This window comes from Miscanthus floridulus, chromosome 2 (assembly GCF_019320115.1).
Source record: "Miscanthus floridulus cultivar M001 chromosome 2, ASM1932011v1, whole genome shotgun sequence".
Classification (NCBI taxonomy): Eukaryota; Viridiplantae; Streptophyta; class Magnoliopsida; order Poales; family Poaceae; genus Miscanthus; species Miscanthus floridulus.
In genome coordinates, this window is record NC_089581.1 from 156,851,325 (window position 1) to 156,923,162 (window position 71,838).

Here is a 71,838-nt window from a genome sequence, read left to right on the forward strand (position 1 = left end):
TCTTCCAAGAACAAAGAAGAGTCAAGAAGGTGCTTCAAGTGTAGAAGCAAAGATCATCTCGTTGCTCAATGCCCATACAATAGTGAAAATGATGATGACAACAAGAAGAACAAGAAGAAGGACAAGAAGGAAAAGAGAGAGAAGAAGGACAAGATGGCCTTCAAGAAGAAGAAGGGTGGTTCATATGTAGTCACTTGGGATAGTGATGCTTCCTCAAGTGATGATGATGATGATGATAGTGATGATCACAAGACCACTAAGAAGAAGGTTCTTGCAAGCATTGCCATAAATGAGAAGCCTTCTCTCTTCGAATCTTCATCATGCTTCAAGGCTAAGGTCACTAAGGTACAATCTTGTGATAATGAAAGTGATGAAGAACATGTTGATGATAATGAAAATGATAGTGATAGTGATGATGATGAACCTACTAAGGATGAATTATTTTACATGCTAGAGGATGCTAAAGAACACTTTGACATTAAGAGAAGGGAATGCAAGAGCTTGAATAAGGAGGTAAAAGCCCTTAAGCAAGCCCTTGATGAGCTCAAAGCAACTCATGAGAAGCTAGAGGTAGCCCATGAGAAGCTTGGCAAGGCTCACAAAAAGTTTGAAAAAGCTCATTCCACTTTGCTTAATGAACAAGATAAAAAGAAGCATGTTGAAACTTGTGATGTAGGTGTAACTTGTGATTTAATTGATACATCACTATCTATGCCTATCATTGTTGCTCCTACTAACCCTTCTTGTAGCACTTCCACTTCTACCTCATCTAGTAGTGATGGTCTCACTTATGATACCTCACTAGTGGTGAGAATGAGAACCTCAAGAAGAAGGTCACTAAGCTCACTCACAACCTAGCTAAGGCATATGGTGGTGAGGACCGCTTGCTTATGGCCTTGGGTAGCCAAAGAGCTTCTCTCTACAAGGAGGGATTGGGCTATACCCCTAAGAAAGGCAAAGCGGCCTTTGCTCCTCATAAGACTAGTTTTGTGAAGAACAATGGTCGGTTTTGCACTAGTTGCAAGCAAGTGGGTCATAAAGAGCAAGAATGCAAAAATAAGAACAAAAATGCTAATGTATCCTTTATTAAGCTTGATTCATGCTATATGCTTACTAAGGGTACAAATAGTGTAAAGGCTAAGTTCATTGACAAACCATGGATGGGCTCAAAGAAGAAAGCCATTTGGGTGCCAAAGAGCTTAGTTACTAACCTTCAAGGACTCAAGCAAATTTGGGTACCTAAAAAGAATTGATCTTCTTTTATAGATCAATTACAAAGCTGAGGAAGGCATTGGGTTCTTGATAGTGGGTGCACTCAACACATGACCGGTGATGCAAGAATGTTCAACTCAATCAACACCAATGGCAATGATGGTTATGATAGTATCACATTTGGTGACAATGGCAAAGGCAAGGTCAAAGGGCTTGGTAAGATTGCAATATTCAATGATATGAGCATTTTCAATCTATTGCTAGTAGAGAGCTTGAACTTCAACTTGCTATCCATGGCATAATTGTGTGATCTTGGATTTAAATGCATATTTGGGGTAGATGATGTAGAAATCATAAGTGTAGATGGCTCTAATTTGATCTTCAAATATTTTAGATATGAGAATCTATACTTGGTTGATTTCAATGCTAGTGAAGCTAGATTATCTACATGCTTGTTCACTAAGTCTAGCATGGGTTGGTTATGGCATAGAAGGCTTGGTCATGTTGGAATGAAACAATTGAATAGATTGGTTAAGCATGACTTGGTTAGAGGCTTGAAAGATGTTGTGTTTGAAAAGGATAAGCTTTGTAGCTCTTGTCAAGCCGGCAAACAAGTTGGAAACACCCATCCTAAGAAAAGCATGATGAGCACTAGTAAAGCATTTGAGCTATTGCACATGGACTTGTTTGGGCCAACATAATACACTAGTATCAGTGGAAACAAATATGGATTTATGATAGTGGATGACTACACTAGATATACATGGGTATTCTTTCTAGTGGACAAAAGTGATGTATTTGCAACATTTAAATTATTTGTCAAAGGCATTCACAATAAGTTTAAAATAACCATCAAGAGAGTTAGAAGTGACAATGGTAGTGAGTTCAAAAACACTAGAATTGATGAGTTGTGTGATAAATTTGGAATTAGACATCAATTCTCGGCCAAGTACACACCTCAATCAAATGGCCTTGTTGAGAGAAAGAATAGAACACTCATTGATATGGCAAGGTCTATGCTTAGTGAGTACAATGTGAGTCAATCTTTTGGGCTGAAGCTATCAACACAACTTGCTATTATAGCAACCGCCTCTATTGTCACCGATTAAAAGAGAAGACACCATATGAACTCTTGAATGGTAGAAAGCACAACATTGTATATTTTTAGGTCTTTGGTTGCAAATGCTATATCTTGAAGAAAGGCACAAGATTGGGCAAGTTTGACAAGAAATGTGATGAAGGATTCCTACTTGGTTACTCCACTATAAGCAAAGCATATAGAGTTTGGAATTTGGATAGTGATACTCTTGAGGAAGTTCATGATGTTGAATTTGATGAAACCAAGGGTTCACAAGTAGAGAATGAGAACTTGAAAGATGTTAGAGGCATTCAACTTTCAAATGCCATGAAGAACATGGATATTGGTGAATTGAGGCCTAGACAAGTGGATGATGATGAAGATGATCAAGTGCAAGTGCTCGCTAACTCAAATGTGCAAGATGATTCACATCAAGTTAGTGCAAGTGACTCTCATGATAATGAACAAGATCAAGTGGCTAGTACATCATCTCAACCCAATGATCAAGCAAGTGCAAGCAATCAAGTTCCATTGCTTCAACCAACAAGTATTGCAAGAGATCATCCTTTGGACACTATAATTGGAGATATTTCAAGAGGTGTACAAACAAGATCAAGATTGGCATCATTTTGTGAACACTTCTCATTTATGTCATCCATTGAACCAAAGAAGATAGATGAAGCCTTGAAGGATATTGATTGGGTCAATGCTATGCATGAAGAGCTAAACAACTTCACAAGAAATCAAGTATGGGAAATGGTAGAAAGACCAAAGGGACACAATGTGATTGGAACCAAATGGGTCTTTAGAAATAAGCAAGATCAAGATGGGATAGTAGTAAGGAACAAAGCAAGATTGGTAGCACAAGGATATACATAAGTTGAAGGTCTTGACTTTAGAGAAACATATGCCCCGGTTGCTAGATTGGAGGCAATTAGAATCTTGCTAGCCTATGCTTGTGCTCACAACATCAAGCTCTATCAAATGGATGTTAAGAGTGTATTTCTCAATGGCTACATCAATAAAGAAGTATATGTAGAGCAACCTCCCGGTTTTGAAGATGATAAAAAGCCCAACCATGTGTACAAGTTGAAGAAGGCGTTGTATGGCTTGAATCAAGCACCTAGAGCATGATATGAGAGATTGAGAGACTTCCTACTCTCTAAAGGGTTCACCATGGGCAAGGTTGACATCACTCTTTTCATCAAGAAGATTGGAAAAGATCTATTTGTATTGCAAATCTATATTGATGATATCATATTTGAATCAACCAATCAAGAATTTTGTGATGAGTTTAGAAAGATGATGGCTAATGAGTTTGAAATGTCCATGATTGGAGAATTGAGTTACTTCCTTGATCTTCAAATCAAGCAATTGAAAAATGGTACATTTGTGAGTCAAGGCAAGTACATCAAGGATATGATCAAGAAGTTTGGTATGATTGATAGCAAAGTCATTAGCACACCAATGGGAACCAATGGCAACTTGGATAGTGATGCAAGTGGAAATATGGTAGATCAAAAGTTATATCGGTCTATGATTGGAAGCCTACTCTATGTGACCGCATCAAGGCCGGATGTCATGTTAGTGTATGCATGTGTGCAAGATTTCAAGCCTCACCAAGAGAAAGTCATTTGAAAGCTACAAAGAGAATATTGAGGTACTTGAAGCATACACCAAATGTTGATTTGTGGTATCCCAAAGGAGCAAAGTTTGAGCTAGTTGGTTACTCTGACTCGGATTATGCGGGATGCAAGGTTGAAAGGAAGAGCACCTCGGGCACATGTCAATTGTTGGGAAGATCACTTATTTCATGGTCATCAAAGAAGCAAAATAGTGTTGCATTATCAACCGCCGAAGCCGAATACATATCCACCGGTAGTTGTTGTGCACAAGTACTTTGGATGAAGGCCACTTTGAGTGACTTTGGAATCAAGTTCAAGAAAGTGCCATTGCTATGTGACAATGAGAGTGCAATCAAGCTAACCAACAATCTGGTGCAACATGCAAGAATAAAGCACATTGATGTCTGCCACCATTTCATAAGAGATCACCAACAAAAAGGGGACATTTGCATTGAGAGTGTAGGCACCGAAGATCAACTTGCCGATATATTCACCAAGCCATTGGATGAGAAAGGTTTGCAAGCTAAGGAATGAGTTGAACATATTAGATTTCTCAAATATGTGTTGATGCACCCCTCACTCATATGACATGCCTCTCCCTCGAGCAATCTAAGGTAAAAGTTGATTGGCATGACATACATCCTTGCTAAGGACATGATTAGTACATTTAGTCATATTTTCAATCTTATTAGGACCTTGCAAGTGGTTCTATCTTATTAGGCTCATTCATTAAAATCAAATGATTTTGATTGTCTATATGGTATCACTATTGCTTCTATGTTTGACTTGATCTAGTGATGGCATATGACATGTTTATGGGCTTGTAACCTAGTGTTTAATTTAGAAAATGAACTATAAGTGTTTAACTCAACATGGTACAAGATAACCCTTATTTGGAGGTGTGAAGAAGCTTGTCCTTAGATCAAACCGAGTTAAATATCTTTGGCATATATTCTAGTTGAACCAAATTTAGGAAAATAATCCTCACTCCATTAATTGACATTGATAATCTCGACCCTACAAGTAATCTATCTACATTTAGATCCTTTGTGGTCATTGATGACAAAGGGGGAGAGAAACAAAGATAAGGGGAAAGAGAGAAAAAAGGGGGAGAAACAAAGAGAAACAAGGGAGAGAAACAAATATAAGGGAGAGATAAAAAAAGAAAAAGGATCAACTAAAATTTTGAGCACACAAGTAGGGGGAGCAAGCTCATGAACTTGTTTGGTGCATTTGAATGTGCATTTCATATGTTTGCTTGCATGGCATAAGTATTAAATTTACACAACCATGCTTGTGTAATGAATGTTAGTTGTAAGATTGAATGGTGAAATGAAATCACTAGATAACTTTCATTTCCAAGTAAGTCTTTTACAAGTGATATCTTTTCAAAGTATGTTTCCAAGTGATATAGAACTAACCATGGTGCTACGGATGGTATATTGGTGCACTCCGATTGGTATCACGCTTCAAAGGTCCATATTTTTATACCTTAGCATCATATGGTAGATATTGACTCCTACATTTCCTATCTAAGCATATGTGCAAGCTTCAATCCAAATTCTTAGCACATATGTAGGGGAGCAATTGCTACCACTTAGGGTTCATGAAACTTGTCCATATCCTTTTACACATGGTAAAAATGCTTGGGCAAGCAACATGGATTCATTGAATTTTAATTCATATATTTGTATAAGGGTTGTCATTAATTACCAAAAAGGGGAGATTGGAAAGCTCTAGTTTGGTTTTGGTGAATTGATGAAACCCTAAGTGCTCACCTAGTTTATCAAGTGATCATGAGATAGGTAGCACACTTCAAGTAGAGAAGCTAATGAAGATCATAGCATGACAATGGTGATGGCATGGCGATGATCAAGGGCTTGAACTTGAAAAGAAGAAAGAGAAAAACAAAAAGCTCAAGGCAAAGGTATAACTTGTAGGAGCTATTTTGTTTTGGTGATCAAGACACTTAGAGAGTGTGATCACATTTAGGTTTGATAGCCATACTATTAAAAGGGGTGAAACTCGTATCGGAATACGGTTATCAAAGTGCCACTAGATGCTCTAACTCATTGCATATGCATTTAGGATCTAGTGGAGTGCTAACACCCTTGATAATATTTGTGAAAATATGCTAATAAATGTGCACAAGGTGATACACTTGGTGGTTGGCACATTGGAGCAAGGGTGGAGAAGTTAGAAGTGAAAACAGAGGTGATGCCAGCGTCGGTCAAGTGACCGGACGCTGGATTCAAAAGCACCGGACGCTGACTGCCTGCATCCGGTCGCGTTGACTGGCGGTACAGAGGCTAGGGTTTACCACCGGACGCTGAGCTGTGTCCGGTCGAGGAAAACCAGTTTTCGACCCTTACTGTACTCGACCGGACGCTGAGGCTCCAGCGTCCGGTCAGTTTTACCGGAGTGTCCGATCAACTTCGTAGCCGTTGGAATCTGACGAACAACGTTTGAAGCTGATGACGCGTGGTGTTCATTTGTGGACCGGACGCTGGGTCCAGGGTCCGGTCAGTAAGACCGAAGCGTCCGGTCAGAGCGCAGTGTACCCAGTGAAGGGGTACAACGGCTCTATTTCGTGGGGGCTTCTATTTAAGCCCCATAGCCGGCTGTGGCTCACATCTTTGGCCATTTTTATTGACATAGCAACCTTGTGAGCCTAGCCAAAGTCCTCCCACTCATCTCCATCATTGATTCATCATCATAGTGAGATTGGGAGTGATCCAAGTACATTGCTTGAGTGATTGCATCTAGAGGCATTTGGTGTTCGTGTTTCGCTATGGATTTCGCTTGTTACTCTTGGTGGTTGCCGCCACCTAGACGGCTTGGAGCAGCGAGGATCGTTGAGCGGAGAGTGGTGATTGTCTCCGGCTCCAATCGTGGTGATTGTGAGGGGTTCTTGACATTTCCCCGGTGGAGCGCCAAAAGGTACTCTAGTGAATTGCTCGTGGCTTGTGTGATCCTCATCTTGTGTTGGTTGTGCGGCACCCTATTGAGGGTTTGGCGTGTGAAGCCAATTAGCGCATGAACCTCCAAGTGAGTGAATCGCCACAACGAGGAGTAGCTTGCCGGCAAGCAAGTGAACCTCGGTAAAAATCATTGTGTTCATCCTTTGATTCTGAGGTGATTGGTCTTCATTGTTATTCATCCTAGTGATTGATTGGTTCACTCCTCTACACGGCGGTATAACTATCTTGATCGCTCTCTCTACATTATCACAAACTAGTTGACAAGCTCTTTAGTGTAACTAGTTGTGAGAGTTTGCTTGCTTGGTTGGTGTGGCTCTTTAGTTAGCCTTTGAGAGCACACTAACATAGGGTAGTGTCATACCTCTTGTGTGAATCGACACTATTTAAACTAGAATTGTGGTAAGTGGCTTGCATTTTTAGTAGGCTAGCGCAACACTTGCTTCGCCTCATAATTGTCTAACCTTTTGTTAAGTGTTGTTGTAGAAATTTTTATTAGGCTATTCACCCCTGAAAGGATCAAGATGCCCAAGAGGGGGGGGGTGAATTGGGCTAATTCGAAATTCTCTTGCAATAAACAAATCCTACGGATAGCCCAATTAACCCCTTGTGCCTAGAAAAGTGTTTCTATCAAACTAAAGCACAACGAACTCACCACCTATGTTCCAACCTTAATCAAGCAAGCAATTCTATGGATGTAAAACAAGTATTGAATTGCTCAAAGTAAATACCCAAAGTAAGTGCTCAAAGTAAATAGGGAGAGAAAGGAACGCGGCGATGTTTTGCCGAGGTATCGAAGAGTCGCCACTCTCCACTAGTCCTCGTTGGAGCACCCGCGCAAGGGTGTAGCTCCCCCTTGATCCGCGCAAGGATCAAGTGCTCTCTATGGGTTGATTCTTCGACACTCCGTCGCGGCGAATCACCCAAAGCCGCTCACAACTTGAGTTGGGTCACCCACAAGCTCCGCCGGGTGAACACCAAACTCCCAATCACCACCAAGCCGTCTAGGTGATGGCGATCACCAAGAGTAACAAGCACGAACTCTCACTTGACCACGCGAAGCCTAATGAGAAGATGGATGCACACTTTGCTACTCTTGATTTTCTAGTGAGGCTACTCTCTTGGATTCTCAAATCACAAACACCTCACTAGGACCTTGCTCTTCTTGGCACTCACAAACGTGTTTCTCAGCTGTTGGAATGAGCAAAAGTTCCTCCACTTACGAGTGGAGCTTCTATTTATAAGGCAGCCTGAAAAACTAACCGTTATGAGCTTCTGCGGGACGACCGGACGCTCCGATCGTGATGACCGGACGCTCCGGTCAGTTCAACCCGCGAACCAGCATTCAAGAGATGACCGGACGCTGACAGGGTCCGGTCAGTACCGACCGGACGCGTCCGGTCGCTCTTGGATGCTTACTGTAAACGACCGGACGCTGGATACACAGGGTCCGGTCACACTGACCGGACGCGTCCGGTCACTCTTTTCCAAGTCTGGACCCTTACTGGACTCGACCGGACGCTAGCCCTCAGCGTCCGGTCACATGACCTTCCAGCGTCCGGTCACAACAGACTTAACCACCTCAGTCAAACTAACTGACTGGACCCTGCGGCCAGCGTCCGGTCGCACCGGAGCCAGCGTCCGGTCAGTTTTTGACCCTTCATTCACTTCCATCTTTCGAACATATGTGAATGAAGATTGCTCCAAAGGATCTTAGGCATTCATAGGAGCTACCTAGAGCTAGTTTTAACAAGTGTGCACCACACCTAACTCACTAGACTCAACTAGGTCAAGCTACCCGTTCATACCCCCCTTCATAGTACGGCCAAAGGAAAAACAAAGTCCTAAACTACTCTAAGTGTCTCTCCAACTCCAATCGACACTTAGAACTAGTTATCCTTAACCTTGTCGTCCGTCCTTTGAAAACCGAAACGATTTCCATCGTAGGGGCATGACAACCTTGATTGCCCAATCGATCTCCATTACCATGACCTAACTTAGTTTCCTCTGCAAAACACACGTTAGTCATAGTAATCTTGTATTGACATTAATCACCGAAATCCAACTAGGGGCCTAGATGCTTTCAATCTCCCCCTTTTTGGTGATTGATGACAATACTACCTCGAGTATGTTATGGAGTGAGGTTTTTGACGGGCTTGGTTCATATAAGCTTTTGTCAATAAGAACAAAAGAGTTAGTCAAGCTTATATGACCCAAGCCAACACAATGTACTCAAAGGATATGAATTAAGCATGAGTACTAATAACAATGCTCATTTGCTTCGAAGTATAAACCCGGAAGCAAAAGCAAATGAGCATAACACAAGTGATATGACATATAGATAATGCAAAGTAGAAATCACACATGTCAAATATCACAATCACGTAGATAGCACTATCACATATATATATAATAGTATGCATGAAAGTAAACACACGAATGCATAAGTAATAGTGTATCACACAAATAAAACTCCAAATGTATATAATAAGCTAATACTAGATAACTAGCTCCCCCTAAAGCTCGCTCCCCCTGAGTCTACATACTCAAAACCCTCTCCCCCTTTGGCGTCAAACACCAAAACCTAAGGGTCGGTCGGCGGGGCTGCAGCGGACGAGTCGGGCGCTGAAGTACGTGGAGCAAGATGGAACTGGGCGCCATCATCATCTGACCTTGAGCTCTGAACTGATTGACCCTCTGAAGCAGGAAGAGTCGCTGAAGCGGTCTGGGTCTGAGCTGGGGTTGGTGCTGCCTGTGAAGCTGCAAGGATGTCTGTCGTAGGATCTGATGAGGCGACAGACGAGGGAAGCCTCTGAGTAGTCATGATGGCTGGAGCTGCTGTAGATGGACCGGCAGTATGCATGTGAGGCGGAGTAGGCATGCCGGTCAACTCGCTGAAGGATGCTCCAAGACTCCTGGAGACTGACGACTCAGGCACGAACAGCGAGGAAGACTGCTCTGGTGAAAAACCCGTGTGGTAAGGAGTGAACTGCGGGGCTACACCAGGTGAAGCTAACCACTGGGACACCTGTATAGGAGGTGAAGTAAACTGAACTGGAGGCTGTCCCTGACTCTGAAGCCCGATGGGCTGTACTGCTGGAGTCGTCGAAGTGGTAGGAGGCTGTGCAAGCTGCGGCGAAGGCTGTGGCAGTGGGACCCCAATAGCTGTCACTACATGCTGCATGAATCCCATGAGCTGCTGCTGCATAAGTAACTGCTGGTGCTGAAGGAGCTGCTGCTGACGCTGGAACTCGTCCTGACGAGCCTGAAACTGTGCGAAGTTGGCAGCTGTCTCCTGTGCCTGTCGTGTCTGATCCTGCTGCATCCGCTCAAGAATAGCTATGAGAGCGGGGTCTGTCTGTGGAGCAGGTGGAGCAGAACTAGAGCTACCGGCCTCTGCATCGTGTCTGCGTGGAGGCATCTGAGGTATAGGCTGGTAGTCGTCGTCAGAGCTGTCACTGTACTCACTCACTCCCTGCTGTGCCTCTAGCTCCTCCTCCTCTGTGGCTGCAATCCCTCTGATGATCTCATCCTGCTGAGCTGCGGACTCTGGCACGTCGGGACGACGGCTAGGCTGACTGGGTGCCTGAGGAGTGGTATGTCTGATCCGCTGTGACAGGTTGTAAGCTGGGAACTCTGTAGTGGCACCTGTATACTCATCCATCATGCCAGGGGGCTTATCCATCACAACTCTACGGATGAGGAAGGTGATCCAGTGAGCATAGGGAAGCTGCCTGCGACCCTTGAATCCCTCAGCTATAGTATCCTCCATCTCTGACAGAAGGAGGTCCCAGATGTCAAACACTGTCATCTGCATGATGGCATTGAGAAGCCAGAGCTGTAAGCGAGTTAGGCCCTCTCTGTATCCCAACCTGGGGAGCAGTGTCCTCCTGATGATGGCCTCTAGAATCCTCGCTGTAGGAGTCAAGTCACTGGGGTTCCTGCTCGACCCCTCACCAAACGGCTCCTTGAAGCAATGCCGCACTAAGTCTGTAGGGGGCACCAACCCTCCATGAGGACGCCTGGGAGGTCCCTGCTAACCATAGCAAACCTCATGCATCTTTACAGGCTGCTCCTGTAGTCTCAGTATCTCCCTGGCTCTGCCACTGGTCACTCTGTGGTCTTTGCCGTTGAAAGCAAAGTGAATGTATCTGTGATGAGGATCAATGTAGAGCGAGGCATAAAACTGACGGACCCAAGATGGTACATATATCCCCGTCCGTCCAATCAGATCTGACAGTCCTGGCAAATATGACAAGTGTTGCCGAATGCTCTCTCCGGCTGCTGCCACAATGGACTCTATCTGGCAGACCCTCTGTGATCTGAACACTGCCCCACTGTTAAGATATGCATTGTAGAAATCCTCATGCAGTGGCGTGTAGAACCCCTCAGCTGCTCTCTCATCCCTCCTCGGAGGAAACCAAACCTCAAACTCGACAAACCGCAGCTGCTGAACCTGCCTGGCTGTAGCGGCCCTCAAGTCGAGGTGAACCACTGGAGGCGGACCCTGTGGTCTGGGCGGAGGGCGTGAACCCCTGCGCCGTGTAACTGGCCTCGGTGGAACTGCAGCACTGGTACGACTCGAGCGGCGTAGCTGAGGTGCCGGCTCGGTCTCCTGACTCTCCTGAGTCTCCTGGGCTGGCTGAGGCTCTACTGGTGGGGGCTGCTGCTGTGCTGACGGACCCTCCTCAATGGCGACCCGTCGACCTGCAAACGTGGCAGTCCCAGCTGGACTACCATGACGACGCTCAACCTCCTCAATCGCAGCTCTGACTGCGGGTGAAACTGGCTGATCTGCAATGACAACTCCGCTGCGGGTACCACCTCTCTCGGCACGGTCTGCGGCCTCTGCAACAGCTGCTGCTCTCGCTGTCTCGGCGTCGGGGTACTTGCGCTTCTTGGATGTCAGCTGCTTGGTTGACTTGCCTTTGGATCCGGCTGGCTGTCGAGGCGGGGGCCTCCGATCATCATCACCTGGGTCACCACCAACATTCTTGGTGCGAGCCATCTGAACTGACAAGATGGTGAACTGTCGCTGATGAAGATCAACTGTCAAACTGCCGCTTTCGAGGCTTGGCCTCGATCCTTACTCGCGAGCTTGGCTCCGAGTTGACTGCCAACTGCCAGACGAAACACAACGGAACCGACTCGCTGCACGATAGAATAGATGGATATACAAATAAATACCATATATCTAATAGATGCGAAATCCTAATAGAGAAAGCAATGGAGATGCGAATTTGAATCGAGTGGCTTTCTACCTGACGATCAGCAATCCGAGAATAGATAAGATGTCACGTGGGGGATCTCGGAACCGGCTAGGGTTAGGTCAAATGCCCTGAATGCAATTGGAAATCAGTGCATTTAGAATTTGATCTAGGTCACAGTTGGAGATCAAAATTGAAAACGTGAGAGTTCGTCTTACCAAACAATGGGAGGATAGGGCAATAGCGGCGAAGATTGGCAGCCTCGGCAACGATGAAGCAACGAGCTAGGGCGTGAGGAGGCCGGCGAGGCACTGAGCAGAGGCAAGGCAGGGCCGGAGCTCGGCGGCGCTTGGCTGCGACGGGCCGGTGGTGGCGCGGGACAGCGGCGCGGGGCTCGGTGGCGCGCTAGGCCGGGGCGCGAGGCTCGGCTGCAGCGGAGATGCGGCGGCGGCTCGGGCTAGGGTTCGACGGAGGCGCTGGTTAGGTCAAGGCAGAGGACGCGGGTTAAGTAATCCCCCAAGAACGTGACAGAAAAGGAAACGGGGAAAAGAGACTTGAAGTCACGCGAGATCCATTGACCGGACGCTCCGGTGGTATCGACCGGACGCTACCACCCAGCGTCCGGTCGATTCCAGAGAGGTCCAAATCCTCTGGAATCGCGACCGGACGCGTCCGGTGGTCCATGACCGGACGCAGGCAGGGTCCGGTCAGAACAACTTGACCTTCCTCCATTGACCGGACGCTGAACCCTTTTTGACCGGACGCACAGACGCAGCGTCCGGTCACTCCTTCAACATCAGTTCACCTCCTGTGAACTGACCGGACGCTGGACAGCAGCGTCCGGTGCACCTTTTCCAGCAAATCTTCAACCTTCCTTCGCGCTGCCTGTTCCCAATCAAGTCCCAACTTGAATAAGATCCAAATAAACACCAATTGGGACTGATGTGAGTGACCTCTCTCAAACCCTCATATTTTTCAAAGTATTTTGCCTTAGGCTATAATTCTTTTTAAGAAAATAGGCAACAGGAGGGCAAATGGAACAAAACGACAAAACAACATTCATGCATGTGTAATGTTTGTAAGTAAATCTAGTTGCTTGTCAAGTTTGATCCAAGGTTAAGCTTCTTCACACGCTCTTCGGCGGTTATCTTAACCATGTTAGACAAGCCCTATTTGCATTGCCACAAATTAAACATGTTGTATATTACAATGAATGCAAGGGACAACACAAGCTCAATTTTTGGTGAAGTTACTAAAATCAAGTACATTGAGCTCGTTCCGCAATCTACAAAATGTAGCCTCATCTAGTGGTTTAGTGAAGATATCCGCTAATTGATCTTCGGATCTTACACCTTCTAGTGATATATCATTTTTAGCTACATGATCTCTTAGAAAGTGATGGCGGATATCTATATGCTTGGTGCGAGAGTGTTGAACCGGATTATTTGCAAGTTTTACCGCACTTTCATTGTCACACAAAAGAGGTACTTTCTCTAGAACTACTCCATAGTCTAGTAAAGTTTGTTTCATGTATAATATTTGTGCACAACAAGCACCCGCGGCAATGTATTCCGCTTCGGCGGTGGACAAAGCCACACTATTTTGTTTCTTGGAGGACCAAGACACAAGTGATCTACCAAGCAAATGGCACCCTCCGGATGTGCTCTTTCTATCAACTTTGCATCCGGCATAGTCCGAATCGGAATAGCCAATTAATTCAAATAAAGCTCCTTTAGGATACCAAAGGCCAATGCTTGGTGTGTGCTTAAGATACCTAAGGATTCTTTTTACGGCAATTAAATGTGTTTCCTTAGGACAAGCTTGAAATCTAGCACACATACACACACTAAACATGATGTCGGGCCTAGATGCGGTTAAATATAACAAGCTACCAATCATAGAACGGTAGAGAGTTTGATCAACCGAGTTACCTCCCTCATCTAGGTCGAGATGTCCATTTGTAGGCATTGGGGTCTTGATTGGCTTACATTCATCCATCTTGAATCTCTTGAGAAGATCTTTTGTGTATTTCTCTTGAGAGATGAAGATGCCTTCTTTCATTTGCTTGACTTGAAAACCAAGAAAGAATGTAAGCTCACCAATCATTGACATCTCGAACTCCTTAGACATCAATTCACCAAATTCTTTGCATGAGTCTTCATTTGATGATCCAAAGATGATATCATCAACATATACTTGACAAATGAAGATATGCCCATCAAGCTTCTTGGTGAATAGTGTGGTGTCGACCTTCCCAATGGTGAAGCCCTTCTCAATAAGGAAATCCCGAAGGCGCTCATACCAAGCTCTTGGGGCTTGCTTAAGCCCATATAGTGCCTTGGACAACCTATAAACATGATTAGGATATCTAGGGTCTTCAAACCCGGGAGGTTGATCAACATAGACTAGTTCATTAATAAAGCCATTTAAGAATGCACTTTTTACATCCATTTGATATAGTTTCATTTCATGATGTGATGCATATGCAAGGAGGATACGGATGGCTTCTAATCTTGCAACCGGTGCAAAGGTTTCTCCAAAATCTAAACCTTCAACTTGAGAGAACCCCTTTGCAACTAGTCTTGCCTTGTTCCTCACAACAACACCTTGATCATCTTGCTTGTTGCGGAACACCCACTTTGTTCCAATGACTCTTGCATCTTTTGGTCGCTCTTCAAGATTCCAAACTTCATTGCGAGTGAAGTTGTTCAACTCTTCATGCATGGCATTGATCCAATCCGGATCTTTAAGAGCATCTTCTACCTTGGTAGGCTCATAGCAAGAGACAAAAGAGTGATGAGCAACAAATGAAGTAAGTTTTTGAGATCTAGTCATCACCCCCTTTGTTGGACTCCCTATGATGAGATCTTGTGGATGATCTTGTAGGAGAGGTGTATTCCTTCTATTGACCACTTGAGGAGGAGGTTGTGGAGCATCAACATCTTGTGCTTGTACCACCATTTGCTCATGGGAGATATGAGTATCTTCATTTTCTACTCTCCCAACTTTTTCACCATCTTGTGGTACATTTGATGAAGAGGATTGATTAATGACTTGTACATCATCTTCATCATCTTTTGGCTTGATGTCTCTCACCGGAATATTCTTCATAGCCTCCCTCAATGGTTCATCACCTACATCATCAAGATTCTCATGTGCTCCTTGGGAGCCGTTAGATTCATCAAATTCTACATCATATGTTTCTTCAACCAAGCCGGTGGCATGATTAAATACTCTATATGCTTTGGACTTCAATGAGTAACCAACAAGAAAACCTATATCACAACGCCTTTGAAACTTCCCTAGGTGTTGCCGCTTCTTGTAGATGTAGCACTTGCAACCAAACACCCTAAAGAAGGAGACGTCCGGCTTCTTCCCATTGAGCAACTCATATGGTGTCTTGACAAGGAACTTTTGAAGAAATAGGCGGTTGGATGCATAACATGCGGTGTTGATTGCTTCCGCCCATAGAGCTTCGGGAGTGTTGTACTCATCTAGCATTGTTCTTGCAAGAGTGATCAAAGTCCGATTCTTCCTCTCAACTACACCATTTTGTTGAGGAGTATAGGTTGCGGAGACTTCATGTTTGATTCCAACTTCATCACAATAAGCTTCTATGTTTGTGTTGTCAAACTCTTTGCCATTGTCACTTCTTATCTTCTTGAGCTTCACTTCAAATTCATTTTGAGCTCTCTTGGCAAACTTCTTGAAACAAGATGCAACTTCGGATTTGTCATGAAGGAAGAACACCCATGTATATCTTGAATAGTCATCCACAATCACAAGACAATAGAGATTTCCTCCCAAACTCTTGTATGTTGTTGGTCCAAATAAATCCATGTGTAGGAGTTCTAGCACTCTTGTGGTTGACATGAAAGCTTTGGTTGGATGAGTGTTTGCAACTTGCTTGCCGGCTTGACATGCACTACAAAGCTTGTCCTTCTCAAACTTCACATCCTTCAACCCTCTCACCAAATCATTCTTCATAAGCTTCTTGAGTGAGCTCATCCCAACATGAGCAAGTCTTCTATGCCATAGCCACCCAAGTGTTGTTTTGGTGAATAGGCAAGTCTTCAAGTTTGCATCTTCGGAGGTGAAGTCAACTAGATATAAGTTGTTGTATCTAAATCCATTGAATATCACTTGATTGTCATCTACCTTAGATACAACCACCTCCTTCTCGGTGAACAAGCATTGGAAGCCAAGATCACACAATTGTCCAACGGATAGCAAGTTGAAACTCAATGAAGCAACATAGAGCACATTGGAGATGGAATGATCATTTGATATTGCCACTTTGCCCAATCCTTTGACCTTGCCCTTTGAATTATCTCCAAATGTTATTTTCTCTTGTCCATCTACCTCTTCATCTAGTGAGGTGAACATACGTGGATCACCGGTCATATGTTGAGTGCAACCACTATCAATAACCCAATGACTTCCACCGGTCTTGTAGTTCACCTACACACAAGAGATTCAAGCTTTAGGGATCCAAGCTTGTTGAGGGCCCTTCACCTTCTCAACAAGTGACTTAGCCACCCAAATTTTCTTAGGTCTACTCTTGTTGGGGGGACCTAAGAACATGACTTTCATCTTTCCACTTGAATCTTTTCTAAGCATGTAGTGAGCATTGAAAGCAAAGGGTCTAGCATGCTTGGGCAAGGGTTGTGGTGGTGGAGTTTGACACTCATGAGCAAAGTGGCCTTCTTGTCCACACTCAAAACATCTCTTTGGCTTTGGCTTTGGCTTTGATTGTTGGTGTTGAGCTTGAGCCTTTTTCTTCTCTACACTTGCCATATATCCAATGCCACTTCTATCCATCTTCATGACGGTATTCATGAGTAGCTCACTTTGGAGATGCTTGCCTCTAGCAAACTTGCTCAATCCCACTTTGAGATGCTCTTTCTCCATCTTGAGCTTCTTGTTCTCTTCCTTGAGAATATCATTGTTCTTCTCCTCCTTGAGTTTCTTGATTTCTTCTTTTAGCTTCTCATTCTCAAGGATCACCTCTTTGTCATGATCAAGAGTTTCTAGCACAATGGTGTTGCGACTTTTCATCTCTTCAAGATCTTTCATGAGCTTCTCATTGTCACTCTTGAGCTTGACAAACTCATCATAGTTATTGCACTCAACCACTTGCTTGCCCTTGCTACTAGATCCATGCTCAATGCTCTCATCAATTAAATCATCACATGAGGTAGCTATATCAATCTTAACAACATGGTTAGTAGCATCATGTGGCTCATTTGGTAAGAATTCTTGTGCAATAATAAGAGTATCATAATTGATCTTTAGAGTTGTATATTCATCTTTTAGCTTATTGTGACTAGTGATAAGCTCATTGTGCACCCACTCAAGTTTATCATTTTTATCTTTAAGCTCTTTCTTAGAAGATTTGAGCTCTTTGAGTTTGGATGATATAGAATCATTTGTTTCTTTGAGCTCATCATTAGCCTTTTCTAATGTATCACACTTAGCTAAGAGTGAATCATTTTTAGCATCAAGTTTTTCATTTGTAGCCCTACTTTTTCTAATGATCTTAGTATATTTTCTTAGTATTTTGACAAGATCATCATATGTAGGTGAGTCATCATCATCGCTATCACTATCATCGTCACTAGCATGTTCATCATCACTACTATCATCACTCTTAGTTACCTTGCGTTCACCTTTGGCCATAAGGCATAGGTGTGTAGAGGATGATGGCGATGGTGGCGGTGAAGATGCAATATCAATAGCAATGGCGGCCACCTTTTCATCGTCACTATCATCATCGGATGATCCACTTGATGAATCAATGTCCGTGAGCCAATCACCGACAATGTAGGCCTTGCCACTCTTCTTCTTCTTGTAGAAGTCCCTCTTTTTGCCATCTCTCTTCTTGTATGGCTTGTTCTTCTTCTTTTCATCTTCATCACTTGAATCATCTTTCTTGCCCTTGTTCTTGAACTTGTCTTTCTTGGGCTTTGTGCATTGATGAGCTAGATGGCCAAGCTCGCCACAATTGTAGCAATCCATCTCGGAGATTGGCTTTCTTCTTGAGCTTGTGAAGAACTTCTTCTTCTTGCCATCAAACTTGATGCCACTCTTATTTAGCCTTTTTAGCATCTTGGTGGTCTTCTTCACCATGAGGGCAAGGCTTTCTTCATCATCTTCATCACTTGAGCTCTCATACTCAAGTTTTGCTTTGCCCTTGTCTTGGCTAGCTTTGAATGCTAAGTCCTTCTCTTTCTTCTTTGTAGAGGATGAGCCATCTTGTGGTGTGATGTGCATGTACATCTCATGAGCATTAATCTTTCCCAAGATTTGTGTCGGTGTAGCGGCGGAAAGATCACCTTGATGTAGCACGGTCACAATGTGCCCATATTTGTCAATGGGGAGGACACTCAAGATTCTTCTCACAACGTCGGATGGTGACATTTGAGTAAGTCCAAGCCCATTGACTTCCTCTACAAGAACATTTAATCGAGAATACATCTCATTAGCACTTTCTTTGGGAAACATCTCAAAAGAATTTAGCTTTTTAATCACAAGATGATAGCGTTCCTCACGCTCACTCTTGGTTCCCTCATGGAGCGCACAAACGTCCGACCATAGAGCATGGGCGTCTTTGTGGTTCCTTACACGATTGAACACCTCTTTGCAAAGGCCTCTAAAAATGGTGTTGCGAGCCTTTGCATTCCATTTTTCATAATTTACTTCATCGCCTTGAAGTTGTGCGGCATTCCTAGGTGCGGGGAACCCTTGAGAGGCGGCTCTAAGAATTCCAACATCTAGAGCTTCTAAGTATGCCTCCATGCGGATTTTCCAATATGGAAAATCATCTCCCTCAAAGATAGGAGGAGGTCCATCCCCGTGAGACATCTTGCTCTAAGCGATTAAGCTTAAAAACGTGAGCACGAGGCTCTGATACCAATTGAAAGGATCAAGATGCCCAAGAGGGGGGGGGGGTGAATTGGGCTAATTCGAAATTCTCTTGCAATAAACAAATCCTACGGATAGCCCAATTAACCCCTTGTGCCTAGAAAAGTGTTTCTATCAAACTAAAGCACAACGAACTCACCACCTATGTTCCAACCTTAATCAAGCAAGCAATTCTATGGATGTAAAACAAGTATTGAATTGCTCAAAGTAAATACCCAAAGTAAGTGCTCAAAGTAAATAGGGAGAGAAAGGAACGCGGCGATGTTTTGCCGAGGTATCGAAGAGTCGCCACTCTCCACTAGTCCTCGTTGGAGCACCCGCGCAAGGGTGTAGCTCCCCCTTGATCCGCGCAAGGATCAAGTGCTCTCTATGGGTTGATTCTTCGACACTCCGTCGCGGCGAATCACCCAAAGCCGCTCACAACTTGAGTTGGGTCACCCACAAGCTCCGCCGGGTGAACACCAAACTCCCAATCACCACCAAGCCGTCTAGGTGATGGCGATCACCAAGAGTAACAAGCACGAACTCTCACTAGACCACGCGAAGCCTAATGAGAAGATGGATGCACACTTTGCTACTCTTGATTTTCTAGTGAGGCTACTCTCTTGGATTCTCAAATCACAAACACCTCACTAGGACCTTGCTCTTCTTGGCACTCACAAACGTGTTTCTCAGCTGTTGGAATGAGCAAAAGTTCCTCCACTTACGAGTGGAGCTTCTATTTATAAGGCAGCCTGAAAAACTAACCGTTATGAGCTTCTGCGGGACGACCGGACGCTCCGATCGTGATGACCGGACGCTCCGGTCAGTTCAACCCGCGAACCAGCATTCAAGAGATGACCGGACGCTGACAGGGTCCGGTCAGTACCGACCGGACGCGTCCGGTCGCTCTTGGATGCTTACTGTAAACGACCGGACGCTGGATACACAGGGTCCGGTCACACTGACCGGACGCGTCCGGTCACTCTTTTCCAAGTCTGGACCCTTACTGGACTCGACCGGACGCTAGCCCTCAGCGTCCGGTCACATGACCTTCCAGCGTCTGGTCACAACAGACTTAACCACCTCAGTCAAACTAACTGACCGGACCCTGCGGCCAGCGTCCGGTCGCACCGGAGCCAGCGTCCGGTCAGTTTTTGACCCTTCATTCACTTCCATCTTTCGAACATATGTGAATGAAGATTGCTCCAAAGGATCTTAGGCATTCATAGGAGCTACCTAGAGCTAGTTTTAACAAGTGTGCACCACACCTAACTCACTAGACTCAACTAGGTCAAGCTACCCGTTCATACCCCCCTTCATAGTACGGCCAAAGGAAAAACAAAGTCCTAAACTACTCTAAGTATCTCTCCAACTCCAATCGACACTTAGAACTAGTTATCCTTAACCTTGTCGTCCGTCCTTTGAAAACCGAAACGATTTCCATCGTAGGGGCATGACAACCTTGATTGCCCAATCGATCTCCATTACCATGACCTAACTTAGTTTCCTCTGCAAAACACACGTTAGTCATAGTAATCTTGTATTGACATTAATCACCGAAATCCAACTAGGGGCCTAGATGCTTTCAACCCCCCCTCTAGCCATTAGGACCTTTCACGTAGGCCGTGGCGTCGTCGAGCTCGATGGTATCGCTCTCCCCTAGAACCAGAGCACGGCGCCGAGGGTCCCGCCGCCGGCGGTAACGGCAGCGCACGCCCGGGCGATGACGGCCTCGTAGATCCACATCTAGATCCTGGTGCCCCCCACAGCGCAGGGCACGAGGCCCAGGACGAGGTCAGAGTCGGAGTCGGTGGCGGCGAAGGCGTGGAGGAGGAGGCGGTGCGCGAAGGGCATGGCGGGGCCGAGGCCACAGGCCTTGTGGGTGTCGATGTCGGCGTGGAGCGGCGGCGCGGCGATGACCCAGCGCCGGGACGCGGCGAGGCGGAGCACCCGCGGGTGCGGGCAGAACGGAGGCGGGAGCGAGGACAGCGCCAGGCCGCGCCCGGCCATGTTGGACTGGCCGGCCAGGAGGATCACCAGCTTGGGGCTGCTCGCGTAGGGCGAGGCCGGGAATGCGAGGAGAAGGGAGGAGAGGTGCGCGGCGAGCGGCGGCGACGCGATGAGCAGGATGGAGAGAGCTGCTGCCGCCGCCAGCGCGCACAGCAGCCGTAGCGGCCGCCGCACCACCGGCTTCATGGTGAGTACTGAGGAGTGGCTCGTGGCTCCGCCGAGGCTCCTTCTTCTTCCTCCTCCATCCATTTGCTGCTCGCTGAGGCTCATGGACGCGCTGGAGGGGCGGATCGCGCGCGATAGCCTCCACGGCGGCGAGGTCACACTCAACGGGGAGCCGCTGCAGGGCCGCCGCCAGCGTGACTTCTCCGCGTACGCGATGCAGGACGACCTGCTGTGCCCGATGCTCAGGGTGCGGGAGACGTTGCTGTTCGCCGCCGAGTTCCGCCAGCTCAGGCTCGCCCGTGCCGCCGACACCATCATCGGCGATGAGGGACACCATGGGGTGTCGGGCGGCCAGTCCCACGAGCTCCGCGTGAGCGTTGCTAGCAACGGCACCTCTGCCACCGTCCTCTCCGGCCGACGAGTAGTAGATGGATGGAGGAGGAAGAAGGAGCGTACGTGCCTAGCTCGAGATGGATGCCGTTAGCTCCAAATGTGACGGAACGTGATGGAATGCTACTTTCGGTTAACGTTTGCATCTTTGAATGATATTTTATATAACAAAACTCTTTTGATGGTATTTTTCGATTCTCGCGATCTTTAATCAATTTTCCCAAAGCAAAAACTCCAACCCGCCCCGTCGCCGCGGAGCATCGGAATAAAGCCGAGAAGCCATCCAAACCGTTCTCTCTTTCTCCTCTCCGCTTCCTCCCCAACCCCTCCCCAGGTATACGAGACACGCCCATGGCCTCCCGGGTCACGAGGCTGCTCCTGCACCACCGCCTCGCCACCGCAGCGGAGGCCTCCGCTCGCCGCGCGCCGCAGGCTCCCTGCGCCGGCGCCGCTGTCTCCAAGGTAATCCAGCAGCAGCGATGGAGGAAAACCCTAAACCCCTCTAAACCTCCCCTCAGGGTGTTCGACAGAATGCCCGTGCCGATCTCTGCGTTGCCTCTTCCGGCGTTGCTGCCTGTGGTGTCTGGTTAGGTTCCTGAAGGGACTGAACTGGTGCTCTGTGCTAGATTCAACTGAAGCAACAATTGTTGTGCAGGGTGGTGCTTACTAGCTACTAGTGCTAGGGAGTATTGAACTTCTATTATCCCGTAATGCCAGCCTTTTCTGCTAGTCATGTCATAAGCAATGCATGTGCTGGTGCTCTATCTGTATGAAACACAATGCAATCGTGTTTCTGATCTGTGATTGCATAGATTCTTTTTGGGCTTTCGGAAGTTCTTCACATTGTAATTTCCTTATAGTATTTTTCTTCTTATTTGAAAATATATACTTGGAAGTCTGTTTTTCCTTAACGCTTCCCTGTCTCTTAACTGCAGGATGTTGCTAAGGCTGAAGGTCAACTCCCACCTCTGAATTAAGGCTCTGTGTTTGATTGGCCAAGTTGCTGCTATTAAATATTTTGTTTTGTTATTATTCCTGTTATTGTTGCATTGGTGAAACTGGGCTTGTTTTGCAGTGCTGGTTGGATACTGCATAACAATTTAAACATTATGTATGCTTATCCAGTTTTTAGTTTAGCTGCTTTAAGTATATGTTGACATTGCAAATCAGAGTAAAGTTAAGTATATATTGACATTGCAAATCAGAGTAAAGTGTTCGGTGGCTTCCATGTGAGCACCTAGGTCAACTTAGCATCTTTTAGCCTGTATAATCAGGATAAAGCTGGCAAATCTGTACCTGTTGTCATAATATTCATGAACTATTTCCCACTCTTACCACAACAGATACTTCAAAGCCCTTCTGTACTGCCATACTGATTTAGTAAACCTTCCATGATAATGTACTACCATTGCAACACTGCATCTATTATGACTGTATGTGATACTTTGCATACATTGGATGCATTTGAATGAACTTGCCAAAGGTAAAACAAATCTCTACGTTGAATTATCCAGAACTGGAGAGTCGAAAGGTGTTGATAAAACCTTTCAGTAGTGAACTAGTGATAATTTGAATACATGATTATGATAATTCTGTGTGTAACCCTCCTCATTATGATCCAGTCGATGCAAACTGCTCAGTTTTTTCAATTCATAAAATTGATTCCAATCTGTCTTTAAGGTTGTTCTACTTGTGTTCCATGTTATGAGCATGCATGGCCATGATTACAAAGAATGGTTTCTCAGCTATCTAGTCTAATCATAATTTCATTGATTTCCAAGCACTCGAAAACTATCCAACTTTTGTGTGCATTTTTGCTCAATCTGGACCGATATTCTTGCGCACTACTTTTTCCACGTTAGGATTTGTTAATCTTGACATAGTTTTCTTTGGGAAAACATCCAGCTTCGTCTTTGAAAAATTCAAGGTGGTACGTGACTAGGTCAAACACTTCAGGTCCTTTGACTACTCGTTATGAGTGCCGCAAAGTATTTCCTTGTTCTGTAAGGCCATGTGCATCTTACTCTACGCAAGCTTCAGACCAGAAGGCAAAACAGGTTTGTATTTCAGTTCTGCTTGCTGATTTAAATTGTTCAATGTAATGCGTTTATATACTCTCTCCGTCCCAAAATGGATCAACTTCTAGAATTGTCCTAACTCCTAAGTTGAACTTTCTTAAGATTCACTGAATTCATAGAAAAGAACACCAATATTTTTGATGCCAAATTAGTATTATTAGATGCAAAATGAAATATATTTTCATAGTGTACTTATTTGGCATCATAAATGTTGGTATTGTTTTCTATAAAGTTAGTCAAACTTAAATAGTTTGACTTAGTACAATTCTACAAGTTGATTTATTTTGGGACGGATGGAGTATCTTCCTACTTGTCTCTGATCCTTTGCTGCATAAATTTGAATTAATATTATCCATCTTGTGATATGCTGCTATGGTGGTTGTAAAGCAGTATATAAGCTTTTAGTTATTGTGTTACCTTGTTGACTGGGATTGGACCAAAATTCAAATCCTAACAAAGGAATCCAATTAGAATCCTACTACAGAAAGTCCATCATCCAGTCCAAACATATAAGTCTTAGAGTCTAATCCAATCCATGCCCCTCAAGTTAGAATCCATCCATCATGATCCAACCATCACAGCAAGGCGTCTTCCTCTTCCCCTTCCCCTTCCCCATCACAGGCAACTTGAAAACCAAGCCAAACTGACTCTCTCATCTCATCTGTCATGTCAGATCTCCAGCCAGATCTCTCCGCAAAACTACTCGCCGTGAAACACCAATGTTAGCCTCCTTTCATCAGGCATCCGACACTCCACATGATCCTCACTGCAGGACTCCAAGCCATGGCCATCTTGAGATTCACAGCATGGTCCTGGCCCGGAGCTGTTGGTGTCTGCATTAACCTCTACATGACTAATGCCTATGCTGTCTAGCTACTGCTTGTTGCAGTCTGCTACGTTACTGCTTTTGTGCTCTACCTCAAAGCCAATCACTACAGCATCACCGTCACCCTGCATATGCCTTTGCTTTGTGCTTGGTATGTCACCCACTCCACTCCAATGACCTATTCAATGGAACGCCGTGCCAGGCCATGCCGTGGTCGTAGAGACAAGTGAAGTACTGAAGTGACCATTCTCTCGTCTCATCTCTGATGTCAGTGGTCTATGGAGGTCACTTGATGGTTCGGATGAGAAGTCTAGTCCGTCTCTCTCATCCACCCTTCCTTTCTCGATTCTCTCCCCGCGTAGCATTTGAAGAGAGGGTTACCACCACTGTAAAACCAAGTCCAGCTAGGTCCAATGGACATTGGACTTTTTGTGTTGCAACCCAATGGATATTGTGCTTTATTTTATCACATGGTGTTGGATATCCAAGTCCAAACAGATCATGTTCATGTACATCCAAAGCAGGCAGGGTTAAATTGGACTTTGGATTTCCCAAATCCAACCCCACATGTACTTGTGATCATGCACCATCTGAATTACTGAACACCTGTGGATTATACATAAATTAGCTTGAACGTGCTTTCTACATTGGATTACTATGCCTAAAACCTTGAATGGCAACAGCTTGGCCGCATATACCGGCTTATTTATATGCATTAGCCCCTGTAATGTGGTTTTGGACAACCAAAATTTCATAAAAAATGATTATTAAGAGCTATTCCAAATTTGTGATCCTACATATGTTGAAAGGTTTCTGTTTCACCAGTTACATTACTGCAGATGTAGAGGTAGTTGCTAGACACTGTTTTGTAATGGTCTGCTTCAAAGATTTTGTCTTATGGATCCATAATCTCAGTGGTCCTATATGAGGAAACCCAATTATGCTAATCATTTAGCCAAAGCCAGCAGCACTTGTAGTGTTGCAGTGACAGTGCTATTTTCTGCAAGGCATCTCTGTCATATGTGAGAAAGCGTTCACACTCAAAGTTTCAGCGTGTATTTACTGTGTTCCAGTTTTCCATTCACAGCATTCTGCTGGAGAAGACTTTGAGTTTTGTTTATTGTTATACTGCTTGACAGTTTTAATCACCTAAGACACCAACAGTCAGATATTTGGGGTCTCTTAGTCATTTAGTTCTTGATAGAACTTGTATACCGTAGCTAACTGATATTACTGTTTTCATTAGTCAAACAAATGTTTGTTAATTATATTGCAAGCAGAATACGTCGTATAGCTATAATGCTGTTGCACATTTTTATGGTTTTTTTGTTACTTGTAAGGAACTGTCCTCTTTGTTCGCAGGAAGGGAAAGACTTGTCAACTGTAGAACATCCCTTTGATGATATTACCTACAATATACCTGAGAAGCCAGTGACATTTACTGAAGGTGCTTCTTATAGTCTTGTAATTCTTGCCGGACTCGGAATTGCAGGGGTGGCTGGATATGCTGTGTTCAAAGAGCTTATATTTGAGCCAAAAGAGTAAGTCCCTTGCATTTGTTATTTGGCTTCTGTTTGAATTTTGCAGAATGATAAGTGATACAACTATGACTAATTGTATTTTGATATTACAAATGTGTTAATAAATAAATAGTAATTATTACCATATTCTTTTAAGTTCTACAAAATTTCCTTGTCAGAATTTGTCAAGGGCCTCAAACCCCTGACTGGCCGGACCTCGGCTACGTAGCTCGTAGCCGCCGTCCGTCACGCCGGCGAGGTTATGCCCCTCGGCCGTCGGCTTAAGAGAGAAAGAGAGATTAGGGATAACTTCTTCGTTAATCTCAATTGTCCCAGCGTACATGCATATATGGCCCGTGGCCTAACAGATGGAGAAGGCTCTCCTTGATTGTAGGACTAATCCAACAAGGAAGCAACTAATCAGCTAGCTAACTTTCCTCCTAGCCACTCGCCTGCCCTTCCTGCGCCCTGGCTGCTCGCTCGGCCGTTGCTCGCTCGGCCGCCCGGCGCACGTCGCGGGCTCTCCTGCGCCTGGCGTATGTGCGACCGCACATGACATCTCTCCCGCCGTCGAAGACCAGCTCGTCCTCGAGCTGAAAAGCGGGAAAGCGAGCACGGAAGTCGTCGAAGTCCTCCCAGCTCGCAGATGCCGCCGACTCGTCTTTCCACTGGACCAGCACCTATCGCACTCCGCGTGCCAGCCGGGCAGCGGTGATCTTGTCAGGCGCCAGCACCACGGCGCCGTTGTGGGTTGGTGGCAGTGCCGGGGGCGTGGCTGGGGGCGTGCCGACGAACTTCTTGAGCACCCCAACGTGGAACACATCATGGAGGCGGGCCCCCTGGGGAAGCTGCAGCCGGACAGCCACGTCGTTGATGACCTCCTCGACGCGGTATGGCCCGACGAAACGTGGCTTGAGCTTGCCGGCGGTGGTACGTGGCAGGGACGCCGCTGGGCGCTGCTGGAGACGAAGGAGTACCCAGTCACCTACTTGGTATGCCACCGGGCGATGATGCTGGTCGTAGACACGCTTCTGGACCGCCTGTGCCTGTTCGAGGCGATAGCGGACGTCGTCGAGGAAGGCTGCGTGGTCCTCCATCTCCTGGGCAACAGCAGCCACGCGCGTCTCGCCGGGCTCATACGAGCGGATGGTCGGCGGGTCACGGCCATAGACCACGCGGAACGGTGTCTCCCGGAGCGACGATTGGAAGGCGGTGTTGTAGGTGTACTCGGCCCACGGGAGCCAACGGAGCCACTGCCGAGGACGGTCGCCGGTGAAGCAGCGGAGGTACATGACGATCACCCGGTTGGCGGCCTCCGTCTGGCCATCCGTTTGCGGATGAAATGCCGACGACATGAAGAGCTTGGTGCCGGTGAGGCGCATGAGCTCGGTCCAGAACGCGGACGTGAACACCGGGTCGCGGTCCGAGACGATGGACTGCGGAACGCCATGAAGGCGGACGATGTCGGCGAAGAAAGCTTGGGCGACGGTCTCGGCGGTGTAGGGGTGCGCCAGCGGGATGAAGTGGCAGTACTTGCTGAAGCGGTCGACGACGGAGAGGATGACCGTCTTGCCCTGCACCCGTGGCAGCGCCTCAATGAAGTCGATGCCGATGTCGGCCCAAACGCTGGAAGGGATTGGCAGCGGCTGGAGCAGACCGGCCGGCCTCAAGTGGTCTGACTTGTACTTCTGGCATGTGGCGCACGCCTTCACAAATTCCTGCACCAAACGACGCATGTTGGGGAAATGAAAGTCACGCCGTAGACGGTGCAGCGTGCGGTGGACGCCTTCATGGCCGTCGTCGTGGACCGCGGCCAGGATCTCCTGAAGGAGTGGCGATGCGGCTGGGATGTAGAGGCGGCCCTCCAGGGCGACCATGCCGTCGGTGATGGTCCACGGTGCGGTGCGGGTTTCCGCACGGAGCTCGTCGTGGATGGCGACCAGCGCTGGATCAGTTGCCTTGGCGTGGCGGAGGCGCTCGATGAAGTCGAACCGGGGCGCCGAGATGGCCAGCAGTTCGCCCTCCTCGTTGTCGCGGCGGGAGAGAGCGTCGGCGACGGTGTTCGTGGCGCCCGAGCGGTACTCCACCGTGAAGTCGAAGCCCAGGAGCTTGCCGACCCAGTGGTGCTGCGGTATCGTGGCGAGGCGCTGGTCGAGGAGGTATTTCAGACTGTAGTGGTCCGTCTTGACGAGAAAGCGGCGCCCCCACAGGTAGGGCCTCCAGTGCCGGACCGCCTGAACGAGGCCAATGAGCTCGCGCTCGTAGGCGGCCAGGACGCGGTGACGTGGTGCCACTGGCCGGCTGAAGTAGGCCACCGGGTGTCCCTCCTGGACGAGAACGGCCCCAAAGCCGAACGTCGACGCGTCGCACTCCATGACGAACAGCTTGGCGAAGTCGGGCATGGCGAGGACGGGAGCCGACGTGACCGCCGCCTTGAGTGCCGAGAACGCCGCGGCAGCTGCGTCGTCCCACGAGAAGCCATCCTTCTTGAGAAGCGCAGTCAGGGGCGCGGCCACCGTGCCATAGTTATGCACGAACTTGCGGTAGTACCCCGCGAGCCCGAGGAAGCCACGAACAGCATGGGCGGAGCGAGGAGCCGGCTAGTCACGAATGGCCTGCACCTTGGCCGGATCCATGGCGACGCCCGCAGCGGAGATGATGTGGCCGAGGTAGGCGACGGCGGGGGCACCAAAGGAGCATTTGGTGCGCTTGACGAAGAGCTGGTGGCGGCGGAGCTCGTCGAGGACAGCACGAAGGTGGCACAAATGATCCGCCATGTCTTGCTGTAAATCAAAATATCGTCAAAAAATACCAAGACGAAGCGGCGGAGGAACGGCCGGAGTACGTCGTTCATCAAGGCTTGGAATGTGGCCGGCGCGTTGCAGAGTCCGAACGCCATGACCAAGAACTCGTACAGGCCGTCATGCGTGCGGAACGCCGTTTTGTGGACGTCCTCGGACCGCATGCGGACCTGGTGGTACCCCGACCGCAGATCCAGCTTGGAGAAGAATTTGGCGCCGTTGAGCTCGTCCAGCAACTCATCCACCACCGGTATCGGGAAGGCGTCCTTGACCGTCATCGCGTTCAGGGCCCGGTAGTCGACGCAGAAGCGCCATGAACCGTCGGGCTTCTTGACGAGGAGGACCGGCGGCGAGAACGGCGAGTCGCTGCGGCGGACGATCCCATGTTCAATCATGGCGGCACATTGCCGCTCCAATTCGTTCTTGTGGGCAGCCGGGTACCGGTAGGGGCGTACGGCTACCGGCTGCGCGTCGGGCTTCAGCAAGATGCGGTGGTCGTTGGCGCGCTTGGGGGGCAGGCCGGTCGGTGTGGCGAAGACCCCCGCAAACGCGTCTAGGAGGGCCTCCAGAAGGGGCTCGCCAGCTGCCAGGGCGCTCAAGGCGGGGCCCGCCGCGGTGGGCACGCCAGCCCAAGAGACGGTGCGGCCCTCGCGCTGGAATGACATGCGCCGGTTGGCCAGGTCCCAGACAATGGGCCCCAGCGCTCCGAGCCACTTGGTGCCGAGGACGATGTCGTACCCGGCCAGGGGCATGACGAAGAGGTCCGTCGGGAACGGGTCACCGGCGATGAGCAGTGGCGCGTCGCGGATGACGCCGGCGCAGGTGATCCTCTCGCCATTGGCGACCATGGCCGTGAGGCGGGGCCGCTGACGGAGAGGCAGTCCGGACCGCCGCGCTGCCTCCTCGGAGATGAAATTGTGGGTGCTGCCGGAGTCGAGGAGGGCGACGAGCGAGGCAGCCCCCAGCGCCACCGCGAGCTGCATGGTGTCCGCCATGGACACGCCGGCCACGGCCTGCAGCGAGAAGCAGGGAGCCTCCTTGTCCCCCGCTTCAGCGGCGTCGTTGGTGTCGTCGATCTCCACACCGTCGACGAAGAAGATCCGCTTGCAAAACCTGTTATGGCCACGAGAGTACTTTTCATCACAGTTAAAACATAGGCCAAGGCGACGACGTTCCGCCTGCTCCGCCGTGGAGAGGCGCCGCTGGTTGCCCTCGCGGCGTCCCTGGTCGGCACCCGCCGGTGGCGCGGGCAGCGCCAGCTGCTGGGGCGGCGCGGGAAGAGCCGGGCGAGGCGGCGGCAACGGCAGCAGACCGCGCGCGGCGGGCCGAGCCGGGGCCTGGGCCTGCCTGTCGATCTCCATGAGCTCCACCTGGCGCGCCAAACTCATCGCGTTGGCGAGTGTCTCGGGGTTGTGGATGCGCACCGCGTGACTCAGAGGCGGAAGGAGGCCGCTGGTGTAGAGCTGGACCCGTTGGATCTCGTCAAGCTGGCCGGCGCGGGGAAGGAGTGCTTGGAACCGATTGGAGTACTCCACCGTCCCGGTACGCCGGCACTCCGAGAGCTCGAACAAGGGGGCCGATCGGAGAGGAGGGCCAAACCGCAAATGGAGGAGTTCCTTGAATCGACCCCAGCGCGGCGTGCCTTCATCCTCCTGGAGCTGGATGTACCACAGCTGGGCCACGTCTTCGAGATTGAACGAGGCCATCCAGACCTTCTCTTTCGGCATGGTTCTCTGTTGGTGAAAGTAGGACTCACATCGGTTGATGAAGATCAGCGGATCGGATTTGCCGTCGAAGCGCGGGAAGTCCATCTTCTGGAACCGCGGCGGCCGGTCGTTGTGATGGCTGCCGTCGGTGGGCCCGGCACCCGCCGAGGAAGAGCTCGACTTGTCCTTCAGGGACGCCAGGTCGGCCTTCATGGTCGCCATATCCGCGGACAGGTCCTGGAGCATCTTGGTGAGGTCGGCGATGGCTTGTTCCCCCATGATCGGCTGGGCAGCGGTGGATGCGGTGGAGGAAGACGGGGATGGCGGTGGTGAGGATGGTGGTGCGGCGGCGGTGGATAGGCTGGTGGAGCGGGAGCGAGGCGGCGAAGTTCGCCGGACTCGTGATACCAGGTTGTCAAGGGCCTCAAACCCCTGACTGGCCGGACCTCGGCTACGTAGCTCGTAGCCGCCGTCCGTCACGCCGGCGAGGTTATGCCCCTCGGCCGTCGGCTTAAGAGAGAAAGAGAGATTAGGGATAACTTCTTCGTTAATCTCAATTGTCCCAGCGTACATGCATATATGGCCCGTGGCCTAACAGATGGAGAAGGCTCTCCTTGATTGTAGGACTAATCCAACAAGGAAGCAACTAATCAGCTAGCTAACTTTCCTCCTAGCCACTCGCCTGCCCTTCCTGCGCCCTGGCTGCTCGCTCGGCCGCCCGGCGCACGTCGCGGGCTCTCCTGCGCTTGGCGTATGTGCGACCGCACATGACAGAATTTCACAGTGGTTCTTTAATGATATATGATACACATCTCCTGTGTATTTGAGAAAAAAAGCATTTCGTAGTGGTCATTCTTCAGATCGTAACACTAATCCCATCTTTATGTGCACTGTACAAATTAACAGTCAATATGATGTGTAATATGGAACTTCTTTTTGCCCTTTTTACTAGTTTATATATACATCTTAATCTGGATGCATCATTGTCTATCTAAGGCACATGGTCTATGCTTTTCATTTCCTTGGTTCATAGATTGGCATTTTGTGAAGGGCGGGCCTGGTGCAAGCGGTAGAGTCTTACCGCCTGTGACCAGAAGGTCCCGGGTTCGAGTCGCGGTCTCCTCGCATTACACAGGCGAGGGTAAGGCTTGCCACTGACACCCTTCCCCAGACCCCGCACAGAGCGGGAGCTCTCTACACTGGGTACGCCCCTTTATAGATTGGCATTTTGTGCAGTATAGGAATAGGAAGCTTTATTATCTGCAACTTTGTGTCACTTATAGGTTAGTGTGCTACCTGATATGAACAAACTTTTACTATATTGAAAAATGAAGATGAAACCAAATACCATAGATCTTTCTGTTTTTGTTCCGTTGTCACAAGCCCCATTCTGGTGCATACTGCATTTTAATCCTATAACCTGTAAGAGTGTTGATTCACTACCGAAAGTACTATGCATTGCATTATGTTAAAGGTGAACAACAACAACAAAACCCTTTACTCCAAGCAAGTTGGGGGTAGGCTAAAGTTGAAACCCAACATAATAATTTGGTGTTTGGTGCTTTTGTCTGGCATATTGATTCCCCGTATGCCTGTTTTATAAATATATATATAATTTTGAAGCTGAAGGGAGATTAGCTAATGCTTGTGCATTGTATAACCACCCAACAGGTACAAGATATTTGGGAAAGCTCTAGCAAGAATTCAGAGTGATAGCCAGGTTTTCGTTGATCATGTTATTTTCCTGTAGATAGTTGTACTTTCCCTCTCTTACTAGTTTTATATATTTTGTCAGGTCACGTCAAGGATTGGCCATCCTATTACTGGATATGGCCAGGAAACTAGAAATCGTGCAGCTCGGCAAAGAATTCCAAATAAGATTTGGACAGATGAGGACGGTGTTGAACATGTGGAGGTAGAACACATTCTTGTCTCTTTTGTCGTGTCTTCTTCCATTCTTCTGTTTTCTTGCACCTCAGGTCTACTGTAGCCTAGTCAATAAGAAAGTGGCAACTTTACCTGTTACAGTTATGCTCTCCTTCTGCAACACTTGTTGGGAAACTGCTCTCTGAGAGTTCATTAGTCCCTTAGCAGCATGGGAAGAGCTTAATTGTGAATCATAACATAAGGGGAGGTACTAAGATGAGAATTATTTGCCTTCATTGCTAATATCAATCCTGAGAGCAGTATCAACACCAGAGAAGATCCTGTTTACATTTTTTGTTGTGCTCGTAGATATTGTTTTTGCTAAATTGGAAAGGAGGCACTAAGGTTGCATTGATGTTAAGTCATATTGTTCATATAGCTATTTTACGCTGCTCACATGCATTTTTTCAGGTGAACTTTCTCATCCGTGGGCCACATGGAGCTGGAAAAGTGTATTCAGAGATGTTCAAAGATAATTCTGATCGGACATGGAAGTTCACATACCTCGTTGTTGATATCGTGTCACCACCACATGCAAAAACACAACTGATGTTAGAATCTTACTTACCAGCATAAGAATGCAAGAAACAAAAGCAGTTAGCAGTGCCATAGCATCTCCAAGGTTCATCTCCCACATATATATTATATCTATTTTACTTCACATTTGTACCATCCTTGATGTTTACTTTATTTTGTGTTTTGTATTGTCATTTGGTCATTAAAGTTTTGAATTTTGATCTTTCTTGAAATAATAGACATCAAACAGTAGGATGAAATATGCTTCTAGTGATTTCTGGAACTAGTAATGCTACACCTACAAAAAGTTGTACAGAAGATCTACCTAGCATGCTAACTTGAACAGCAGCAAGCCAGCAACCTCAAAGTTACCGGTGTGGTTACATGGAATCTTTTGATTGCTAATTTCAAATTAGCAAGTAAGGTTGTTATCATCCATGCTTATTACCGGTGTGGTTACAATTTTTTTTTTCTGCGTCAGGATGGGGGCGGGGGTTTGGGGGTTTTCTTGATCTGTGTGAGAAGATCTTCTTCTTAAAGGGAAAACCCGGGGGCCGTCATAACCCCCCGCAGGTCGAGTAATACAATTTTTTTGTACACTTTTTTATAGGTTTAGTGGTACTCTCCCCATACTAGAGATGTTACCTACCTTGTTTAGCTGAAGGCCATATCAATCCATGCATTGAAGCATTTTTCTTTATAGTAGTTTGTTCAAATCCTCACATATGGATATGTCAGTCCAATTTCCTTTAAATATTTGTCAGTTTGTATGGATATGGATATTTGTTCAGTAGTCTGATGATAGGAGTAAGTCTGTTTGCATTCTATAAAGGATTTTCTTCTGAATGTCAGTAGTTTGTATTTTGATTAGCTTTGAATGTTCCTACATTTTTTTTAAGCCACAAGTTTGTTGCTTTTGAACCTTGCTACATTTCTTTCAAGTCGAAAGTTCCTAGCCATACATGTGAAGTTGAGTTAATTACATTGGTGGTCTTGAAAATTGTATGCAGGACCATCTAGGTCCATAAACTCTTAAAATGCACGTGTGGATCCCAACTTGTCGAGTGTGCCATTGGAGGTCCAAATCACCCTAATAAGCGAGCAATCATGTATGTGGTACACTAAGTGGAGCCGGGGCTGTTTAGCAGCGCTCCTTGGAGCAGTTTTTTTTTTTTGTGAGAATCACTTCTCCATTTAGCTAGGAGCTAAAAAACCTGCTCATCATTACTCTCTATTCAAACCCCACCAAAACACTCCAGAATCACTTCTCACCTGTTCCTTACCCTTCTCACCGACCAGAATCACTCCATTAGAGAATCAGGGAGTGGAGCTCTACCAAACAGTGGCGAACCTTGAGCAAATTAGTGGGTGTGCACATGTCTTGTGAGTGCATGGACATGTCTCATGGGGGGTGCATATATGGTGAAATTTTAATTGAACTTTTTTTTTGGGGGGTGGGGGGTGGGGGTGGGGGGGGGGTGCATTTGCACCCCAAGCCACAAACTACCTTTGCTCTTGCTACCAAACATGACACCATCATGTCCTCAGCTTCCCATGCTCTACTACGTGCTTAGGATCATGTCCATTCATGCCATGTTGCCATACCACATAGTCAACTTTATGCTAATTAGGGAACTCTGGACCTCAAGTGGCACACTTAGCAAGTTTAGGGCCTAGATGAACCACATGGAAAGTTTAAGGACTGCCGGTGCACTTCAACTCCGTGAGGTTCTAGTTGACTTCTGATGATTGTTGTTTTTACCATTATTTACATACAACCATTAGATTTATTGTCAATCTTTACTTGATTTTTGTTTGTTTGTTTAGATTTTGGCACAAAAGGGAAGATCCGATAGAAGTGGCTAAACTGGGGATTTATAAACTAAGTCTATGCAAGATTGGGAAATTTAGGAACAGGATTTTCATAATGTACTGCCATCAAACCAGTTTTGTGGAGTAATAAACGGTTCTTACATTGCTAGAAGGCGAAGTGGTTTCAGACAGTTCATGTCTGGAAATGTTTCGATGTTTCTTTTAGTAATGGGGAAAAGCCCTGCATGCCTGGATGAGGGTATTTTTTATTAGTTCTCATGAGTACCTTGTATCATCCAAATACGTTTCCTAATCCAGTAAGTCATCTTTGTAAAATCATAGCAACTCTTATTGTAACTGGATTTGGTTTTGAATTAATTCATTTTGAAATGCTCGTCTTAAGGGCTAATCTTGGCTGTTAGGAACATCTCTCTTTCTGGAGAACAGTTTCTTTAACTGCCCTACCATTGGCCTCTAATGTGCTGTTGTAACTTTACTGAGCAAAAGGTACCCTACCCCAGGGAGACTTTCTGGATGCCCGTCAACCTTTGGATGATCACATCTATCGTTCTGCCCCAACGATCAGTCCACTTTTTTACCAGGTTGATACTCCGTCCTAAATTTCTTAAATTATATAGGTCGTTTTGATGTTTCTGGATATCTAGTAATCCCTCCATCGTTGAATAAATCAACTTGAGTTGTCCTAAATCAAGCTTTGAGTTTGATTAATTTCAAATAAGAGTACTACGATCTAAGACCCCAAAAGGTATAGTATGAAAATATATTTTATGTTGTATCTAACTATACTAATTTTATGTCAAATATTAGTCCTTTTCGAATTTGGTTAAACTTAAAAATAATTGAATTAGGATAACTCTTGAAGTTGATTTATTCTCGGCGGAGGGATGTCTAGATATAGGACCTAAAATTCACACTTTCTGTTTCTTTTATCTCATCAATCATCCACTGTGAACACGAATCCATCTGCAGATTCTCCCTTCAGACTTTTTATTGAGGATCCATAGGCTCAGTCATTTCACCCTTTTCAGCGTGCATGGTCCGGCTACTGTTCTATGGCTGCACACATTTTTTAAGACACGTTCCACGAGTCATCAACCGGAAACTATTCTATGGCTGCACACATTCCACAAGTCATCAACCAAGTGAAATATCCTTCCATCCATCCTCCCTTGTCTCCATATCCCTATTCCCTCCTACCGATCAACGCCTTTCGCTGTCACGCCTCTACGTATCTGCTCCGGGCTCCTCCAGCCTTTCCTTTGCCGACTTCGTCTGCGACATCAGCTTGCCTGATTGGAGCAAAGCTATAACTATTATGAGTAGGCTTACCTGCTCCCACAACAGATTGGTCGAGTGGTGGATGCATCTTTCAGTGCTCAATTCTTTGCCTACTCGTTGCCTGCGGCCGTGTCGTGTCGTCAGTTCCCGGCTTCGCTTTGCTCCAAACATTTCATTTCAAATCCATGACCTGGAGAAAGGATTGCTATCTTGGGAATGCCCGTTTGTTTTAAGTTTAGTATATACAGGACCTGTTAGCATAATAAATGATCAACTTTTTTTTTAGAGTTAATAGGGCCAAGCCCCTGTCTTACACTATCAAGATCAGAACGTTATTATAGCATTCGGATGGGTTACATCCATCAATCCCGTTTAAAGCAAACTGGAAATAGCAATGAAGGAGCCAGAACCAAAACCACTTACATCTCACAAGATAAACCTAGCTTAGTTATATCACGCCATTTACCAGAGAGTCGAGTCCCTTCCAAAAACGAGCTTCCTGACGGCAGAGCCTTGGCTTCATGCGGTAAAGTATTGGACCTCCAGTTTATTGCATTCATGTACAAACACTTGTTCTTGGATATCATCACATGATTCTCATAGGTCGTTGCTAGCTTCGTCAAATCCAAAAGCCTGGAGTTGAACTCCTGTACTGGCTTGGTGGACATAGGATCGACCAACTTTGGATCATAGCAGCAACCTTCAGCAACAGGGATTTCATATCCTTCCAAGAAGCCTCCGGGAAGCATAAACTATTTCTCAGTTCCCAGGGGCTCCATAGGGCAGCAGCAGAAAAAAAACATTGCAAACTAGTATGAACTTCATTTTACTTCAGTTCCACGGGTTCTATAAAAAATAGAGTTAAATGCACCGTAGGTCCATTAACTTTTGGTGGTGTGTCATCTAGGTCCATTAACTTTCAAACTGTATTTTTTGGTCCATTAATTTTTGGTGGTGTGTCATCCAGGTCCATCAACTTTTAAACTGTATTTTTGGGTCCATTAACTTTTGGTGATATGTCATCTAGGTCCATCAACTTTTAAATTGCATTTTTTTGTCCCTAAACTTTTTAACTGGTTCACCGTAGGTCCATACCTCCTTCGTTTAGCGAATAGATCTGACATATCACGCCAAATAAGCAGCCACCGTGGAGTAGGTGATGAGTGCATAGCTTCTCAAGATGTTCATGGAGACTTGTCTAGCAATAATTTAAATGTAGCTGTCGAGGACCAATACTAGGGTATCCAAAGAGGAGGAGCTAATAACCATCAACATTAATTCATCCGAGCAGTCAAGGGCGCGACTACAGCTCCAATCGACCTCCAGGTGCACAAGCTCCGCCTCGCCTGGCCTCTGGGGGCGGGCTCCGCCTCGCCTGACTTCTGAGGGCTGGCTCCGCCTCGTCCGGCCTCTAGGGACAGGCTCCGCCTCGCCCGACCTCAGAGGGCCGGCTCCATCTCGCCCGGCCTTTGAGGGTGGGCTCCGCCTCGCCCGACCTCTGGGGGCGGGCTTCGCCTCACCTGACCCTTGGGTTTGCGCTCTGCCTCGCCCGACCTCTGAGGGCTGGCTCCGCCTCGCCCGGCCTCTGAGGGCGGGCTCCGCCTCGCCCGACCCTTGGGTTTGCGCTCCGCCTCGCCCGACACCGAGGCCACGGGCTCCGTCTCGCCCGGCCTTTGAGGGCTGGCTCCACCTCGCCCGGCCTCTGAGGGCGGGCTCCGCCTCGTCCGACCTCTAAGGTCTGGCTCCGCCTCACCCGACCTCTAAGGGCGGGCTCCGCCTCGCCTGACGGAGACCTATACCATCGCCAACCACTCCAAGTCCAAGCGAATGGGCCTGGGTCAAAGCTTTGACACCAGGAAAGTGACCGACACGCCCGATATAACCCATAGCCATGACGAGCCATACCTAGGGATTCACATCAGGATCAGCGTCGGGCGTACCAGTGCTGTTCTGCCTAACCCTCGTACGAGCACTAACAGACGCGTCAGTTCACCACGACGTCCGCCAGGACGGAGTGGAGCGCCACGATCGAGAGACGACGCCTGCACATGGCGCCAATGATGGACAGGGCCGCGACGTGGAGCTGTCCCTGTTGACGTCTACAGGGTCGGCGGGACCCGCGTGAAGGAAAAGAAGGACCTGACGATCTTGGAGGACTTCTTCTCCTTATCATTCTCCTCTTTTTTCTCCACTGTAACCCGTGCTTTCCCTTGCTTATAAAAGGGAAAGCAGAATGTCCCATGAAGGGGACTCGAACCCATCGAATCCCGAACCGATCAGAACACACAAGCACACAGCCAGGAAGCGACCGAGCTCTCGGCGCTTGTTCGCTCCTATCACTAGAGACTTGGGACCTGTCTCTCTCTCGACTGTTTGTAACCCCTACTATAAACTTTCAGTGCTAGTAACACGAGCAGCAGCAATGAACTGGACGTAGGGACATTCTGCCCAAACCAGTATAAACCTCGTGTTCTCTTAGCACACCATCCGAGCTAGACGCGCAATATTAGAAATTTACTAGTCGGTGGCAACTCAAAACACCGACAGTTGGCGTGCCAGGTAGGGGCCTTTTGCGCGTCTCGACATCCACACCAGGCCTCGGATGGCTAGTCACAACCTCAGCTGAGTCCCGGGCGCGCACGTGCACTTCGGGGACCTGTACTTCATCGTCACGACGAATGGAGAGTTGGCGATGGCTCCCGTCGCCGTCTGACCTCTCCACTTCACCGGCCTCGACGTGATCGTCGGCTGCTCCGTGCCCGTCCCGCTGAGGGCACGGGCGCCACCATGGGCAGCGTCCGACCGGCCGATGACGCTGTCACGTTGGTGCCGCTCCCGCCCGAAATAGGCGTGAGACCAGTCGGCGGTTGCCGCCTCAATTGGAGGGCGACACTCTTCTTCGGCGCCAGCGCCAAAGGATTGCGCTGCCTGTCGACGCTACAAGGGACGATAAGTATAAGTCACGACGAAATCTGACTAAAATAAGGAAAATAGAAGAACTGACAACTCACCTCGACGCCATCGGGTGGTAGATACGTTTGGGGGGCAAACCCGCCGACCTTTGCTCTGCCTCATCGGAACGAGGCCGTTTCAAGCCTGCCCCCTACTCCTGGGTAGAGGGTCTCGCTCCCCTTGACTCTTGGGGTGCGACGGCGGAGCCACCCGCCTTAGCCGACATCTCAAGCACGACAGCAGAGCCGCCCGCCCCTGTTGACTCCTGAGGGAGGTCGACGGTACGTCCCACCTCCGCTAGCTCCTCGGACGTACCCTCCCCTCCATGGAACGGGAAGGGTCTCGACTCCTGCAAGGATGAACCAATATCTGTCAGCGCATCCTCGTTCTCTAGGATGTCCCACTCGACATCGTCGGCTACCTCGTTGTTGTCGCCATCGTCATCATCGTCATCGCTGTCGGTGTCCTCCCCCTGTTCCCACGCCTGCAACTTTCACTGCCTCTTCCTCTTCTTGTCCTCCTTCGCCTTCCTCAGTCGCTCGCCCTCGGCACGATTCACCGCCATCACGGACGAATCCCTCGGTAACGACGCTGGGTGATCCGTGAAGATGAGGTCCCTCGGCTGGTCCCGCCCCTCTCAAAGTTAGTATCAAGAGGTTTGGAAATCTATTGAAGAGAAGGCATGAGAAGGGTAAACTTACAAAGACGACGTGGCCTGGTTTCAGCTGCATCGGAGGATGTCCTAGCACTGGGTAGACGAAATCGAGGGGGCACCCGCGTCGTCCCGTGAGAGCTCCATTGCCTCCTTGATGCGTTGCGTGATCTCAGACTTGGGGAGCGCCCCCTCGGCGAGAGCTGTTCCATCGAACGATGCCTCGGGCGCCATTGCGTATAGCGGGAGCGCCCGCGTCATCAACGACGCCACCCTCCTTGCATGGTAGGACCCGATGATGCCCGACCCCTTCAAGCCGTTGTCCTTGAGGATGTGGATGGCAGCGATGTGGTCCTAGATCTTCTTCTTGTCCTTCTCCGGGACGCCCCACTTTCTCCATGACTCCGGGGCCTCTTCGATCAGGCGCCTGGTGAACTCCGGCAGAGGGGTGGCGGCGTCGTTCTTGAGGTAGAACCACTGCGAGTGCCAGGACGGAGTGGAGCGCCACGACCGGGAGACGACGCCTGCGCATGGCGCCAATGACGGACAGGGCCGCGACGTGGAGCTGTTACTGTTGACATCTACAGGGTCTGCGGGACCCGCGTGAAGGAAAAAAAGGACCCGACGATCATGGATGACTTCTTCTCCTTCTCATTCTCCTCTTTTCCCTCTACTGTAAACCGTGCTTTCCCTTGGCCTATAAAAGGAAAATCAGGATGTCCCATGAAAGAGGCTCGAACCCATCGAATCCTGAACCAATCAGAACACACAAGCACATAGCCGGAAAGCGACCGAGCTCTCGGCATCTGTTCGCTCCTATCACTAGAGACTTGGGACATGTCCCTCTCTCGACCGTTTGTAACCCCTACTACGAACTTTCAGTGCTATTAACACGAGCAGCAGCAACGAATTGGACGTAGGGACATTCTGTCCGAACCAGTATAAACCTCGTGTCCTCTTAGCACACCATCCGAGCCAGACACGCAATATTAGGAATTTACTAGTCGGTGGTAACTCGAAACACCGACAGTAGCAGCTGGTAATTCGTTAATATCCTCTGGTCTTAAATTTGAAATTATTATTTTTAAGGATAGACATATTGTGGACATGGAGAAATTTATAACTGCTAGACTGTCGTCAAAGATATTTTATAGAGGTACCTTATTATTGCGTGAAAAGGAGAAGAAAATGAAGCCAACAAAATACATCAGTACTAATTCTAAAGAGGTGGAGATCATCAATGGAATTTTTCCAACATGATTAGTATCTTTGCCGTAGTATTTTATTATTTCCATGCATTAGTTTCCTATCCAGTTGTGATACACAATCTTTTATTTAGCATCTAGCTTTTAGTGCCTGCGTGCATCTGTGTACGTGAATCAAATTGGTGGCTGCGTTTGGACGTGCCATGCATGTTAGCCGAATCAGGGACTCAAGGTCAATCGGTCCTAATTGGGTTGGTGGAGTCCGGGTTTTGTTTGGGTCAGGTGGCTTGTGTGCCTATACCTGTGGCCTTCGGCCTTGTACTAGGTAGATTAGATTGGATTCTATTGTGGAGTTTACTCTGCGTCAAGTCGCCGCTCGAGAAATCCTAGATGGTGATCCCATCAAGTTCTTCGTATCGAAGATTATCTCCGGATGGTGATCTCGTCATGTACTCCACGGTGGCTTCTTTTTTAGCATGCCATGTCAGATCTATTTGCTAAACGAAGAGGTATGGACCTACGGTGAACTAGTTAAAAAGTTTATGGACCAAAAAAATACAATTTAAAAGTTGATGGACCTGGATGACACACCACCAAAAATTAATGGACTTAAAAATACAGTTTGAAAGTTGATGGACCTGGATGACACACCACCAAAAGTTAATGGACCAAAAAATACAGTTTAAAAGTTGATGAACCTAGATGATACACCACCAAAAATTAATGGACCTACGGTGCATTTAACTATAAAAAAATAATAGAGTTAAGTTCCACAGGTGTCTAGGTACAACACAATCGGAAAACAAATGATGAATCGGCTCCTTTTCACAAGAAAACAAACCAGACACGTCCTCTACTTTTCTTCTTATACTTTCTCCTTCCGTAATTTTCAGCTTCTCTTATAATTCGTACTTTTCAGCTTTTCTTATGAACCGGCCCTGTTCGCTTCTCTTATAATCCATACTTTTCAGCTTGTTTTTTTTCAGCCGGAACAATATTTTTCTCTCACAACAAATCAGCCGGAATAGTATTTCGGTTTGTTTTTTCAGCGAGGCGAACGGGGCCTTAAATTATCTCTAGTTAAAAGATTATTTTCAGAGAATAACCACATGAAAAAAATAGATTCTACGAGGTACTTTCTCTTTCCAAAGAGCAGGAACGTGTATAGGAGTCATCCCCTAAATTTATGATTCTATACTGATATTGAGAAGAATACAAACTGCTAGAACTAAATTGCCAAATAAGGGCATCTTCCTCTTCAGAAAAACATATAGTTCAAGCTAACTAGGCGACCTCTAGGCTCTAGGCATAAATTCGTAAGCCTAGCATCTATCTTCTAAAAGTGCATTTGAGGTTGGTGCCATTACACGACTCTGAGCTTTCTCATTCACTAGGATGTAAACATCCCAATATTGAATGGCTAGGATGGAAGGACCAAGCCAGTTATCCTCCTAGAATTTAACCTTATGACCATTACCAATTTTCCATCTGTGACCTAGTTTAGCTGCAGAAGCAGCCCAGATCATACCCTTAAAGAATTGAGAGGCACCAGTAGTGAAACTACAGAAAATGTTACGACAACATGTATTTATACTTATAATCAACTAGCTCTTTCCAAAGTTCAGAGCCATCCAGATGGTACCTTTTAATCCAGGATCCTAGAAAGCATATATTCAAATCTCTCAAATTTGGAATACATAAGACCTCCATACTCTTTTAGCATATTTATTACACTTTCCCAGTTAGCTAAATGATACCAATGATTACCTGTATCGCCCCAAAGGCAATTACCTAAGTCAGAGTGGATTAACTGGATAGCCAAAGATCAACTTTATTCGGTGCTCGAACCAAAACGATAAGATCCCGTTCGTCCAATCATACAATTTACAATCTGATTTACTGGTCAACAGTCGACACACCAGAGGGAGCGACTCCATATATACCCTCTGAATCACTCCAAATTCCCAGTTTTGCTTGTATTTCACTGTCGAAGCCGGTGTTTTCTGATACCGCCTCTTTGACCTGTGAAGGGTGTACGTATCTTGGAAATGGACGTGTTGATGTGCGCGACTAACTTGAATAAGTGCCTGTTACTGATATATGATGCAAGCAGACTTGGACCACCAACAAGCCGTGAACTAGAAGCAGCTGATATTATATGCCCTGGCTGATGCTTGATTCCGAATTTTTTTTGGTTTAGTGGTCCGATGTACGTGAGTTGTTTCAGTCATTTTTCAAAGAGACAAGGTCCAATTTTTTTGACTTGGCACAGACCGTACCACTGCCCCTACCATTCAAATTTACAGTTGCTTCAAGTTTGCTGAAATCATCTTGTTCGTGCAATGGAGTGGGAGTTATGTCCTGCAGAATGTCTGGATAAATATCTCTCGATATCCACTACAGCTGCCATGGATTTCGTCATTTAGAGAAAAAAAACAACAACTGCCATGGAATTGCAGCTCCCGATTTCCAGCGAATCTCATGTGGCACATCCGCACATGTTTGACAAGAAGACGAACAGGAAGATGACAGAACAAAACAGCAAAGCTCGTTCATGGCAACAATAAACAAGTGACGCTACCTCACCAGATGATGCATGCCCCCATATCCATTTGACATGTATATGACATATCAAATGTGGCAGTTGGATCATCTATGTAAGCGATGAGAATATCATAAGAACCCCCTCCCCACCCCAAAGAAGATCCAGAGCCGCTTGGATTATAAAAAGATCAGAGGGCGCGTTGTGCTGCAGAAACATCCGGCCACCATCTCAGAGACAGACATGCGGTGCACAAGCATCAGACTGGGATACCAATATACCGTATCACCGTGGCACCCACAGCCACAGCACTCACTCCTTGTTGCTCCAGGATCATGGCCTACCTGGCTTTGCGCCAACTACCAGAATAATTTGCCGGGTATAATTTGCCCCAGGATCCTCAATTCCTCATGCCGAATAAAAGATCGAGTATCCTGTTTGTTGCATTGGAATCCAAATGATAGCACCATCATGCCTCCGCCAGTCTAAACCGTTTTGGAACCGAAGAACTACAGGTTACATACATAAATGCAAGACTAGCTTATCAGCTAGTAGATGCTAATCATGCAGGTCAGGTCTAATCATGCACTGGTGAACAAAGTGCTGAATTGGCCATTTGGTCTCTATATCCTCACCAAATACCCCAACAAACCTCTCTGAGAAAATGCAACCCCCCAACAAACTTTAACTAACGCCTAGGTACATGTAAACTACTGCTCTCCCTCCTCCTCTGTTTGTTTTCCTTGCTGGCGTACCAATGCACGATACAAAGAAACAAAGTCAAACCATCCCCTCCTCAACCCAACCACCATGACAGCAAACCATGAACTCCATATGCCCAAAGCACCCCTACCCCCCCAGTTAATCATTGCCAATGCCATCAGTCATCCAAGGCACATCTTTCCTGGGTACCTTTGCTTTGATTAGTACACAATGTTTGAAAACTTCACGTTAAAGGGCATGCTTGGCAAGTTCCTTCAATGTTGCCAGTTAAACCTTCCCTATCCAGTTCCAAACTTTGCAACCCCCTCCCTCCTGCTACAAGCAACAGCAGCAGCACACCAGCCTCCAAGAAGAGGAACAAGGAGGAGGAAGGTGAGGAGTTGCCTCCGAAAGCAAGCCATCACTGGCTACCAAATGCAGGCATGCATATAGCGAACAGGACAAGAAGAAGCAGAAGCAGAGGAGGAAGAAGAACAAGTAGGAGCAGAGCTGAAGGACACCAAGAAACCGGTTGCGCGCTGCCACCATGTCCTATGATCAGATGCTCTCGCCGCTTTTCAGTGCCCGGCGATCGGCGTGGAGAGCGGCTCAGCACGGCGGCGGCGGCGACGCAGTGACGAGGCAGATACTCAAGTGCACGAGGTGGCAGCTCGAGGAGACCACCGACTTCGTCACCTGCCCCTACCACTACTACTGCGACAGCTCCTACCCGGGGGACTACTCCGCCGCCGTCGGCGTGCTCGTCGCGGCCTTCGCCGCGTACTGCTTCCTCTCTACTCTCGCGTTCACCGTCCTCGACCTCGTCCGGGGCAACGGTAGTAGCTCGCCGGCGGCCGGCGTCAGGGGCATCAAGAGGAAGTACCTGCTCCCCTCAGGCCCGTTCCTGCTCCCCCTGGTGCTGCTCGCGCTCGCCAGGGGGCAGCGGGTCAACGCCGTGTTCCCGCTCGCGCAGCTCGGCCCGGCATTGCTCCTGCTGCTCCAGGCCTCGGCGCTGGCGTTCCGGAACGAGGCCGACGGCGACATCCGGTACGCGGTGCTGGAGGCGTCCACGGTGTCCGGCGTGCTGCACGCCAGCCTGTACCTGGACGCCGTCGTGCTGCCGTACTACACGGGGCTGGAGGCGCTCCGGTGGTCCCGCTTCTCCGGGGAGTGCGCGTCGTGCCTGTGCCGGATGGAGCCCCTGGTCGTGGGCGGCACGGCGGTGCAGTACCGGGGCCTGTCCAAGACGGCGCTGGCGATCATCTTCGCGCTGTGCTCGCGGATGGTGTGCCGCATCTACGGCGAGGAGCGGCTCAGCGCGTGGACGCGGTCCGCATTGGAAGCCGTGGGCTGGGTGTTCGTGGCCGCCGATGCGGTGTACCTCGTCTGTTGGGTCGCCGCGGAGGGCGGCGGCGTCGGTGTGGCGGCCTACAGCCTGGTCGCCGGGCTGGTGTTCCTGAGCGTCTTCGGCAAGGTGTACCGGTTCTTGGCGTGGGTGGAGGCGAGGCAATCGCAGTGGAAATCCAGCCTCTGCCATAGCACTGTTTGATTGATGATGATACTCGTCAGAGCTAATTCTCGCAGAAAATGTGTAAAAAGAAAAGAAAGGAATTGTTGCTTAGTTCATCTTCTTCTTGCTGTACAATCTACAGTTCTACACGATGGTAAAAAAGGTGCGAATTTTTTTTGTTCATGTTACTTAGCTTATTTTGACGAAAAGCCATTCAGATTTTTGTTGATGAAGCTTCAGAGTTTGTTCCTTGCCCTTTTCTTTCGGCGTTTGAAATATGATTTTGATGACTCGTTCCTAATCCCGCTGACCAGAGTGCACATTCTGATCCTGAATCAGACAACTGTACTATAGTTACCTCGAGTTTCTTAATTCTCATGATTATATGAAGCTATGCACTATGCAATAGTTTCAGCGATTGGTAGCTGGAGATGGTTGGTATCAAAAGTTAGGAAAAGTGGATGGGACAAGCCAGCGGCAATAATGATGTGGTGGTTCAGGATTAATTCTCGCAGAAAATCTGTGAAAAGAAAGAAAGAAAGAAAGAAATTGTTGCTTAGTTCTTCTTTTTCTAGCTGTGCAATCTACACATAATGGTGAAAAGGTGCAGTTTTTTTTTGGTCAATGTTTAACTAGCCCAATTTTTCTGAAGCCATTCAGAATTTTTTTTTTCTGATGAAACTTAATTCAGAGCATCTTCTTTACCGTTTTCTTTTGAAAATTTTAACATGTTTTTAATGGCACCTTCCTAATCCTGCCGACGACAATGTACACGTTGTGATGTTCGGCTTTAAATCAGACAACCGTACCACAGTTAGTTTGAGTTTCTTAATTACCATGGTTATACGGAGCCACGGTAGGAGAATCTGCTGTTGGTAGCTGGAGATTGTTGGTATCGGAATTCAGAAAAAGTGAATGGGACAAACCAGCAGCAGGAATGTGGTGGTTCAGGACATGTGTTAGGATCAAGCAATGACCTCTCTGACAGTTTCTCTGTTCTTGGAGCTTCCTCTCTGACAGTTTCTCTGTTCTGGCATTCTATGGCCTTGTTTAGATGCCATCCAAATTTCAAGTTTTTTCACTCTCTCCATCACATCAATTTTTAGCCGCTTGTATGGAGTATTAAATGTAGGTAAAAAAATAACTAATTACACAGTTTAGTTGGAAATCACGAGATGAATCTTTTGAGCCTAGTTGGTCCACGATTGGACAATATTTACCAAATAAAACGAAAGTAGTACTATTTATCGGGTTTAAAAAAATTTGCAAAGTGAACAAGGCCTATGTCTCGGTCAGTTTGTGGAGCAGCGATTGGAGCATTCACCTGGCATCTCATCCGATGAGTATATAGGACCACGGAATACGGGCTGCACCTCTGCGTTCTCACTGCAGCCACTCTTTGCTTTCTCTGAAGATATGGAAGCGAAGTAGCAGCATCAGCATGTTTTTTTTTTTTTGAAAGAGCAGCATCAGCATGTGTGAAAATTCATCCGATTAGTCTAGAAACTCATAATAATATATGTACTAGGCACATTGACATTGCCATTTATTTATTTATTTTTTCAGAAGCAAAAGTGTTTGACTTGGCTTGGGCATGAGCATGATATCTGACCAGGCTTCTTTGTTGACTAGTAGATTTTCTCTCATTCCTCGTGCAAATCTGCAACGTCTGAAGGAAAAAGTCAGTCGCAAAAACCTAGCCTTTCCCCTCCTTCAGAAATCAGACTCCAGTCCTTCCTGCCAAGAGAGCCTCGAGTGATTAGGTGGTCTGCTGGCGAGGCCGGCAGCTCGTCAGAGTTGTTGCACAAATCATCGAGCCCGGCCTTCGTGCAGCCGAAGCAAAGCTTGGGTACAGTACTGGATACTGAATAGCAGCATTTCGTCACTTTCAGATCAGGTTCAAGCGTGTAGGACGGCTCATGTGTGCTACATCCTTGTCTGCCTGCCAACACTCGCTGGATTTCATCAGCTAGCGGTAGCGCCATGTGCATCTAAAGTGATGTGTGTTTTAGTGTAACTCAAGGCGCCTAATCCTCACTGTCAATCAAAGGAGAAAAAGGAAAAAAAAAAGATTCCATGGTTTTGCATGTGTCCAAAGGGGGTTTTCGGTGATTGGTTTTAATCACCGGAAAAGGGCTCCATTGATGGTGAGTGAGGTGTGACAATTTGATAGTACTGTTTCGGTTGCTGGTGCAGTGTCCTTTCCATGAACTTTGATGGTTTATGAACTAGGGACTCTACGCTCAATCTATCAAGATCTCGTGGTGCGGGTTCAGATGCGATGTACAGTACAGAAAGAAAATAATGATCGATAGCTTCTCATGGCTACGAGCATTTTTACGGAGTTGCGATGAAGCTAGACAGTACTCCACTCAGGTTTTTACGGTGTGGTGCCACAGATGAACGTATTACTTGCTTTTGGTGACACTTAACCTTCCTTGGCGTAAAGCAAGAGGAGGTAAAAAGATCGTTAGCACCTATCTATCACTTTGATTCTGTCCTTATTTCTTTATTAATAACTTTTCTGACTTGAGTGCACGCCAACGCCATAGCCTGTAGCCCGTAGCAGTTAGGCCAAGTTGTAATCGTACCCTTTATTACTGATTGCGTGCACATAACTTTGTGCCCCGAGCAGATCGCACATTCATCTACTGCGGGCCGGTCCGCCAGAAAACGGAAGCCTGAAACAACACACTTCAGATGGGCCGGCCAGGTACCTCAACCGGTTTGCCTACACTAGTAGACCTCAGAACCCGCGGCCGTCACGCATCAGCGTCAGACACACGCAGCGGTCCCCACGCAGCGCACCTTTTCTTCCCCGCCGAACCCGAACAGCAGCATCGGATCGATGGAGGGCTGGGACAAGGGGACCAAGAGCACGGTGGGCGAGATCCCGCTGCTGTCGACGCGCGCGGGCCCGCGGGACGGCGAGGCGTGGCGGCAGCGGCTCAAGGAGGAGTACCGCGCGCTCATCGCCTACACGTCGGTGAACAAGGCCAAGGACAACGACTGGTTCCGCATCGCCGCCGCCAACCCGGAGGGCACCCGCTGGGAGGGAACCTGCTGGTACGTCCACAACCTCCGCCGCTATGAGTTCCCGCTCCAGTTCGACATCCCCGTCGCCTACCCCCAGGTCGCCCCCGAGATCGAGCTCCCCACCCTCGACGGCAAGACACACAAGGTACCTAACTTACTAAATGATTACTGCGATACTGTCTGTATGCTTGCTTAATTTGCTGGAATTGGCCGAGGGTTCTTGACTTGCGCTGTGATGGCTGGTTGGCAGATGTACCGGGGTGGGAAGATCTGCCTCACCGTGCACTTCAAGCCGCTGTGGGCCAAGAACTGCCCGAGGTTCAGTATCGCGCACGCGCTGTGCCTCGGCCTCGCGCCGTGGCTCGCGGCGGAGGTCCCGATTCTGGTCGACTCGGGCATGGTGAAGCACAAGGATGACGAGGCGGCTCCGACTGAGGCATCTGCCTCTGCTGCTCCTCCTTCCTAGTTGCAACTTGCAACAGCTAAGGGGGATATCGGAAATCAACTCGGTGGTAATTGGTGAACCGCCAAATAAAGAGAAATACTTGCGAATCTAAACATCATATGAAACATGTCCCATACCTGCTGATTGCTGACTGTGTGTACTAGTTTCCCATCCAACTTTCTGAATTGTGTTGCAGGTTTTTATGGTACACCTGACTGATACCATCTGAGGAAACAGAATTGCTTAATAAAACTAGTGCAGATATTCTGATTGGTCGGTTATCGAATGTGTTCATCAATTACAAGTTTTTATTCATTTTGGCATAGAAAATTCTGTTTTTGGTTTGTCACAATGCTTGGTTGCCTTTGAGATTTGCACTGTATCATGCTGAAATTTTATACAAGAACTGTTCTCTAGACCAATTCTGGTTCATGCAAGTGACTTTGGATGTTTGAGGCTGTTCAAGTCATATGGATATGACTGAGTTGGAATAGTGAAGCACAAGGAGGCCAAGTGGCCCCAATCATATCTGGCCCTGCTGATGTTTCATAGTTACAACAGGATTTGGTTGTTGCCCAGTCAATTAACGGATTAAAAATCCACCTCAGATCATCAGTTGTGGTTTTGGCTGTGGCCTAACAAGAGCAATACTTTAATGTCTAAAGTTTTCCATATCTGCTGGTTACATGAATATGATTTGGTACGCGTTGATGTACTATTTTTGTGCCCAACCTTTTGCATTGCAAAACTAAGTTATTATATGCATGGATAATTCCTGAAGTGTAGTTGAGGTGGTTTGTTGATTTAAGAAGATTTTGGGCAATCTCGTTGTATTATTGTATTCTTTTAAAGTTTGAGCGCAGGTGTCTCTTAATTTAAGAAGGTTTTGTGCAGCCTCCTTTTATTAATGCACACTTTTTTAGTTTGAGTGTAGCTGTCTGTGGTGAATATTTCTACGAGTGCTATTTTGAACCTAGCTCTAGCTTATGGCATTATTTGCTCTACTTTCTCATAAGTTCTAAATTGCTTTGTCTTTTTAGAATATTAATTAATTGACCTGACGGTGCTTCGATGCATCACCTTGTTCAGGGAATAGACTTGGGTGTTCAGGGCAGTTGCTATCAAATCATAGATATCTGTGCTTAGTGATTTTTTCCCCGAAGAATCATACAGTTCATTTAGCGATACAGTTTTCCTATGGCAAACATGGATATTTTGTAGTAGGCCAAATGTTCTGCATGGTCTGAGTTCGCTGGTTATAAATCATCAAATAAAGGAACAATGGGCAAAAGCTTGTTTTGCTGCACGCATACATGTTGATGGCTCATGCCCTAAATTGCTAGCTTATTGGACAAGCGTTCCATGATAACTCTAGATATGGATATACAGTGTACTAGCAGGAACCCCGCGCAGTTGCGCGGGCTAGTAGCATGAGCAGGCACCGGTAAGGTGGTAACGTAGAAAACTGTTGTAAATTTTGCAAACAATGCAAATCACGTAGTGGAGAATAAACACTCAGTAACAAATGGGCAACAATAATCAGGGCATACATATATGCCCTGTTCGTTTGGCTGATAAGCCATGACTGAAAGTACCGTTGGCTGATTTGTTATAAGAAAAAATACTATTTATTGGCTGAAAAAGTATGGCTTATAAGCCAAACGAACATGGCGATGAAAACAGTAAACAGGCAGGCAATAATACGAGGTCAAAGAATCTATGAATTATAACTTAAAACTTTTAATATTTTTCATTAACAACTCTCAAGGCCTTTTGCAAAGCATTAGACACAGATGATGGTTTTCGTCATATAAGATAGCACACTATTGTTAGTAAATAAAGTAATTAAAAATAAGCATGTAGCTTACTTCAACATCGCTTCATCCTGAATTGTCATGACGTAATCACACAGTAACTTAGTCATCTCTTCCTTGTTCATTGGCATATCTTTCGTGACCTCAAATGCCAAAAACTCATCAGGGTCTTGATTGGCATGGACTTGTGAGGAGTTATTCTGAGTTTGTATGTGTTGAGGGGTGCCCGTTTGAACCACTAAGCATTCAGTCTCCTCAGAATGTTTTCTCTTTTTCGTGGACGCTTGATCAGCCATCTTTGGATTCTCTATTATGGCACAGTCGTTTGGGCTTCCAATATTTTCATCCCTATCAAGATATAGAGCACCCTTTCATTTATTTAACTCTGGCGATAGCAAGATCGCCGCAAGCTTCAATCTAAATTCTTTCATATCATCCTGCACGATAGTATGAACTTAGTTAATTATTAAGTAAAAACCCACAGCTAGTGCACACTCATGACTTGTGGTAAGACGCAAAGTTTACCTGATTGAACTCGTCTGACAAATTGTTCCTGGTCCAATACTCCATAAAGGTTATTAAGAATAAACCGCATGAAAAACTACATACAATATTAATAGAGGTTCAGACACACATTAGATAAAAAGGCAAAGACACACAAAATTCAACCTATATGACGCCATTATTTCTGACATACCCATCTTTTTGTAATAATTTGCTGTGGAAAATCTCCCTTACCGGCCAGGTATCAACCTCAACATCTGACCACTTGTGCTCTTTCGGGCCTGTCTCCTCCAATATGAAATCTATCTGTTTCCGCAATCCATCTCGCTATTTGTTCATAGAAGAATGAATCAATCAGCATTTCTAAAATATAAAATGTGTACAAATAGCTATGCTAGAAAACATCGATAATTTTATTGAGGTCAGCACGTCCGAACATCTCGCCCAAAGAGTCTAGCACCTGGACCTCACGTTTGTCAGCGTTTATAACAGCAAGGTACCAATGTGTATGTGTAACATTTATTGGAAGGAACACCTATCAAAACAAATAATAAACATTTTGTCAGGCATCAAAATTGATAATGAAAGACCAATAGATCGTTTAAAAAAATTGCTACCATGTCATGGTTCAAGTAAGCTAGCACCCTTTGAACTAAACTAGGACGCTGTGAAGTACCACAGTTAGGGTAATTAGCTTCAATGGTCTCATCCTTTTCTCCCTCCCGCTCCATGATTGCAGCTAAGCACACAGTTTCAAGATAGACTGTACGTCCTGGCCTCTTTTTCAAACCCTCCTGGGCCTTCAACAGGTCAATATAAGCATCTATGACCTGCATACAATTCGCCATTAGAGAGAAAGGACATTGAAGTTGTCAATGTTTGATTGAGTATTATGACTTGCATCTGTTACCTAGTCTGACAAGTATTCATATGGCTAAAAAAGACATTCCATGTGGTTTCTCGATACCGGAACATCATCTATGAGCACAAGCTCCTCCTTCCTAGGTGAAGATGGATTTTTTTGATAGATTCAATTATGGCTCTATCAGTTTCGGTACAAACATAATATGAAAAAGAGGATTAAAGTATACAACAGTAGTTAGGAGTTTTTCTAGTTTAATCCATCAAAGAGAAAATATCAATACCTTCTAGGGCAACCGGTGATGACATAGATTTTTTGGGTTTATTTTGTACGATTATGATTTCCAGAAGTCCTTCTCCCGTCGGATCTACCCGAGAAGTTGATAGGGCATTTTCATCATGGGCCGTGCTAAAGCCCTGGTCATCTGGTAGAGCTCCGTGGGTAACTTCTGTACTCATGCTTTCTTGCAACCATCCAGAATCATCCATAGGCTCACTGGAATTTTCTGTTTGTACAATATCTTCTAAGGGGTCTCCGTTTTCCTTCAAAACCTTTGCATCTGAACTATCCATCGAGACATAAAAGACGAACATATTAATTTTTTGAAATAATTAAGGTATATCAAACATGGATGCCATTAATTCAGAATTGAAATGATATATAGGTATATAAAATTGTATTGTCTTTGTTCTACTTTGTTTTCTAAAAAAGTATTATATACTCTCTGTCGGGTTCATAAGCCCGGAGTCCCTAATGGGCCCGCTTCCCAGCAAAAGCTCAGGCTAGCAGACGGCATTATAAATGACGTGCAACTCCTGGGACGGCCCAGATACCTAACGACATGCCAGAAGAGCAATCTAGTCTCCGACTAGAAGGCCTGGCCAAGAAGGAGACGACACTCGCTTCCGACTCCGACCTGCTTTTCCGACCGGAAGGCCTGACCAAGGAGAGGATGACGCTCGCTTCCGACTCCGACCTACTTCTCCGACCAGAAGGCCTGGCCAAGGAGGGGACGATGCTCGCTTCCGACTCTTACCCGCTTCTCTGATCGAAAGGCCTGGCCAAGGAAGGGACGACGCTCGCTTCTGACTTCGACCCGCTTCTCCGATCGGAAATTAACTGAACCTTTGCTTATGGCTCTTCTCTGACTGGCGTGGTTGGAGCCAACTGGGAACGACCGGCCGGGGACACCCGCTCGATGAGGACCCAAGAAATCAGGCAGAGCAGATAAGGTAAGGTGCTCAAGTCAACCGCAATACAGAGGACCGTACCCTGCACACCTGCAGGACAGCACTGTCAGGTCATGTTAGAAGGGTACTTTATAACCTTCTAGACATGTCAGAACACGAACAGTGTTGTGGGCGCCAATATTTGTCCTATAGTATAGTAGCGCCGACATTTGCCATACTAGACGAACAACATATGTCAGAACACGATTGACACGTTTTCATGCCGACAGACGGTGTGGGCAACAAGACCACTCTCTCTCTCTCACTTGTAAGACCATCCCCTTCACCTATAAAAGGTGATGCGCTCTCTCCCGAAAAGGACGAATCACTCTAACTCTCTCTCTGCTAGCTTTAGACATTTTGAGCACTCGAACAGCTCCACGACTCTAGAACTCTAAAGCTACACAGAGCATACGTTCCAATACTCAGCGCACGTAGGAGCTCCTGTCACTCTTGGCCCTTCGGTCCAGAGTCTGACCAGACCTCTAACACCCCCATCTTATTCCCACTCGTTTGTAACCCCACAGCAAACTTTGAGCACCTGGGCTCAGGAATAAAGTCACCGACCGACTGAAACTAGACGTAGGGCACGTTGCCTGAACCAGTATAAACCCTGTGTCATTGAGAGCTAGGCCACATCCGATCACAACGTATGGTAAGACTACAAATATTCACTTATTGGTCACTTTTTGCATCGATAGTTGGCGCCGTCCATGGAGAAGACGCCGTACGTTCATGCTTTTGGTCATCGGATGGCCCACCTTTCCGCCATCTTCGTCATGACAGGTTCAAGCGATATGACTCGCTTCGGCTCGCTGGAGTTTCCCACGCTCCCACCTGTTGGGATGTGGGTTTGTCCCGTCTTCGAGCCGTCCCAGACCTTCCTCTTCGGAAGCATGGACTTCGTCGCCGACCAGCTCAGCATGCTTTGCCTTCGTGAGGAGGCACTTGTCCCAGCGCCCGTTGAAGGAGGAGTGTCCTCCGTCGGCTCCAGGCCACCCAGCGACCTCAACGACAAGACGCCTGCGCTTCGCTCTGAGCCCACGCTAGGCTTAAACCCCACTATGAGTAACGTGCATATTAGTCTTAACTCACTATTTAATATCTTCCACCGACTCTCTAGAGGGACCCTGTTGTCCCCACCACGACCGCCATGCAATCGGTTCTCCTATGGCCTCACATCCCCCGTGGACGCACACGCACGGGGGTCTGAAAGATGCGGATGCCACCCCATCTCACATCTGAATTCATGGGGATGGTGGGCTACGCTCCCGCATCTTTCCATGACCTCATGGATGATGAGGTTAAAAGCGACGGCTCCAGTATCGACGACATCATGGCACCTAGCCACCCTCTGTCCTAGGAGTGCGCTATGGCGGATGCTCCAGGACAGTCGCCGGTGGTAGCAGAGTCTCACACCCCTCTAGACCCTCGCGTGGAGGCCCTCACTCGTGCGTAGGAGCATGGTGAGGAGCTACGACAAAGACGATTGAGCCATCTACCACTTGTGTTGGCGCGCTCGGCGCAGCACGTTGCGCCACATGCACGTAACAAGGTGAGCGGCGCCCGAGGTCACGCCCGTCAGGTCCAGCGTAACATCAGGGACGGGGAAACGATCCCCCACAGTTCGCTCGGGCTGGCCAGAACATCATCGCTGCGGCGATGCTTCTACGTGGCCTTCTAGAGCCTGTGGAACTTCAGGAGCAGGCGATCTACTGGAACCTCCGGGCGCTATTGGAAACCGCCACCATTCAGCAGGCGGAGAGCTCCGTATCGTGACATCGACTCGTGGCCTCTCTCCCCACCGGGGGAATGGGGGTGCACCAGTTGAATCGCTCCATCTGCTCACCACTACAGTCGTCGGTCATGGAACAGGAGGACACAGCTGCACCACGGTCTAACCCAACGCCCGCTCCACACCGACCACCTATGCGCAAAGGCCTCGAACCAAACCAAGACGCTCGCAGCGTCATCAACAATTGATGTCAGGCCTAACATGATGATGACGTCCATTGAGGGGCGATGAGAGTAGGCGGCACGGGCCCCAGCCAGACCATCGAGGGGAGCGGGGAAACACACCCCAGGCATGGTCGCCGACCGAATGACCGGAGTCCCAGCCCAGACGGCCCGGGACAATGGTCCTTTGGCTGTCGCGTCCAAAAAGCACCGTTCCCACAACACTTCTGACCACCTACCAACATCGTCAAATACACCGGGGAAATAAATCCCGGTATATGGCTCGAAGACTTTTGGCTCGCCTGCCGAGCTGGAGGGGTGGATGATGACCACTTCATCATTCAATACCTCCCCATCTGCATGGGGGAGCATGTTCGAGCATGGCTCAAATTCCTCCCGCCTGACAGCATCCGCGACTGTGCGGATCTCAAGAGAATCTTCATCGGGAATTTTCAGGGGACATATGTCCGTTCTAGGAATTCCTGGGACCTCAAGAGCTGCTAGCAGGAGCCCAACAAGTCTCTACGAGAATACATCCATAGGTTCTCAAAACGAAGCAACTCCCTCCCTGATGTTGTTGATGTGGACGTCATCAGCGTGTTCCTCTCTGGGACAACCTGTGAGTCCTTGATCCCCAAGCTTGGCTGTCTGAAGCCCCGTACCACCCGCGACCTGCTCGACATCGCCATGAACCATGCCTCTGGTGAGGAGGTGATCGGAGAGGTCTTTAGTGGAGGTCGGGACACGGGCAAGGACAAGTGCAAGGACCAAGACGAGGGCCCCTCCACGCAAAGGGGCAAAAAGAACAAGATGGATTGACGCTGACTGGCCAACTCCACTTTGGTCACCGTGGCCGACCGCGTGGGCACGCAGCCCCAGCAGGGCTAGCCCAACCACTTCAACAAGCTCATGGAGAGTCCATGGAACCAACCATGCCTATCCCGTCAAGCATCTCTATAAGGACTGTGAACTCCTCAAGCTCTTTCTGCGACAGGCCAGCGGACCAAAAGAAGGAAAGGGCAAGGAGGCAGTGGCCAAGAAAGGAGGCATGGCGGGCAAGGATGGGGATAGCTTTCCCAACCCCGAGGAGTGCCTCATGATCTTTGGGGGATCTGATGCCATCTACTCCAAGCGCCAGCACAAAGTGCCCTACAGAGAGGCATGCGTCGCCGAAATGGCTGTCCCCTCCTTCCTTAGCTGGTCAGAATCTCCGATCACTTTTGATCAGAGGGACCATCCTTCCCACATCGCTAGACCGGGTTGCTACCCGCTCATCATCGACCCCATTGTCCACAAGAAGCGCCTCACCAAGGTGCTGATGGACAGAGGCAGCAGTCTCAACATCCTCTATGTCGACACCCTCGATGCCATGCGCATCCCCTAGTCGGAGCTCCGCCCAGTGAGCTCTCCCTTCCATGGCGTGATCCCAGGAACGTAGGCATACCCACTTAGGCAGATCGACCTACCCATCATGTTTGGCGACCGAGCCAACTTCTGCTCGGAGGTCCTCACCTTCGAGGTGGTGGACTTCCTAGGGTCCTACCACACCATCTTGGGGCGGCCATGCTACGCCAAGTTCATGGCGATCCCCAACTACACCTACCTCAAGTTGAAGATGCTAGGACCGAACGGCGTTATCACTGTGGGTAGCACATTTTCGCATGCCTACACATGCGACCACGAGCATTACGAGCTCACCACTGCCGTCATCAACTCAGCCGAGCTCCCTTGGCTCAAAGAATCATTGACCCTAGCAGTCCAAGACTACAACAAGCCAACCTTCTCGACTGCCATCCACACACTCAAGGAAACTAAGGTAGTGGGGATCGACCCCACCGACCCAACCAAGATGGTGAGGATCGGGACCCAGCTGCCGACCAAATAGGAATGCGAGCTCGCTGACTTTCTATGCGCTAATCATGATGTCTTCGCATGGAAACCTTCTGACATGCTAGGCATACCACAAGAGGTCACCGAGCATGCATTACGCCACGTCCTAGGCTCAATGCCCACCAAGCAATGTCTGTGTCACTTTAACGATGATAGGCATAGGGCCATAGGCGAGGAGGTCGCCAAACTCCTGGTAGCTGGATTCATCAAGGAGGTATACTACTCCGACTGGATTGCCAATCTCGTTCTTGTTAAAAAGAAGACTAGGAAATGGAGAATGTGCATTGATTATACTGGCCTCAACAAGGCATGCCCAAAGGACCATTTTCCTTTGCCACGCATAGACCAGATAGTCGACTCCACCTCAGGATGTGAAATCCTCTCCTTTTTGGATGCCTACTCAGGCTATCACCAGATTGCGATGAAAGAGTATGACCAGCTCGCAACCTCATTCATTACCCCATATGGTTTGTACTATTATGTAACCATGCCTTTCGGTCTGAAGAACACTGGCGCCACGTATCAACGATGCATGCAGCAATGCTTCACCGATCAAATCAACCCGCTCAGCCAGCCTGACCAAGTCGAGCGACCAAAACCAACAATCGCTGTCTATGTTGATGACATAGTGGTCAAAATAGCTCAAGCTTGCGACCTGATCATGAACTTGTCCACAACATTCATGAACCTTCGAAGGTTCAACATCAAATTGAATCCCGAAAAGTGTGTTTTTGGGGATCCAAAGGGGAAGCTGCTTAGATACATCATGTCCGAACGTGGTATCGAGGCCAACCCCAAAAAATCATGGCCATCTCCAACATTGGCCCTATAAGCAACATCAAGGGCGTACAAAGGCTCACTAGCTATTTGGCCGCCCTGAGCTAGTTCATCTCCTAGCTAGGCAAGTGGGGGATGCCTCTCTACAAGCTTCTCAAAAAGACAGAGGCATTCGTCTAGACTGAGGAAGCACAGCAGGCTTTGGAGAGCCTCAAAGCATCATGACATCGGCCCTAGTCCTCATCGCTCCCGAATAGGGAGAACCCCTCCTCCTCTATGTCATGGCAAGCAACCATGTGGTAAGCGCCGCCCTGGTTGTCGAAAGGGAGGAGTTAGGACACCAAGTTAAGGTCCAATGACCCATATACTTCATCGGGGAGGTACTCACCAATACCAAGGCTCGGTACCCCTAGGTGCAGAAACTTCTATACGCCATGCTGATGGCGACCCGGAAGCTCCTACACTACTTCACTGACCACGAAGTCTTGGTCGTCACTTCATACCCACTAGGAGACATCATCTGCAACCACGATGCCACGGGACGAATCTCCAAGTGGGCACTCGAGATGATGGGCCACGACATCAGGTATATCGCCCGCACCGCTATTAAGTCTCAGGCTCTCACGGACTTTGTCACCGAATGGATGGAGGTCTAGCTCCTGACCCTAGATGTCACCCACGAGTACTGGACGATGTACTTTGACAGGTCAGTGATGGCGCCTAGCTCGAGGGCTGGAGTGGTTCTGATCTCCTCAGATGGGAGTAGGCTCCGCTATGCAATTCGTCTCCACTTTTTGGCCTCAAACAACGCCACAAAATATGATGCCCTCATCAACGGACTACGCATCGCTATCGAGATCGGCACTACGCGGCTGTACGTCTATGGCGACTCGAAGTTGGTCGCTGACCAAGTCATGAAGGAGTCCTCTTGCAAAAGCCCCCCCATGGCAGCATACTGCTAGAAGGTGCACAAGCTCGAGGACAAATTCTAGGGGATCTAACTACATCATGTCCCCCGAAAGGACAATGATGTCTCTGATTTTCTTGCAAAATTGGCTGCCAGGCGGGTTCTGTCTCTAGATGGGGTCTTCATCAATGACCTTCATGAGCTGTCCGCCAACATCCTGGAAGGTCCGATCTAGACACACCCCAATGCCAACCTGGCACTTGGGGGCTCCGACCTCGGTGCCTCCATGACGACGTCACCCACCGATGTCGTCGTGGTAGCACTCGATCAAGCCGACTGCCGAGCGCCGCTACTCACCTACCTCCTCGAGGAGATTCTCCCACCCAAAAGGACTGAAGCACGACAGATCGCTCGACACGCCAAGATGTTCATCACTTTCGGTAATGAACTTTACAAAGCGAAGTCTATCAGGAATACTCATGAAGTGCATCCCTACCGACCAAGAGAAACAGCTCCTCCTCGAGGTCCATGCCAAAATCTGCGGACATCACTTGGCCCCGAGGTCATTGGTCGGAAAAGCCTTTCGCCAAGGTTTTTACTAGCCCACCGTGCTACGAGATGCAGAGGAGGTCATCCACAGGTGTGAGGGATGCCAGTTCTACACTCGACAAACTCATTTGCTGATACAGGAGCTTCAAACCATCCCCATCACCTGGCTGTTCGTGGTCTAGGGCCTCAACATGGTAGGACCCCTCAAAAAGGGCTCAGGCGGCTTCACTCACCTACTCGTAGCAGTGGACAAATTCACCAAGTGGCTAGAGGCGTAGTCTGTCACCAACATTCATTCGGAAGAGGCGGTCAAGTTCTTTCTTGACATCATCTACCATTTCGGTGTTCCTAACTGTATCATCACTAACCATGGAACTAACTTCACAGGGAAGAAGTTCCTGGACTTCTATGATGGATACGGCATCAAGATCGACTAGGCCTCAATCGGACATCCATGTACTAACGGTTCGGTCAAGCGGGCCAATGTCATGGTCCTCCAAGGACTCAAGCCATGCATCTTCGACCGACTCAATAAGTATGCTGGGCAATGGGTTATAGAGGTCCCAACGGTCCTCTAGAGCTTGAGAATGACCCCAAACCGATCCATAGGGTTCACACAGTTCTTCCTGTCCTACGAAGCTGAAGCAGTGTTGCCCTCCAACCTTGACCATGGCACCCCAAGAGTGAAGGCCTTCGACCGTGACCGAGCTGCGGAGGCTCAGCAGGACACAGTTGACCTGCTCAAGGAGGCTCATGAGACGACCGTCATCCTCTCCGCTCACTACCAACAAACTCTCTGTAGGACCCTATACGGTGACTGAGGTGATCCGACCAGGCGCCTACCGACTGAAGGACGACAACGGCAATGTTCTCTCCAACACATGGAACATCGAACAGTTACATCATTTCTTCCCCTAAAACTCAGTCTTACCGCTTTCTTTCATTCAATGTTTGCTCCTACAAGCACCCCAACCCGAGCACTCTTGGCCTGGGTCGCTCGGGGGCTCCACGAGGGTGCAATACCACCTCTCTTTTTACTATCATATAGTAAATACTTTTTACCCAAACGAAAGGGTAGTGCATTCCTTTAATTACCCTACGTAACTTTGTTTTAAACTCCCGACCGATCACACCCCGCCATGACCTATGGTTATGAGCAGCTGAGCCTCACGGGCCACGCTGGGTTCTTAAGGTTGCAGCCTATGGGTGAAACGAGTAGGTGCAAAAAAGAAAGGATAAAAAACTAAGCTATGCTAGGGTATAAATAAGGAATGGATGGGACAAGCTTCCCCTTACGATGTGATTCCATCACAAAATGAAACTAAAGTATTCATGACTACAAAAAATTGTTCACACGGTGGCTTCCCCACAAACTTATCATTTACATATGCTGACTACTACTCTAAATTCTTCTGTGGCTGCTCGGCAGCATTGGCTGATGGCTCGGTCGACGAGGATAAGGACTGCTCACCTTCCGACGAGATGATGTTCGGCTCGGTCAGAGGCGAGACGACGCTCGCTTCTGACCCGGTCTCCACTCCATCCATAGGCTGGATGACGTCTTCTTGGCGCATGCCTTCAACCATGCTCGAACGGCGAACCTCCATCACCCACTGTGCGGAGACTTGCTCGGCAACCATCTATGTGTATGGCACCAAGCTCTCCCCGAGCACATGGATGGCGTCTGCGCTCTAGCCATCGGTGTACCCCCTACAGATGGCGGCGAAGTCTAGGCCCGGGTGGTGCATTGCCACTGAGGTCAGCACCCTCGACATCTCATAGAACATGCCATCGGAGATGAGCACCCGAACCTCATTCAAGACCTCTACCAGCTGGACGACAGGCGTGCTGGTGCTTGGCACTGACCGAAACACCTCCGAAACCACAACCTAGGCGACATTGCGGATCTGGTCGAACTCCCCCTTAAGAGCACGTCGCTCTTCAAGGGACTTGGCTAGCGCCTCCGCGCTCCGACCAATCGCTGCCTTGGCTATCTCCAGCTCCTGCTCCAGAGATCCAATCCTTTTGCCCAGTTCTAGAAAAAGGACGACAAGCTCAGAACCAAAGGAAAGAAAAAAACCAAGGCATCAACCAAAGGCGTAACAAGCACATACTGAGGTGGGTGTTCTTAAGGATGGAGAGTCCTTCCTATCGGGTCACCTTCTCGAGCAGCCAAGCGTTCGACTCCTCCGCCCTAAGAACTTGGCCTCGGAGCGCAAGCACTTCCCGATCAACCTTCGACTGGGCCTTCCACTGTGTCTCTAGAGCATCCATGGACTTCTAGAGCATCGCCTCGGTCTCCGCCAGGTGGACCTTCCCGTGTTGAGTCCCCACTCGGCAGCAGTCGTCTGTTCCGCCGCAAGCAGTTCCGCCGCCCACGCTCCCAATGCCTCGGCCACCTAGTCTTGGGACTCACAGCAGGCGAATTCTAGCCGGCGCTCAAGCTCATTGACCTGCCATGACATCGTGGCTTCCCCGCTCCATCCGACCATATTCCTCCCGAAGGAAACGGGAATTGCAGATCGACGTCGCCTCTAACTCCTGTAAAGCGAGAAGCAAGCACACTGAGACAACTAGTGGAAGACCAAGGAGTTGAGGACAAACACTAAAAATACAAAGAGCTTACCTTGGTGACGCATGATAGGTTGACTTAGACCACCTGATGGATGAGCTCAACCCGCTCCAAGGCCTCCTTGAGCTTCGCCTTGGTTTGGGCAAGATCGAACTCCATCAACAGTCCTCCCTCCTCCAAGAAATGCCAGAGCGCCACCTCCTTCTCATCGCGAAGGATGAACTGAGCCTTCCTCGGGTCACCGGGACAGGGCTACACTAACTCGTGGGTCACCCTCGAACCGCTGGAAGATCTAGCCATCGCAAAATCGTGCGACGACCGGACCATCGCCAACTCTTGCATCGGCAGGATGGCCGGTGGCTCCACCCTGGTGCCTGCCTCACTAGAGCAGGGGATCTCCACTACCTTGACACTATGACCCGCCGACAGATGTTCTGCCTCTAGCCTGGCCGCGTTATGTCCCGACACCTCTAGCTCCAACCAGGAGGGCGAGCCATGTGTTCCTCCGTCGGGCGAGGCTAGGAGCCCGGTCTCCCTCCTCTCTTCCACCGTGGTTGTTAGGGGAGGGATCTCAAGGGTCACCTCTGACCCAACCTCCACCATCACCACCGCCACCATTGCCACCGTACTCATGACCGACCGAGAGGGCATAACCCCCAGAAGGGAAGGTCGCACCGCTGCCAGTCTGCTTTCCCCGTCGCTCATCGTGACTCGCTATAGGCTAGGCCTGCACTCCTCCCACATGGGAGGTGGGGCGATTCTCAGTCCCATCAGTCCCTGGCTGCTATCAATAAAGTACATGACAGTCATGCTCAAAAACCTCAACTGTGAGATAAAAAAGAACATAGATGCAAACCTAGATGAAAGCGGTAGGGCCCTGAAGCCTCGACCCGCTGGCCATGAGCCCACCGGACGAGGACTGCTCATGGGTGGTGGCCTGCGCCCCCTCACATGGACCAACAGAGGAGTCGACCCAACCAGTTCTTGATTGGCCCATGAGGCGCCGCGGCCGCAGGCTTGTGGCGCACCCACCAAGGCAGCTGACGGGGCATCTCCTTGTTGTGGGTCGCATGCACGCACCGACCCCGAAGATGTAGGGGTATGAGCATGCTCCTCTGACCAGCCGGTGTGCCCTACCACTCTTGGAGTAGGGGGGTGAAGCCAACGATGCCTCCGAAGGGTGCGGCAACCGTGCCCGCTTTGCCTCTCGCTCGACGGTGGCATCTAAACTCGGAGCGTGCTTCCTTGATGCGGGAACATTGCCACACCTCTTCGTATCCCACCCACCGTAGGCAAACGCGGCCGTAGGCGCACGATGCTCCACTGAGGTCATAATGATGCCCTTGTCTTTGTCATCCTTGAAGGTGCTCGTGTCGCCACCCATCTCCGTGAGCTCCTCCAACTCAAGCTTTGCCTCCATGTCGCTCCGGTTTTCACCGGCCAGCACTCGCTGAGCGATCTCCTCCTTCTCGTGCCTCCTCCAGGCCTTCTTAACTCTCTTCTTCTTTTTGGCAACCGCTGCCTCTTTCATAGTGGCTTGCCGAGCTGTGCCCTCTAGCCCCCTCGGAAGATGCGGCTGGGATTTGTAACCGGCGAGTCCCTATGAAATGGATGACTCAAAGTCAAAATATAGGAGGGCAAAAGGGAAAAAGACATAGAATAAGAAGAGGGGAACATACCAGACTAGACAACTTCCCAGCATGGAGAGGTCTGGGCTTTCCTTCGAGGGACTCTTGGGCCCTTAGTTGCAGCACCCGGTTGAGTCGACTTTAGACTTCATCCTTCGCCAACTCCTCCGGCGATGCGTGGTCAGGATCCATTGGGCCAGAGTACATCCACATCGGTCGCCTCCTCTCCACCAGTGGGGCAACTCGACAGCAGAAGAAGGTGTGGAACACCCGTAGCCCGTTGAGGCCATGCTGCACCAGCTTCTAGAGCTCCACCTCGATGACCTTCAGCTTGTTCTGTCGACTAGAGGGACCCCACCACCAGCTCTCCCACCTATCTAGCCTTTTCCGGTGAATGGCAGGAATGGCACCTCCGCTAGGGTCCTGATGTAGAACCACTCCCTATGCCACCCCCGATTAGAGTCATAGGGGGAGTACGCGGGATAGGAGCCCAACAGCCTTGGCTTCTTCTGTAGGGTGAAACCCCCCATTGGCACGGTCCTGGGTGGCTTCCCCTTAGACAAGGCTCGCCCGGTGAAGATCTGCCAGAAAAGATCCACGTGCGGCTCATGAACACGCTTGGCAAAAAGGAAGGAGGAGAGGCAATAGTTGGAGAATAGGAGAAGGAATGGGACAAAACCCCTCTCCCTTCCCCTATTTAAGGAGGAGAGGCAGTAGTTGGAGAAAGGCGAAGGATTGGGGCGAAAACCCCTCTCCCTTCCCCTATTTAATGCGGATTGGCATGCGGGGGATGCGTCCTGACTGATGGGACATGCCCTTCCCAACGAAGCGACCCCTAGTTAAACAAGACATGGCCTGGGCATGGTCCACCACTACCACAACCTGGGCGTAGGAAACAAGGCGCAACCACACACAAACGGCCCTTTGCCTTCCTAGGCAGGGCTTGGAAGGGCCCACCGATGGGATCTCCATTAAGGAAAGACCAACGGGCTACTTGAGTCGATCGGACAGCTCAGGCGACGACTGAAAGATTGGTAAGGAGCAGTGGGATGCCCCATGTGGGCTATGCCGACTCCATCATGAATGACGGACATGGATCCCATTCGGGTATATCAGAAAAGAGCTCCTCAAACCCACCACTTGAGTCATTAAGGTATCTTTACCAAACCTTCATACTTTATTTTATTTTCTAAATGCATAATCATTCATTCATCCATGCAATCATACATGCATTCACACATTCATCCATGCAATCATTCATTCATCCCATACATCCAAAGCATTGCATATGCAGTTGATGCATCACAACGCTTCATGTTGCGTCGCGAAGCGGTAGTCACCTCATTCGACATGAGCGATGATCGACCGGGGTTCGAAGGTCGACCCGCGAAGGGCTCAAGGCCACCTCGCATCAAACAGAGCCAGGGGAGAAAATGCAGATGAGCCCCTATGGCCCTCGCCTGATCTACTCAGAAGCAGACAGGGTCATCTCAACATTCTTATTCAATCCTAACCTTGAGCCGTGCCCATAGAATCTTCATCGAGGGGAGGCCAGCGGGCCACCTGAGTCAGTCTCTGGAATGGCTCACGCATCTATCGGGAGGCGGGTTGAGGAGCAGTGGAATGCCACATGAGGGCTATGCCAACCCTATTACGAACGATGGACCCAGATTTCACTCAGACATACCTATTAGAGAGCTCACCGATCACGTCACTCGAGCCATCGAGGCAAGCGACGTTAGCTCAGCCCCTCCGGTTGTGGAAACCATGGATGGGGTAACGCATGAAACTAGACCAACCCATTGGCCACGCCCAGCACTTGGGTTCATGCTCCATCACGCCCGACCCCTCATCCACGCCCAACATTTGAGTTGGCGCCCAACGCCTAGGTCCGTGTCCCCGGGAATGATGGCTCAGAACGTTGGCAAAGTCGAAAAATCCCCTAGACGATTCTACCCGAATCGCCCGGGGGCACGGGGGCTACACCCATCGGGTGTGCTAGCGCGCACCCGCTGGCAAAACAAAAAATCCCCTAGACGATTCTACCCAAATCGCCCAAGGGCTCAGGGGATATACCCACCGGGGGCGCTCATGCGCACCCACTGGCAAAATGAAAAATCCCCCAGACGATTCTACCCAAATTGTCTGAGGGCTCGGGGGCTCCTATCGGGTTTATAAACCTAGGGTCCCTATTGGGACCGCTTCACAGCAAAAGCTCAGCCCAGCAGATGGCATTACAAACAACACGCAACTCCTAGGCTGGCCTAGATACCTAATGACAGGCCAGAAGAGCGATCCAGTCTCCGATCGGAAGGCCTAGCCAAGGAGGAGACGACGCTCGCTTCCGACTCCGACCCGCTTTTCTGACCAGAAGGCCTGGCCAAAGAGGGGACGACGCTCGCTTTCGACTCTGACCCGCTTTTCTGACCAGAAGGCCTGGCTAAGGAAGGGACGACACTCGCTTCTGACTCCGACCTGCTTCTCCGACCGGAAGGCCTGGCCAAGGAGGGGATGATGCTCGCTTCCGACTCTAACCCGCTTCTCCGATCAGGAATTCACCGAACCTCTACTTACGGCTCTTCTCAGACCGGCGTGGTCGAAGCCAACTAGGAACGACTGGCCGGGGACACCCGCTCGGTGAGGACCCAAGAAATCAAGCAGAGCAGATAAGGTAAGGCGCTCAAGTCAACCGCAATACCAAGGCCCGTACCCTGTACACCTGTAGGACAACACTGTCAGGTCATGTCAGAAGGGTACTTTATAACCTTCTAGATATGTCAGAACACGAATAGTGTTGTGTTCGCCGACATTTGTCCTATAGCATAGTTGGCGCCGATATTTGCCATACCAGAAGAACACGATGGAGCCTACCATAGGCACCTGGGCATCAACAGTATTATGGGCACTGACAAATCATCTTGTACCCAATGGTGTTTACACCAAAATTTAGTAAGCTTATCCTGGAAAGGAAGAGATCGGTCGATGATGTCAAAAGCAAGAAAGTTTCCTAATTGAGGGATATTTTTGAGCCGGCCAGGAAATATTATTTAATAAATTTGAGAGAGACATGATGTCCAGGTGCATATCCGGATGAAAAAAACAAGGACACGTATCAAACAAGGAAGCTTCATCAGCAAGGATTCTACATAAGGGAAATTAGAGTCCATGTATCTTGATGTTTCTTTTTGTTATCTAGTCGTGTTCGTTTAGGACTCTTATCAGCCTAGGGTATAAATATAAACCCCTGGCTATTGTATCAAACACACAATTAATCAAATACAAGTTACTTACTTTTTCGGCTCTAGCCACCCCTTAGGAGTAGGAGTAGAGTAGATCTCGGCGAGTTCTTCAACGAGCAGGGCTGCATTGGTCCGGCCGACCTCCGGCTTGTCTGTAAGTAGCATCATGGCTTATACTTCTGTTCATACTACTACATCAATCCGATCGACCTCTACTGCAACTCTGGTATAAGCTAGTTATCGACTCTTGTCTAGTTCAAGTACGGCCGCATCGATCCGATCGACCTCCACTGCTCAAACTAGATTAAGATCAAGTTATCGGCTCTATCTAAGGGTGGCGTCCTTCGGGTAGATTCATTAAGTTACCAATGTTGCTGATGTTTTCATTGTTATTAGTTTACAGCAACATCAATTCGCCCGGTCGAGATCGAAATAGATTGGCCTCATATCCTTTAGATCCGTCGTTCGTTTGTTACAACACGATATTATCTACCTTGAATGACGGTTTATGTTTCATTGGCTGTTTTACTTCGATCTTGATTGTGCATAGTACGCGGTTAAGGCATGCATAATCCTGAAGAGGTCTGCTGGATAGTTGAATCTAGTTTATGGTTCACCATTATGGCTGTAACGATCCGGTCGATCCCCACTGATGGCACTATAGATTGGAGGATGCTAGTTAGTAGATTTGTTCCTGGTTAGGTGTGACCTTAGCTGTTTGCTATGCCTGCATCAGCTAAATAGCCGATTGCCTGTGCGTTAACGCCTACAACATGTTTACATGATTCCATTAAGCGTGAGTAGATCTGTGTACTTTAAGGGTTTGATTCGTTGTCTTTTTTATGGCTGCATCAATCTGGTCGAACCCCACTATTAGAGATAGCGGGTTGAGTCTGAGGAGTCCATAGGTTTGTTCACATAAAATGGTCGATTGTTCACACGTTGTAGTTCTCTTCACCTGAATTGGCTATTTTAGCCGATTCATCTGAGCCTTCATGTATAGCATGTCTTTCGAAAAGTCTATTGAAGTGTAGATGGTTTTATGGATTCTTCGGTTTTGGTTTGTTATTATCATCATAGCTACCATTGATCTGGTCGAACCTCACTATTGATGGTAACATATTGGATTCAGAGCGTCTGTAGATCCATTCATATTAGATAGTCGATTTGTTCATGTGCTATATCCTTTATAGTTAGATTCATTGGCTCAATAATTCATATTAATAATATCCACCTAACTGATGATCTCAATTACATATACGTGTACTATACCTATCAACATAAAATCAATCGCTACCCACGAGCTTTACAATCTGTAATAGCCGATTTCTATATGGATCGGCTATTCAGTCGCTTTTTCCCGTATGGCTGCTCCCGAAGCGGCACACTTGGAACTGTTTGGGCATAGACCGGCACGTTCTACCTTAAATTACTGATAAACTTTCTCTCCTTGTCAATTGCAAGGTCAAATTGACTAGCACGTCTTAGGAGGAGTACGTAGGATTGATCATCCCTACGTTGAAGCCAGGCGGATCTCTAGCTCTATCGAGTAGACCCTTCCGGCTTGCTCATGTGCTCAACACGATTGACACATTTTCATGTCGACGCATGTTCTGGCTTGCCCGGTGGGACCATAATCGTTTGATCAGAAGTTAGAGGCCGATGTTAGCATTTATTCAGCCATCATCAAGACGCTGCGAGTTAATTCATCATCGTAAAATAAACAAGGGATAGACCAAACGAGTAACACATACCATGGATTATTTGACTGGCTTGATCACAGAGTTGCAACGTTTAAGAAGAAGGAGAAGCTGTCTAATGGGAAGCATATACATGTCTACGGCCAATTGGCTAAATAAAGCCGAGGATGGAGGAGCCGAGGAGGGCGGACATCAATGTCTTCGTGAACGACACGATGGATACGGCTCCGAGTGCATTGGACATCATACCAATGAATTTGGGTTGAGCATGATCTTGAGTACTATGTTCACCAACTACGACGAGGATGAACGAGAAGCGCTGGCGCGGTACAAAGGATGTCGCACGGCCTCAACCAAGCTACCACCAATTCTGACTCCTTCGGCGATGATAACTAGGACTGCCATGAGCTGTCAGAGCTCGATAAGCAGGTCACAAAGTACGTCGAAGTAGTCAGGTCTAGGGAGCTGCACATGTTCAAGGTGCACGACAAATTCATCGTCAAGCTCAAAAAAACTCAATTTATGACAGTCGATGGCACTCATGTCAACAAAAGCCAATGAGGTCTTTTACTGCAAGCAACCAAGAATCAAGAGTCTAGATATATAGAGATCGGCTTGGGGGCCAGTACTGGCTTAGTTTCCACTTCAGCTGATGCATCAGGTGATGAAGCCATTTGGCCTGGCAGACACAACATGGCCGACTCAAATAGAGCTACCGCCAGCAAAGGTACGTCAGTGGTGGACGACCGTGTGCGATGTGAAGAGCTTGGATACGCAGATGGTGTTCTAAACGCACAATCGGCTATGTAGAGCTGGTGCAGCCACAATCGACTAAATTTGCTGCTAAAAACAGGGAAGGGATCAGAGTGCAAATAGGAATCTACAGAGGCTATCACATATGCAAGTATTGATATGATGGCTGAGAATCAAGACTCCAAATATATTGTGACACGGGATGCATCAAACAAACAAACAAACAACAAAGCCTTTAAGTCCCAAACAAGTTGGGGTAGGCTAGAGTTGAAACCCATCAGAAGCAATCAAGGTTCAGGCACGTGAATAGCTGTCTTCCAAGCACTCCTATTTAAGGCTAAGTCTTTGGATATATTCCATCCTTTCAAGTCTCCTTTTATTGCCTCTACCCAAGTCAACTTCGGTCTTCCTCTGCCTCTCTTCACGTTACTATCCTGGCTTTGGATTCCACTACGCACCGGTGCCTCTGGAGGTCTCCATTGCACATGTCCAAACCATCTCAACCGGTGTTGGACAAGCTTTTCTTCAATTGGCGCTACCCCTAATCTATCATGTATATCATCGTTTCGAACTCGATCCCTTCTTGTATGACCGCAAATTCAACGCAACATACGCATTTCTGCGACACTTAGCTATTGAACATGTCGTCTTGTCGTAGGCCAACATTCTACACCATACAACCTAGCAGGTCTAATCGCCGTCCTATAAAACTTGCCTTTTAGCTTCTATGGTACCCTTTTGTCACATAGGACACCAGACGCTTGCCGCCACTTTATCCACCTTGCTTTGATTCTATGGCTAACATCTTCATCAATATCCCCGTCCCTCTGTAGCATTGATCCTAAATATCAAAATGTATCCTTCCTAGGCACTACTTGACCTTCCAAACTAACATCTTTCTCCTCCCGAGTAGTAGTGCCGAAGTCACATCTCATGCACTACTTGACACGGGATGCATATATGAAGAAAAAAATAAAAGGAAAATTTGCATGTGTGCGTCTACAAAAAGGTGGAGTCCGAACTTAGGTTTTTTGCAGGTCAGGTTTGCATGCTGTTATAAATGGCTGATAGGTTAAGGAAATATTTCTTCAAATTACCCCACTGTCGGCCGAGTGATTTTGAGCAATAACCATTGGCCGAAAGTTATTATCAACATACAGAAAATCAGCTCCGAGTATTGAAAGGTTCTCAGAGTTTGTTTAAATATTGTGGTAGCCATGAACAAAGGTATCAACTCAATAGCTGATAAGATGCTCGAAGTATATCATTGTTATGCCAACCGATGCAAGTAAGAGAAGATCAAATTAATAAATTCTAATATATGGAGATCGGCTATTTTACATACGCATGAAGGCATTTTACTATAAGCGGCCTTTATTGAAAAGAAGACCAGGAAGCAAGGAATTGTTGTTTCTTTAAGTTGCCATGCGAGGAAGGTCTTGTTGATGACGCATTTACTCTTCAAGCTAACAAAGACCAATCACCTCTCTTGAGATAGAATCGGCTATCGGTTCAAGACCTTACCCTTTAAACTGACGGAATCTGCAGCCGATCGTCAAGGGTGTAAGACTAGTGAGATATCAGTTTATGATACAGCAGTGGAATTTCAAGAATAATCACATAGAGCCAATGAGGATCAACATAGCCGATGACCGTCGCTAGTTCGATTGTTGAGGTCACATTGAGTTTCCTCCATAGGTTATTATCATCGGTTGTTCGACCAAGTATATTTTTTGATAAGAAGGAAAAATCATCATGGGAGGTTGTATCAGAGATACGGAAAAGGTTAACAACCTGATAGCCGATAGGAGGCCATCGGCTAAAAATTATTATCGACATGCGGAAGGCAGTGGAGATTAGCTATCAATAAGGATATTAGGACAAGGTCATCTGGCTTTATTACTTCATCATCGTCGCCAAGGACACCATTGTCATTCAGGAGGTTGGATCACTAGAGCGAGGACTAGTGATGGCTGTCGATGCCCTGTGTCCCGTACGCCATCTTCCAGTGAAGTAGAATCGGCTGCTCCTAAGCCTATGAACCATTAATTCCCCAAGATTGGATAAACAAGCATGAGGACCCGGTGTATCACGTGATGCTAGGCGTCGACAAGTTCTCACTAGAATTCTTGCTTGATACGCTCAACATCTCGTCGGAGCATGACTTGCTAGCAATGGCCGACTGGGTAGAGACTGTTGTGTATGTGTGGCAACACAAGGTTAGTGGCAGCAATAATAAGTTACCATGGAACAAGATCAAGGAACTCGCGGATAACGGTGAAGACAAGGAAGTGATGCTGTCAAATAAGGCTATGGACCTCCTCCTCTACATCGACTATATTCTCTCGTGGAGGCATAA

At 48.1% G+C, this 71,838-nt stretch overlaps 3 protein-coding genes and 1 pseudogene across 3 annotated transcripts; 3 read left to right on the forward strand and 1 right to left on the reverse strand.

The window, feature by feature from the left end:
* Positions 1 to 20,603: 20,603 nt before the first annotated feature.
* LOC136537316 (uncharacterized) lies at positions 20,604 to 21,652 on the reverse strand (annotated as a pseudogene).
* A 197-nt stretch (positions 21,653 to 21,849) lies between these two features.
* On the forward strand, positions 21,850 to 35,150 carry LOC136540245 (probable mitochondrial import inner membrane translocase subunit TIM21). Its single transcript, XM_066532248.1, has 8 exons — positions 21,850 to 22,033; positions 22,507 to 22,525; positions 23,477 to 23,628; positions 25,838 to 26,016; positions 32,174 to 32,222; positions 32,298 to 32,417; positions 32,840 to 33,050; positions 34,772 to 35,150. Exons 1-7 carry the CDS (start codon positions 21,923 to 21,925, stop codon positions 33,002 to 33,004), a joined length of 795 nt encoding a protein of 264 aa, XP_066388345.1. The 5' UTR covers positions 21,850 to 21,922; the 3' UTR covers positions 33,005 to 33,050; positions 34,772 to 35,150.
* Positions 35,151 to 44,399: 9,249 nt separating this feature from the next.
* Positions 44,400 to 45,928, forward strand: LOC136540246 (uncharacterized). Its single transcript, XM_066532249.1, has one exon. The coding sequence runs from the start codon at positions 44,656 to 44,658 to the stop codon at positions 45,655 to 45,657; it is 1,002 nt and encodes a 333-aa protein (XP_066388346.1). The 5' UTR covers positions 44,400 to 44,655; the 3' UTR covers positions 45,658 to 45,928.
* A 2,442-nt stretch (positions 45,929 to 48,370) lies between these two features.
* LOC136540247 (ubiquitin-fold modifier-conjugating enzyme 1-like) lies at positions 48,371 to 49,380 on the forward strand. The gene is made up of 2 exons (XM_066532250.1): positions 48,371 to 48,799; positions 48,905 to 49,380. The coding sequence occupies exons 1-2, from the start codon at positions 48,467 to 48,469 to the stop codon at positions 49,118 to 49,120; spliced, it is 549 nt and encodes a 182-aa protein (XP_066388347.1). The 5' UTR covers positions 48,371 to 48,466; the 3' UTR covers positions 49,121 to 49,380.
* The last annotated feature ends 22,458 nt before the right edge of the window (positions 49,381 to 71,838 follow it).

What these genes read in the sequence shown, in the direction of transcription:
- LOC136540246 (XM_066532249.1), top strand. Translation starts at nt 44,656, where the DNA reads ATGTCCTATGATCAGATGCTCTCGCCGCTTTTCAGTGCCCGGCGATCG.
- LOC136540245 (XM_066532248.1), top strand. Translation starts at nt 21,923, where the DNA reads ATGGCCTCCCGGGTCACGAGGCTGCTCCTGCACCACCGCCTCGCCACC. An exon ending in CAGACCAGAAGGCAAAACAG is followed by an intron (nt 23,629 to 25,837) that starts GTTTGTATTTCA and finishes CTTTGTTCGCAG; the next exon opens with GAAGGGAAAGACTTGTCAAC. An exon ending in CTTATATTTGAGCCAAAAGA is followed by an intron (nt 26,017 to 32,173) that starts GTAAGTCCCTTG and finishes ACCACCCAACAG; the next exon opens with GTACAAGATATTTGGGAAAG.
- LOC136540247 (XM_066532250.1), top strand. Translation starts at nt 48,467, where the DNA reads ATGGAGGGCTGGGACAAGGGGACCAAGAGCACGGTGGGCGAGATCCCG. An exon ending in TCGACGGCAAGACACACAAG is followed by an intron (nt 48,800 to 48,904) that starts GTACCTAACTTA and finishes GCTGGTTGGCAG; the next exon opens with ATGTACCGGGGTGGGAAGAT.